Source organism: Patella vulgata, chromosome 2 (genome assembly GCF_932274485.2).
Source record: "Patella vulgata chromosome 2, xgPatVulg1.2, whole genome shotgun sequence".
NCBI lineage: Eukaryota > Metazoa > Mollusca > Gastropoda > Patellidae > Patella > Patella vulgata.
The window spans coordinates 68,726,868-68,789,884 of NC_065880.2; the positions used below are offsets into that span (position 1 = coordinate 68,726,868).

Here is a 63,017-nt window from a genome sequence, read left to right on the forward strand (position 1 = left end):
ACCCAGTTGTTGACACCCATTACATCACTCCTGTCTAACAAATCATAAAGCTGTGGTGTTACGGTGGCGGCATAGTATTTCACCGTAACACCACAGCCACTCTAACCATTCATAATACATCTAACTATCCCTTTACAGCACTCCCTACACATTTCCCCTCGTCCTACTTTCCCAAACGTCAACAACACATCTCATACATCCAGTTCGCTGATTAACCCTTGTACCACGTCTACTGGATGCTGCTAGTATTCGCTGATGTTCCACGTGAATCAATACTGGGCCCTATGCGATTTTAATATACATAGTGAACAATTAAAATCAAGCATACGATTATTTGCTGATAATCTGTCTGTATACTTTAAAACCGCAAGTGTGGCTACCATTAACAATGACCTAAATCGTATCAAGAATTGGGCTGAGACATAGCTAATTACATTTAAACCCCTGAAACCAGAAACACGGATTATTAGTACTTAACTTATCCCCACATAGTTAAAACACCAATATATTTCTTCAATACAAAATCCATTATAAAGAATTACGTGAACTTTTTTTTTCCGAAATCTTGGAAAAAATCAAATGGTGTAAATTTTTTGAATTGGTTTTGGACGTATTATAGTTTATTTAGCTACATAAAATTTAGAGGCTTTTAGATTTGTTACAATCTGTTCTGGTAAAGCCCCTGTTATGAAACCAAACTTACATCCAATGACAGCTATACAAGAGGGAAACACCGACTGAATGTCAACAATTTTTTAATTACATGTATACCCTTTGTTACAAATTTGCCTGATGTCCTTAGCGCCAGCATGTGATCTTTGTAATGTAGAAAAGGAAGAAAGGTAATAATTTTTAAAGATTTCTACTCGATTTATTCAAATGATCTGATGTTAAACCAATGAATGGATTAGGGGTGCGATTAGATGGGGTGACATTTATTTTATCAGACACGCCTCAATAATGTTTTAATTGACCAAATAATGCTTCACTATCCATGTAAGTCACCAGTTCCGCAAACCTCGCATTATCTGAAAGCCGGCATATGCTTAAATAAATAATAATCTGACAGTTTTCCAGACTGCTCTGACTACAAAATTGGTGGAGTACTTATGTCTGCTTCCTGGCTTTTAACTGATATAAAATGATTTATAAAAATGGTGGATATTCAAAACCATGGAGCTTTAATATTCAGCAGGATCAACTGGAATTGAAACAATTAACCTGTTAGCGTCGTTTGATTGGACATTAAAATTTATGAAAAAAACACTTTTATAAATATTCCGATTCCTTCTCCAGGATCTGTCCTCTAAGAACTCTTAAATACTGTGTAATGTTCTTTACTTTGACATTCTGAACATATTTTACATACAAGGGTAATTATTTTTTACATTCATTTCGAGTTTCATTTTAATTTCTAAATTCATAATGTAACGGAATTGAATTTCGTTAATTCGGAATCTGATATTTTTTCCTCTAAAATAGAAAAAATCTCCAGAAAGTAAGAGATAATATACTACTGTAATTATTCAATATTCTCAGAGAAGCGAAATAGACATTACCATATTCCACGGATATTCTATTGACAAATATGCGAGAAGATTATATATAACAGAAATCGAATTTCTAATTTGGTCTCAAGTGTTTAAGTTCTTGTAATGCACAATTATCTGGAAATTGATATAACAGTCGATAGTCTAGTATGGCGAGTCCCCCACCTCCCCCACACACGTCTCAGATATACAACACACTAATCCCAAAGTCCACGCCTCACAAACATGGTCATTCGCTTCTCCGTTAGGGTTTTGGCGGTAAGAGAAACTCCAAGACATCGAAGTAAAGAGAGAGAGAGAGAGAAATGGGGTTTAACGTCCACTCGACACAAACTAGGTCATTTCGGGACTAACATATGGTTTAATTTTATTTCAATAATTCGCTTGCGCGTAGGGGTCTTTAGCAGTGGGAGGAAACCGGAGAACCCGGAGAAAACCCACGAAGTTGGACAGGCGACCCTAACATCGAAGTAATCTACGAGGTCTGGAGGACCGCTCTACTCTGTCACGTACAAGATTTGGGTCTGAAACGACGCTACTTGATTCTGTAATACACCTTAAGATCTCAGACGATCAAGTTAAACCACTAGACCCCCTCCCCTTCCCCCATAAAGTTTTCAATATTTCTCAATATTTTAAAGTCATATAAAATCGACCTTTCAACTTTCAAACAACATCTGAGGTACAGATTACCTACGTTTGATGATAATACAGCAGTAACTTCCAGCCCGTTGTCATCTATAAATTATAATAATTACATGTTATACGAATTTGATATCTTAGTGCACCATGTCTATGCGCCTGGCGGACAAAGAAAACATGTTTAGTCTTTCCGATAAGACAAAAAACCAAGGACCATACGTGTACACATTGGCGTACATAGAACTGAAGCATAGACAGGAAATAAATAATATAAATCTAATTGTTTTTAAATTAGAAACATAGCTTTTTCGTGATATGCTTACAGATACAAACTATAAGGTATGAGGGGATCACGTGGCTAAGTGGGTAAGACGCTAGCTCGCTAGCCTGGAGGTCGGGTGTTCGATCCCTGCATTGGCCGAGAAAGTTCATCCAGATTTTCCGGCGTGGTTCTCCCTTGTCAGTGATGCAGGACGGAGGGGCTGACAAGGAAAGCTGTCTAGTCGTTCGGATGGGACGAAAAACCGAGGTCCCGTGTACACATTGGCGTGCACGTAAAAGATCCCTTGACAGTTGGAATTCGATATAAGAGTAGGCCGTAGTGCCGCTGTCCGGGCAAAATTTCCCTCATAGCACACTGTATGGCGTATGCCCGTCTTCATTAGCCCAGGTTAGGAGCAGAACAGTAGGACGTTAAACTCCATTTCATTTCATTTCATTTCATTTCACTATAAGGTATGAAAGGTATGAATTATCCTTGGAAAATATGACTATATTATATTATATTCAACAGATACGATTAGTACTATCTATAAAACCTCTATATATACTTCATTTAGTTTTGTGTCTACAAGAAGAACGTTGGGCGCTGAACTGTCTTCTATTATTTAACAGATGGTCCTATTTTTTTTTAGAAATCAAAGAGAACCTTCTTATCGCGTCCTTAGAACCTGGTCATTTCAGAAATAAAACTTAAGGTCAGCAGACGGATGACAAACCCAATATATAATTAAATTGCATTTATGGATTCCAGAATCAATATCATGTCCAAAAAAATCTTTATTGGGTGAAACCCTCGGTAACGGTGAAAATTCATTAAAGTAGAAAATCCATCAGTAAGGACCATTGATGTTTTGGCATATATAAATGAGAGGTACTATACATAGATTAAATCTGTCGGATTTCAAGAGTCTCGTTTCGCCCTGGATGTCATTTTTAAATTAAAATGCTTATTATTTTAAAGAATATTTCTGTTAATCAATTGAAATAAAGTTGTACAGGGTAGGCTAAAGAAGGCCTATTTTGGTTTTCCTTTTTGGCTTTGCCAAATCAACGCCCAAATAAAACACTTTTTATGATATGAAACTGTATCTGTTACAGTGAAGTTAAGCATCTCTAAGGTTCTAGATCAGTGATTCTCAACCTAAGTGTGCCGCGAAATTTTGAACGGCACAATAAGACAATTTCTCACTTAAGAAGCCAGCTATTTGACTGATGAAATTCGAAACACTGCAATAAAGTAATTTCATAGCTGTGTTTTTCTTCATTTAGTTTGTTATTCTATGTGTCTATGACTAGTCTGTGTTTACGGTTCTATGCCGTCTATGACTTGCCAGGTTTTTTTTTGCAAAATTCAAATATTTTTCATATATATTTAGCCAGGTGTGCCGCTATTTTTCCATGTGATCCAAGGTGTGCCGTTGGCAAAAAAAAGGTTGAGAACCACTAGAGGGAGGCAAAATTAGCGGGTTGGAGGTTTTTGTCGTTTTTTAGCACAAAACAATTTTGAATTTAACGTGATTTGACTCTACTACGTCGTGAACTTTCAAATTATACAAATTTTGTGCCAAATCCAAATCAAATTCAAAGTGTATCGGCCAACACCATAATCGAACAGCTTAGGCAGCCAACGTCTTACTCACTTAGCCACCGCGGCTCCCAAACTGTGTTAATCCAAATCAAGTGTAGAGAACTTTGTTAAATATATTTAGCAAATTGGTCTGTAAAAATGACAACCTTGCAAACAGAACCATCACGTTTATGTCTACACTTATTACTTAAATGAAAAATTCAAATACACGAAATGATGTAGAGAAATGTCGTGATTTACAGATATAGAGTACTCTATTAATTGAGTAAACGTGCCAGAAATTGTCGATTCCGCAACTCCAGACTCCGCCATTGGCTACACGGAATTAGTATGTGATTACGGTCAACTCGTCTGACTAATATGTAGCTATTTAGCAGTTGGAAGTTCTCAGACAGTTTAATTACCATTTTGTGTATCTTATTTCTGTGTATATAATTATTAATGGGTATACACACAAGTATTCATATTAAATATATGTCAAACGTTATTGAAATCGGTCAAATCTACATCTTATATTTGAAGTTTATGTTAGTTTCTTGATCTCATGGTATCATCTATCATTTTGTCTGAGGCATTAGCACTTTGGGGGTTAAGAAAAAAATAATCATTCTATTTGACGGGATTTAACTATACGGTTACACCGGGCACGTTTCATATTAAAATGTAGTCAAAATTTGATACCAGTCTGTACAACACAATTGGTGTTTTTTAAAAAGTATTTTAACGAAATTCTGCGAAGAATTACTTTGAATATAACATTACATAATGTCTCTTTAAATATCTTTATTTGTGATTATCTTAAAAACAACGCACAGAAAGTTCGCAACACGCTACCATGAAAAATAAAAAGCTATGTTTCATGAAGAGTAAAATTAATTTTCTGCAAAAGACATAGTAAGTTAATTTGAAGAAACATAAAATTGATTTACTGTCTCCTTGTAGCATTTCACTAAAACATAAAATCGTGTAAAACAATTAAAGGATATCACTTCTTTAAGAGGGTTTTGGTGATGTATCTATTTTTTTTCCTTCTCTTGTTAAACAATCTTTGCTTCTTCACACATAACAATTTATGTAATTTTGTTTCTTTCCTTCTTTAAAAAAAGACAGATCAGAAATGAGGATTTAGAATGGTGTTAAGTATAACTTTGATAATATTAACCAACTTGAGTTCATCTCTGTTCATGCAAATGATTTCAAAATTGACAAGAGGTTTTGCTTTGATCTGCTATTCCATGTGTGTTACAGGTTGCTACACTAATTCATTTGGGCTTCTCATGTAAATATCATATAAAACAGAAATGAACTTGCCTTTGTAAACAGTTTTGATGGCTTTAAACAGCCTGACTCGTTTATGATTGTTGTCTTAATTTTACACATACAATCTAATTCTAACATCTCCTACATTACAGGACGTCAAATCACGTCAAATCGGAGATCTTTTATGATATCTTCTTTTATTAAACAAGTAAATGTGAAGACATTTTTAAAACACGGAGGGGTTGATCATTATGATATTAGAACCCATTCGAATTCAGAACGTTCGGATCTGAAGTTTTGAAGTGGCTATCTGCTGAGAAGTCTGAGAATTAACGAGACACAGGACAAAGGGTTTGACTGAATTCTATAAAACTAGGTGGGATTGTTTATTGGGGTCTAATGGAACCCTATCAAAATTCAGAGTTATCTTAACACATGTCAACGAGATACATGACAGACTTCTCAGCTGAACTTATTGACCACTTGGGATTGCTCATTGGATGACTTTGCTGTTGGTGGGTGTTTTCGGAGGCCTGACAAAAGCCTACGCTTATCTATATATTACCGTGGTATTTACATCAATCTATCTAATATAACGACTAAATCACTCTAACTGGAACTACGAAATATATATTGCCGAAATTAAATTTATAAAATGAAATGATGTCCACCGTAGAATTTCGACTGCAAGGTAGATAGAATATTTTTATATTCCAAAACCAGGACGGAACTAAACACTTCTCCAAGAAATTACACACGATATTACCATATATAGATAGAACGTTCCTGCCAGCCATATTTTTGATTGCATTTACGCTCCGTTCCACATAAATTCTACTTGATTTTTAGCCTGTAGCATATTGTGCATTTATATTCATTAGAAGAACGAGTATTTGTTTGACTGGGTCAATTAAAAGGTTATAAGCTATTACGCAGCACGTCTGTATACTTAGACATTAATAACTAGACATTCATTGCTTCCGGTACACATCAAGAGATAACAATGAATCACAAGACACGCATAAACGTATATCTTGGAAAATATGCTATGGAAGATTTTAAACATTCCTTAAGCCCCCATTAAACCAAATCACGACCTAACGCAGCTCAAATATTTTGAGTCGCGTTGTAAAGCTTGAGAAGGTGTTCTTGGATCGCGAAGGTCGCCGTCAGGTCTTGGTGAATCGGGAGCAAGTCTTGGTGAAAACGCATCAACTCGACCTATAAAGCCCCCATCACACCAAAGCACGACTTAACGCAACTCAAATATTTTGAGTCACATTGTTAAGCTGTAGAATGTCTCCTTGGATCGCGAAGGTAGCCGTCATGTCTTGGTGAATCGGGAGCAGGTCTTGTTGAAAAGGCATTGACTCGACCTCTTCCCGACGAGTGGCCGTGGCGGTCCAGGTCATGCAGGAACAACTCGCTCCATCCCAGATCCAACAAGACGTTTTCATAAGACCTACTCGACCTAATCACGGCCCAAACATGACACACATCAGTCCAGATACTGTACAGATCCTTCCAGATATATAACGACCTCTGCAGAATAGTATAAAATGATCCGAAATAGGCTTGTAATTTCATATCGTGTCAGGATATTCAAGACTGGACATCTCCTTGTCTTGTTGCATCGCATCGGGATCGCGTTCGGTCGTGTTAAGGTCTTCTTGGATCGCGTTGAGAGCGTGTTTGGGTCATGTTTGATCGTTTGATCGTATCGACATCGTGTAGTTACCTAGTCTGTGGGTTCCGGAGACTGGTTGAAAGTAATTTCATCAAATTTGTACCGCGATTGTACACAACCCCTGGATCGCCAAACTTTTTAGGTCTGAACCACATTGAGCTTTGCTCTGATGAGGCCTTTAACATGGTTTAAAAGATAAAAAATAACCAAGCTTCACTAAGTATTCATTTTTTAAATCAATCCTCGGGGCGACAGATATAAACAAATACATATTTTTAATATGGAGGGAGGAGGTTATATTACTTCAGATTCAAGATTTTGTCCTGATAATGTAAATATTTACCAATATAAAGCCACAGTTGACTTTTTTTTAGAACATATACAAGCTCTGTGTTTATCTGATAAATCAAAGAAAATGGTAAATGAATAAAATACGTCTACTAAAAGGATGTATTAGAGAAGTTGACAAATACCATTTAAAAATTATATATAACATTATTTTTTTATACGTTCTTTAGATAACAAGATAATGAAGCTTAATGAACATCGCGTGACAGAGCGGATTCCGTAAAAATGAATGAAATGAAATGGGGTTTAACGCCCTACTGTTCTGCTTCGACTGGTCTAAAGAAGAGGATTCCGTGAAGAAATGTTTGGTTCTTGTAATGGTTATAATATATAAATATCATACCATGAAACAGTTAAGTACGTTGACTAGAGCAAATGACGTTATATTATTTTTAATTTTAGCCCTTCGGGTCACGGACTACCCTCCATTCTTCATAACATACTGATGCATTTATGCACGTTAACACAATATTTAGTGGGGGGGGGGGGGTTCTAGTATGGTCAAATTCAAATATAATAATATTCTTTTTAAAAAAACATCTCCTTGTCTTCCGTAAAATCGATACCTCAGAAGTTTCTTCTCACTTATTTAAATCACAAAACAGAACCCGTAAATTTATTTTTAGTGGAATATGTAAGTACCGGTACTTAAAAGACTATATCTTCGAATCAATTAATTTTAATGGCGGAAGGATAGGAATGTAAACAAGCATGATGGGGAAATGGGCCTGTCAATTTAAAATTTTACCCCCCCCCCTCCAAAAATTGCAAGAAAAAGTTTTAATACATTTTTGCGTATATTTAAGTGTACTTTAGGACATTCCAAAAGTTTACCAACTTTTGCGCACCGCAAACGGTGAAAATCGATAAAATCATAGATGACCGACATTCGCCTGATCAATGTTCAGGAAAATCCTAAATGTTAGTAGTTGCACCTGCAGTATATCAGAAGCTATGTCTCCTCCTCAAGAAATGCAAATCTACAGCTTCAGTAGCCACCTTTACCACGTCGACATAATCATCTACAGAAGCCTGCACAACATGTCAACTCCCTCATAACTCAAATTCATCACATAAAACAGCAGCTACATGTATTTAACTTTTGTCTTTCCTATAATTTCTACGGATGTATAACAGTTAACCTGATGCGAACTGTAATGTTGTATAATCCAACAATCGGATATTAACATATCTTTTAGCAAAAGTTGCTCATTTAATGAAAAGCAACCCCATATGTCTTAGACATCATTTAGATGATAGCACTCTTCATTCAGCGTAGAACAAATTGATAAATGATTCCTTACGCATCTATTTGTTTGTCTTGCCTTACTTGTTTTCTACGACAGCATTTTATGGGGTTACCGGTAACCCCTCAAAACATGTACCTATCAAATATGCTATTATGCTAGTACCCGATGAAGTACCCCTAAAATGCTATACGGGACCAGTGTTGAAATATTGACCCCGAAAACATTAGTTCAGACACCAAATTTACGACATTATGACGAAGCAGTGCAGAGTTTTGTCTATTCGTAAATCTGGAGTTTCGGTCGCAGGTTGTTGCGTTTCGATCGCAGGTTGTGGCGCAGGGGTACACCTAAAATGGTATAAGGGACCAGTTAACATCACTGGGTGCATCTACAAACGAGAGAATGAACAATTAATTACGAAACATTGCAGAGTTATGGGTTCTCGGTCAGGGGGTTTTAAGGTAGAGGTACCTTCTTAGATGGCACAAGGGAGCATCGGAAATCAATGAAAACCATTTCATATGAAAGATTGGCCCCGACAAGCTGAGGCCAACTGTCAGTTTCATTTGTTTCGCTTCAAAATTGACGACTTTATATTTGTCTGAAGTGTTACCTTTTAAAAGAAAAAGAAATTCAATAATTTAGCATTTGCCCTCAAAATTTGCCACTTTCCGGTACTTTTAAGGTGAGATTCAGTACACCGAACTCTACCAGAAAACATCAAAAAACCTGTTCTTGCTTCTGTCTGTGTGTCTGCCTCCATTGGCTGGTGTATTAAAAGACCTGACAATTAATTTCAAAATTCGGGACTTTCCGGTAGTCTTTTTTTTGGGTAATCTTTTAGGATGTCATTTAGTACATCCTACACTACCAATCGCCATTAAAAACCCTTTTCTAACAATTTTTGGGGGGTTGACCCCCTTTTTTTCATAAATTGGCTGGACTAAAACCCCTACATCAACGGACGCATTTATTTAAAATTTAAGGGTTAATCTTCTTTGAATTATTTTTTCAGATACATATTGGGTAAACCGAATAGAATCCATGACCCCCTTTTTTTCATAAATTGGCTGGACTAAAACCCCTACATCAACGGACGCATTTATTTAAAATTTAAGGGTTAATCTTCTTTGAATTATTTTTTCAGATACATATTGGGTAAACCGAATAGAATCCATGAAATTTTAAAAAATATGTCACCCAAGACATTTATGATTTAGTATTGACATGAATGTAGATGAGAAAAGAACCGTGGTTCGATTCCATATTACTACATCAGTAGTTACTTCCCTTTCATAAACATTCGACCATTGTCAATAAATGTCAAATTAGGTTCGTTGTCAAACATCTTTGATAAAATATGCAACAGATTTGTCTGAAAGCTGTACGAAAGTATTTACGTTAAAGTATAAGACAGTCTAAAATTCTGTTTCGAGCCGTGTGATGATCCAAAAGAAGAAAGTCAATGAATAAATTATTATTCTTCCTACCGCATACGGCAAAGACATATGGGAGATCACTCCAATTAAATAGGTGCCGCGGTGGCTCAATGGGATTGGTTCTGGATCACTAAGAAGCAGGTTTCGGGTTCGGGAGGTGTCGGTTGAGAACGTTCGTCGGGAATTTTCAGCATGAGTTTCTCCCATATCAGTGGTGCAGGATGCAGGGCCTGGCACATGCACCATACAGTGTGAGGGACATTTTGCCCCGGGCAGCGCCGCCACGGCTTAGCTCGCGTTTTCGTCCCATTTGAACGACCAGACACTCTTCCTTGTTGTAAAACCACATTTGAACATCCCGAGATATTTTCTAGGCGGTGACTTTCTGGGTTAATGTGCCACCGGGGTTCCCCTCTATAGTTAAAACTGGGGGGGGGGGGGGAACTCGGGAACTCGAAACACTTATGCCCATAGAATACACGAAGTGGTGTACTGATTTTAAAGTACTATTTGTCTCTTTAATTTTGGATATTGGGAATCCATATTTTCATGGTAAGGTAACCTGTGCATGTAACGCTTTTATGGCCTCCGTCTCCTATTTTTCATTGAATGACCTAAGCAATGCGATTACTCGATAACGTTTGTAAAGTTTGCGAAAAGGTAATTGAAGCGAAAAATTAACCTGCAAAATTATATTAGCCGCAAGAAAACAATATCAAATCTGGAAGTATAGCGAAAGATTTTTCGAGGCAGAATGTGATATCTATGTAGTCAAGAAGCTCGTCCTCCAATTCCACGATGGTAAATATATTTGTTTTGAACTAGGATAAAGGTTTTTAATAGTTTTCGACGCAAAACGAACCAGTTTATTTACTGAAATATATGTGGGAATTTTCCTTCAAATATAGCATTTATTTGAGAAATCAAAGAATTATATCGATTTAAAACACCCATGGTCCCTGTTAATCTGAATCTCTATATAATCTACTCACGTCTTGTATTAGGAAATTTGTCATTAATATGGTTTACTTAGGGAAGGTTAGCCCCCGCATCCCTACTGAAATAATATTCCCTTATACAAGTAATAATTTCAAAAGAGCTTATATCTTCACCACGGCCTACATGGTAGAACTGTTCTGGAATAATAATCGAATGGTTGACAGTTTAAAGGAGCTAAATCGCTAACATTTGGGACCTAGAAATTGACACAAGTGGGTCGCAACTCGTATAATACTGTAATATAAATGTATATAAACTGATATACATTCAATGGTTTCCGTTTTTACTCTAATTTCAAATCAGTTATGTTCCGCGAAATAGGCCAGCAGTCTCAATCGAATGCAAATTTCTAGCGCCTGGTTATTCCAGTCTACATAAGCCGTTTGGTTTGGTGCAATGTGTTTAGCCTCGTTCCTCGAGTCTCTTGCTAGAACTGGGGCTGAAACGCATTATGGTACACGATTCGTGTACCAATGGTAAAATGTTTATTTTGTCTTAAATATTGGATATCAGAAGCCTATCTTTTCCCGGTAAAATTACAGCATCAATGTTGATTTAAATTGACAAATAATTTGTGTTTTCAATGTTGAAGATTTTGGATGATATTGAGTTAGAGACTTAGCTACTTTAAATATTATGAATTATTCAAACCAACTTTGCCAATACTGTAATCATTCACATAATCCTTAGTTTTCGGGGCCTGCTTAGATCTGATTCACAAACGACGAAATGAGAATAATAAAACAGCCGTATAAATTGCACTACAGACGTAAACGACTGGCGTTCCATTTGGACTATTTGCGAGAGAGACTAACACACGGTTCAATTTTATTTCAATAATTCGCTTGCGCGTTGGGGTTTTTAGCAGTGGGAGGAAGCCGGAGGACCCAAAGAACTTACCACCGACTCCAGGTGTTGAAAAGTATTATGGTTTTCGTGTGTACTATCAGTTGCAGTTGTGGATGGGAGGGGCGGTGAATTAAACCCAGAAAAGTAGGGATAGAGTCTTTAGACAGAAAAATTAGAGCCCACAACGATTGACGCCGTACCAGCTCCAGTGACAATCCTCAAAAGCATCTAATGTGGCTGTAAAGTAGAACGTGACACAGCAAAGTGCACCAGTAAGCGACACAGTTTAGAGTGTACTGATTCAGACAGCAAATGTAATGGTTTCACGTGCTGTGCAGGAGGAAGAAGAGTTCGAACTTGAATAAGATTAACCCTATTTGGGACATGCAATAGACTACAATAAATGGGATAATTCAGGAATGAACTGTAATTTAATACTCGAGTTATTATTTACGTTTCAATTTCCTGGAGGCTGAGCCAGTTTTGTTGAAAAATGTATGCGGACATCAAAATAAGGCGTGATGACGGCATGGGGTTGATTTATGTTAATGTCTAACTAGATATTCTGACTCCCGGGTGTCATGTTACCGATCTGTAAAGATTTAGACGGCGAAAACTCAATATTAAAGGTACATTTGGTGAATTCGTGCAAATTAGACACAACGGTACCAAGAAACCGTCTGTTGCAATTTGTTCTAGGTTGCCCTAAATTTAACGTAGATCGACTGGACTATTATGCACTAGGTGCCAAATGTCAATACAAATTTAAAGATGTCCGCTAGATGAACGTTGAACTTCAAACGTAGTCTTCACAATTTTTGTAGACAAGAGTTATTGCCCTTGCTTCGGACATTCGGTTTCTAAATATTTGCAGATATCCAAGCCACTGAATGAACTCAGAACTATTTTTAGGTCCTAAGGATGTGGCCTATTTAATCATTTCGATGATTGTTCACATATTTATTACCTTTGCTTAAAAAGTAAGTTGTAAATGAATTAAATCATGTGACAGTTGCGGTTTTGGACCAAAGTGGATAAAAAAAGAACCTTTAAAGATATCCCTTATCTATGCTGATCATCAGAATTGTTTCCCGTGAATTATGCGTCTGTTCAGAATTTTTGTAAAGCTACAAACCACAAGAGGTTTGGGGTCGGGAAATATACCCTTTTTAATGTTTATATTTGATTTTTACAATGTCCTTGCATGCCACAATAAATTTGTAATGTAGAATTTTCAGAATGTGTTGACCATAATACATTGGCATTGTAAAGATGTGCACGAATTGCTCTGCTTTTAGTCAAATGTATCTGTCTAGTTTTCAGGATTCAAAAATAACCGACGTTAGCTTATTAAAATATACAGGCTATTTCCACATTTTTAGGTGACAAATGTAAAATATGTAATTTAAAAATTAATTTAGAACTTTTAATGAGCTGTTCATTGTTTTCCTTTTCCTCACCGTTGTCTCAATTAATTATGACGTGTATAATCCTCGAGCGTAGAACTATAGTCGTCTTGTATGCAGTTAAGAGAAGGCTTTCGCGTTACCGTTGTGAACAGATTGGCTGAACTTTTCACCATTTTGCAATCTGCAAGTGTTTTTTTTATTGTCGGGTGACGTCATGATATTATAACACGCCCACCGCCGTTTTTATGTATCGCATGTTTTTAATTCGATTGAATTCAAGCTGGGAGATTACCGTGCCGTGACATAATCAATCTGAGTACATATTAGCGTGGGTTAAGCCGTGAGAAATTTGGTATTTTCCACAAAAAAATATAAAAAGTCCAAAACACGCACAATTACTTTAACGGCAAGTAAACACATCGTATAAAGCAGGAACAATCTCGTTGTGTAATGTATTTCGAACCTTCTTCATGTTTATTCATTATATCACAGACTAGAATTTTACAGTCTTCAATTATATACTCATTTCACACACTCTATTTTCTTATTTGCAATGCTTAGTCTATTATTATTGTGACTAATTTGGAAAGCGTCTAGAAACCCGAGAAACTCGTTCATCTAACAAAACTCATAGCTCATTTTCCTTTCTTCGATAACCATGGCTGTGTTACTCCAGACATATCATTTTTACACGTAGAGGTTTATTTTTGTCCCATGTTCTCCCCTTCTACCTATTTATATGTTTCTACTGGACTAATGATGTATTACTAATCCGTTTTGTCGAGGTCATCTCGCCCAAAGCTAGACTTCTATTTTTCCTAATAGGTTCTCCGGGGAAATTACATAGCTGGGATGTGTTATTATTCTTGGTTTTCTAGAAAATCGCATATATGGAAATGAGGATCGCTTTTATTAAATAATTACAAATAATCGAAACCAGCATAAAATAGCAATTTGGCGGACTTACTCTGTATTTCTAACATTTCCTACCCTCCCTTTTTATAAGCTAATTGCTATTTAATCATGTAGTAAATTAATGATCCGTGCATTTTACAGCATACATAATTTTTCCCCGGAAAATCGACCAGTTGTACACAATATGTAGAATTTCCTAAAATAGCCATAATAAACGATGTATGACTATTAAATTAATAGAATAGGTCTGTGGTAGATTAGGTTATCTACCGAATATCATATCATTCACTATTTTGTATTAAAGAAAAGAACGATCTTATGACAGGAGAATTTGAGGAGTATGTTAATTCCTATAAAGACGAAGAGAGAGAGAGAGAGAGAGAGAGAGAGACTAGGTCATGTTGGGACTAACATATAGTTCAATTTATTTCAATAATTTACATGCGCGTAGGGGTCTTTAGCAGAGGGAGGATACCGGAGGACCCGGAGAAAACCCACGAGGTTGGACAGGTGACCCTACTCCTTGTCACGTACAACCGGGGGATCGAAACCACGCTAGTTGACTCAATGACAGACCTTATAATGCAGCCTGCACGCGCTAACCATTCGGCCATCCAACCCGCCTAAAGACGAAGAATTTTATTCTAACATAAATATATTTGCCATGGTTGACCTCTGACCCGGATGTGAAGCTGTTATATCATGCAAAAGTAAAAACAACTAGACCTGGGCCCTTATTCACGAAAACTTAAACTAAGTTACAACTGAAATTTTAAGAAATACTGCAACTTCATTGGATATATGCAAATTGATTTTACTGGTCAGCCAATCGAATTGCAGTATTTCTTAAAATTTCGATTGTATTTTAGTTTAAGTTTTTGTGAATAAGGGCCCTGTTCTCGAAACAGGTTTGATAGTTTTTTACAACCCAATTATACACTTAAACATTAATCTCAACATCTAGCAGATTAATATGTTTTGTTGTCCTGGTTTATTTTTCAAGAATATTAAAGAAAAAAGGGATTATTGAAATCTGTCAAAAAGTCCCTAAACTTTCAGAATAAACACCAAATGGCTTAGTTAATCGTTTACCATCAACATTTCACCCGATTTCAAAGTTTGACCTTTTTCAAACAAGCGGTTGCCATGCAAGATACGCCCATATTTTTCAAGAGATTGGCAGGGGACAAGCTCAAAAAGCAAAAAAAAAGCAGCCCCCCCCCCCAACCGATTTTTTGAACAAATTGGGGGCATAATCCAGGATGTTACGGCCCAATATGCGTGAATCTACAGGAAACTAGATCTTCGGGATATAAAGGTATTTTAAGTTTCATCATAATCAGATAAAAATTGTGACATCTAGAGCTTCCACAATCTTGGTATTACATACTTTTACACTATTTGCGTACAAAGAGCGAGCGGCCATTCTGTCGGGAAGTTTCTATACGAGTTTTACGAAATTCAACCTCAAACATCATTATGCATTATGGTGTAACGGTGATATATTTAAACCGTTTTTAAAATCGGATAGAAATTGGTGGTCTACTCGTATTTCGAATTAAAACTGCCAAGGGTTCTTTTTGTTGCACGGCTATGTGTACACGGGACCGCAATTTTTGTCCCATCTGAACAACTGAACATTGTACCTTGTCAGGCCCTCCAATCTGCACCACGGACATGAGGAAACCACGAGGAACTGTCAAGGGCAATACTGGTAGCGAACCTTCTAGTTAGCGAGGCAGCGACTTACTCACTGAGCCACCGCGGCTCTTTTGAAAAATAAAAGTAAGAATAGACTTTCAAAAGGGCTCTAATGTTCTTAGCGACACCTGCAAATCTTCTAAGTATGATACAATCGTTTTACTTTAAAACTTCAATTTTATGACGTCACTTTAAAAAAAAAGTATAGGTCAAAAATCAAACTTCTAATACTACAATCAATTGCTTTCCAAAATTATAAAGATATTGAAAATCAGATAAGAATTGTAGGGCGAGTAGAATTTTAAAGATTGACCTATGTTTTCAAAATGGTGACACTTCCGGTCAATTTTAAATTGATGGGATTACTTTAAAAAGTTAATAGACGAGATAATCAAACAAGGCTTAATCTAAAGATTTGTAATGTATTATGAAAGTTTCAAGTCAAAATCTTCCAAAATAAAAAAGTTACCCTCAGAATTTTCACACTTTTCACATTTGAGCTTAACATTAGGTCATACGCATGCGTCGTAGGGGACACAATGTTTGACAATAAAAGTTGAGAAATACAAACAGTTACAAATTGGCGAAAACCGCATTCAAATTGCTTGAAAAACAAAAATGTTTCCTTTGGTGTCTCACATTAATTGTCTAATTGCGTTGATGACGTCATTTCCAGATAACATTTCTAAAGTTTTATTTATTCATATACCTTATGAACTAAATACTTTTCGGATAGTATAGAGTTTATTTCTGTAGAATATGTACTATTTCCAAAAACGCGGGAAAAAAGAATATTAAAAATCTGAACAAGAACAATAGTTTTTATGCTACAAAAACTAGAAATGAACCATTCAACCCCGATTTGGCATCGGGTGTTTTAAACAAGAGTCATATCAGTGGTGGTGGGGGATGGTCTATCGTGATTGACCAAGGCCATTAATGTATAAAGAGTGCAGTGAATCGGCAAACGCAGTGAACGGCACTGAGAGAAAGAATCTACTTCAAAGGAAGAACTTACCAAAACATGAACACATATAGTTTGTGTCGATAGTTATTTTGTTAAACACTTTGCTGAATATCTTGAAAATTTAAAATGTCTATGAAATTAAATTACAATAAAATTAGGACCAAAACAAAATTCACTACCGTGATAAGCATGTACACAAAAACAACTTCGTTACATAGAAACATAAAACAAGTTCGTTAGATGAAAACAGACTAGCTTGTTAAAAGGAATATAATACTACTATTTTGGCACAAAAGTTAGACTAGGTAGAATGTAGCTTAATCCATGAACATTTTCAGCTATGGTATCGAGCAAAAATTCACATAATTAGTTAATTAATTATGCACTATTGTAATGGAAATGATGTGTGTCTCTGTTTAAAAATGAACCAGTGTTTATGTAAAGTCATTTTGTTTACCAACAGTTTGTCACATCACATTATCACATCAAAACAGGGGCATTAACTCTTGTCATGATATATTCCTGTTTCTGATATATCAAAAAACACTGGTTTTCAGTTGTCGAATCACTTCACATAATCATGACGTTGGGCCACTTTCACAAATTGTTGGTATGGATGTCCATATCATACACACAGTTTATTGGTTATATTTTATTTCATTTTATTATGAATACTTGTTGATTTGCTGATGTTAAATCGAAATTTAAATAATCAGTTACTTATGATAATCTTGTGTGATGGTTAATTACAAAGTAAAGTCCTTGTATTAAAACAAAATGTACGATGTTTATAACATAATTCATTCGTATATTGCAAATATATATGTATAAGGAAGCTTTCGATACATTTCGTAATTCACAAAATCTGAGGGGAGGATTAATAATCATCTTAAAGCAACCCAACCGTTTCATCTTCAGACTTATCTTCATCAGTGTCGGAACTTTCTTTAACATCCTCACTCCAATCTAAAAATAAACATTCAAGATTTTTGTTATATTACGAAATATTACTGGTAATATCCAATCAACATTTAAACTCATTCACCAGACCATATTCCTGAAGCAATGACCGAGATATCTCCCTCTATTCATTGCTGTAATGACTGCGAAAAATTGGGGTTTTGATGGAGCGTGTCTGTTTTTATCGTCCAATTAAGTCTCTCCTGAGCAGACCTACAGTAGAATCTGTATTCAGCTGCTCTCAAGGGAATTTTCATGACTGGCCTAATAAAAGCTCAGCGTTTATTAGTGCTGATATCAAGTCAAATTTCATGCTTGGATGCATCTGGAGCTAACACCGATACTCCCATCGGTAAATTTGGCTTTTGCTGATTAACCAATCAGCGTTAATGTTTCTAGTGGGATACCCACAGTTCCGCGCACCGCACGCCAAGAACTCGTGTAGCACTATCGTAGTTGCGACATTGTTTTTAAATTTATAGACAAAGAATAGAGAAATAAGATGACTTTATATTTCATTAATTAATATATTTGGCAAATTAATAGTTTCACACATATTCACATATATATTATATATAGTGTGTACTAAATCAACTTAGTCTGTAATTGACAGTTGACACATAAAAAGAGCTATTTAGCCAAATCATGTGTCAATAAAATACCACCAAATTACACGTGAGTGGAATTATTCTAATTGCGTCATTGGGTATAAAGTAACCAATCATATCGTTAATTGCACAGGTTCAGGGCTATGAACAGGCTTTCTGTGCGTGATATGCAGGAGTCTTATAAAAGAAATCATAGTAAAGTTTTAAGTTAGACTTCCATTAGATTCCTGAGAGGTTCCATCTGAGTTCCTAGACAGCCGCGAGGCTGGCTAGGGTTGAGAAACGGTTATAGCTTGTATTGGTATATATTATGCTTGTATACATGTATTCGGCTATATATAAAATGTAGAAGCGAACTGTTGCATTGTTATTCCTGGTAAGACAAACGTCTTGAGAAACCAGTAAGAAGCAAACACAACGTGAAACAGAAGTAAAGAGGGCTAGAGACAAATTCTAGACGATCACAAGGCTACAGAAATATGTAGTAAGAAAAGATGCATGGGTCGTATTTAGGATGTGGCGACCGGTTTTCCCACCCCGCTCCCCGCTCTCCATGTCAGACAAAAGACCTATGGTGCTACACTCGCCGCAACAGACCGTTTCATTGGCTAGTCCCTCACATCAACCAGAACGCGGTTCATATAACAACTCTTCCAGATCCATAGTAATAAAGACACATAAAACGAAATTTTGAACTTTAAAAACGAAATGAAACAGTATCTCTGTTTTATTCAGATTGAAAATTATTCTGACAGAGTTCACATAAATGGAAATGGACTCGTAATAAGCACTGTAAACGCGAGATAATTCAAACGCAACATCAGTGTACTAAACTAGATAGTTCCATGTGTGCAGCATGGCAAAACCTGTGTGCTTAAAGTAAATCACAATAATAATTATACATAAAGATGACTTCCCGTGTACAAATTGTGCGATTTGATGATAGATTTGAACTAAAAACGTTTGGTTCAAATACCGCTAAAAACTACCCAAAGTCGCAAGAATCTACTTTAATTAATCACCCTTGTTTATCACGTGACATGATTGAGGGAGAACCCATTTATCTTGTATTTGTCGTTAGTCGCCGTCCATTTACCATAAATCAATTCTTGGGTTAGCCTCTGTCAGGTTTCTCGTCGTTTAATCGGGGAAACTACTGGGCGTATAAGTCCCTCAATGGTCTCACAACCGTTAGCCATTAGATCAACACATAGATACTTTCGTGGGGATGTATCTTTAAACGCTCATCAAAGAAAGAGAGCCAAACTAAATGGTCATACTGGAAATGGTCATAATTCGACAGAAGACACGAATAAATAAAGATTTTCTGAAAAGGCAATTTGACTGATATAATTCCATGAGACAAGGGACTATCAAACAATTATCTTGATATGATAGTCTGGCAGTTTGGCATGTTAACAATTTTGTATGACTTTGCGTTGGCTGATAAGTGACCTAACATCCGGGGATCTAACTTCTTAAGTGACTCTAGAACATTGTCTGTAGGCGGATGAGAGAGGGTTGGTTATCATTAAAATAATGCGTACAAAACGTCAATCGTCTATATGATTGTGTCAAAACGTTTGGCCAGATTGATATATGGTTTGGGAAATAAAAAACCTAGGGCCATCTGCTTGACATTTCGGAACACCTCTTTCCTTTTTCCTTCGCCTGTATCGTTTAAAATATTTTACTTCACGTTTTATGGGATACGTATTTATAGCAATTTTACAACGAACGAAAAACAAGTTTTAGATAATCAAATAAAATATTTGTATAGTTATCGTGATAACTCGGCAAATGGGTTCCGTGAATAATGGGATTGAGGGTGATAACTGCACTTTGATAAATAACAATGTAGCAAATTAGAATTGAAAGAAATATGGAATAAAAACCTACATGTAAACCTACCACAAATACTGTCCGATAAATCACCATCTGAATCCTCACTGTCGCTATCTGTACCAGCTTGTTCTATCTGTGTTTCCATATCCCCACTAGTACACACATCTATAAATATACATATATATAAATCGTTAGTACACATATCTATACATAAATATAACTTTAAATCTAATACACACATCTAATAAATATACATAAATATAACTCATTGTACACACATTTATAAATATACATAAATATAACTCATTAAATTTAATACACACATCTATGAATATACATAAATATAAATCATTAGTACATATACCTATAAATATGTACAAATATATCTCATTAGGTCTAATACGCACATCTATAAATATGTATAGATATAACTTTTTAACTATATACAAACATCTATAAATATGCATAAATATAACTCATCAAATAAACACACATATCAATATACAAAGATGTAACTCACTAAAACTAATACATCTATAAATATATATATAAATATGGCTCATTAAAACTAATACACATTTATCACCCAATAATACATTCTACAGTAGATATCGCTTGTGTGATACATGAATTTGATTGGTCAGTTGAAAAGGAACTACTTTTTTATTTTCAAAGAACAGTTCATTTCTTATTAAAAGTAACTTTTCTTTTTATTAAAAATGAACTATTGTTATTCAATTGACCTTATTGACGGAAACATTGGGTCAATATAAAGGACTTTGCAATGGTTGAATTGCTGTCAAAAAATGACGTATCACTACGCCGTAATGTTCATTAAAAGTGAAATCTACAGTAAAGAATTATATTTATCTATTTGTGCATGTAAGAAGGCATTGGGTGATAAATAAAATCTCCTACTCGTCTTTTTTGATATCAAAAAATATCAACACTCGTTGATAAAGTAAAAAAAACTCGGCAGAGCCTCGTTTTCGGTTACTTTATCAACTTGTGTTGATATTTTTTGATATCAAAAAAGACTGGTAGGAGATTCTCTATATCTATTAGTACAAACGTCTTTAAATTTAGATTGATATAATTCATCAAAACTGGTAGACACAGTTATACATATACATTAATAAAACTCATCAAAACTAGTACATTCGATTATCGAGCAGAACAGCAGGACGTCTATAAATATGTTTATCAAAGATTGAAGTTCTCCAATTTTTAGGTTTTAGTTTTATTTAAATTCAGAAATCAGAAGATTTTTTTAGCAATAGGTGAAGTAAAGGGACAGGTAGTAGATCTCCTGGAAATAACGTTTAAAATTTAGTTTCTATTGCACTCGCATCTGAGCTGAACTTTACCTCACACACATACTCCCCTAGTTCTGTGATATTTCGTACTTCAAACACTATAATGATGCGTTTGTAAATAATAATTTAGATATCCCCAGAAAAAAATCTTGCTTCAAACCAGCAATTAAAGTAGCAAGTTCAATAATCCAAAAAAAAGTCATTTTTGAAATGATAACCCTACTCTAAAGAATGTGGTATCGATTTCCCTCGGCTTACGGTTATTGAGGAACTAACTGCCAGGTTTAAACTACATGTAGTTCAGAAATAATGTGGTTTTTTTTTTAATGTTTTATTAACATACAGAGGGCGTGTGTATTTCCTTTTAGATCTGAAGGACTTGCAGCTTTTTCAGTTATTGCATCGGGACTAGGAACAAAAGTCTAACACTTCGCTCGAGTGGTACAGAAACCGAGGCTCCGTCAATAAATTGGTAATAGACTGGGCTGAAACGCCGCTGTTTTGACAAACTTCCACGAAGTAAACAGACGAGAAGTTAAACCCATTACGTTCTAATCTTATTGGATCTTCAACCGAAAGACACAACTGGGGTATGTAATACAAATTGAAGCCATATACTTCTGAAGGAAACGTTATGAATACCCTAATTTTAATTGCAGGAAAGAATTCGTGTTGGTTTAAAAGAGAAGAGTGTGATTATACATCGTCATTGTTCGAAAGGAAAACCAGAAGTTGACAGTTTCCTCGTTTATCATTGGTTACTCATTCACTTCCTGTTGTTAATCTCCAGATGAAAATGATATCGCTATTATGTCTACTAATATTTAGATCTGTCAACTCAAAACAAAATTATGACAGCAATAAAGTCTGATTGTAATATTAATGTTATGTTACTAAATAATCTGTCGTCTGTATAAATTTTGATATAAAATAAACGTTAATATAACAGTCTGACGTAACTAAATTTCTATATTGTTTTGGATACAAAATGCAGACATTGTGTAATTGCCTTTGTCAGGATTATCAATTGGTATGTTTATTTATTTACTAATTACATAATTAGTGTCCCCTTTTATTTTGAGTACATATTATTTTAATGGCATAAATAAATCTCTTCTTCTGATGGCATCGTCACGAAATCTTGCCTTCCGGATACATACTAATAATTTATTTTTCTTATGACACGTTATATTTCTGCGCTGTTAATAATACGGGGTATTTCTAATGCAATGAAACGAGGATTTTCTATTCTTGTGATAAGACGACGTTTTCTACTTGTATTATAAAATGTTTTTTTTTTTTCTTCACAAAGTTTTGGGATCAATTTAAATATTTCAACTCGAGAACTATTTTCATCTAATGAGGTTTTTTTTTTCAAATAGTTCAAAGAGTATAAAAGAAAGGGGATTCTGATTAACATTTGAATGTCTCATCGTCATCAGAATGTTTTCCACCATCTTTTGTTATCCTTATGATGTATCAAACCATTCACTAACATGCTTATCTTCATGAAATATTATGGAAGTATTTGGCATTGTTAGACATATATAGTGTATTATAAGTCTTTAAATAACATAAGTTATACATAGATTATGCAAGAGCTAAATCTGTTAATTGGAGATATCTCTTTAGGCCTGAAATGTTATGTAAATTATTAATTAGACATTAATGAACATATCCAGACCATAATCAACTCTCGATATCATCGCTAGCCTGCGATATTTACTCATTGATGATTAAATAAAAAATGGATAATCGAGATTAAGTTTTTATCGTACCGACAATAGTAATGATGATCGAGGGTAGGCCTGAAATTCAATCGCTAAATTCTCGGTTCAGAGTGGCTCAATATGAATGAAATTTTCAACAAATTCTCTTTACATTATCTAGTTTTTAACTATTATAGTAAGAACTTCTAGCTCTTCATCTAATCTCCCATAATGTATCTTTAATGAAGAGAAGTTAACACTATTCATTTCCTACTTCTTCAACCACCTTCACTGTTCCTCCATATTGTTTCTGTGTATTGGTTTGAGTTGAGTGTGGGGTGGGGGTTTAAAGGGGGGGGGTGTAGAGGGGAAGATGGCGGGCCGGTGGGTGGGGGTTGGGGTCTTTTATATCAACAATGCTTAAATATGTATATTGTATTATTTTGTATATCTGTCTATCAGATGTATGCTACCTACACGGATGGGGTATACTTTACATTACAAATGGATATTAATATTTAATGCTATTGATAATGATATTGATATTGATATTGATCCTGCTAATTAGACGGGTGATGCATATTATTAAACACAGTGGTTGTGTCCTTTATTTCCTGTTTAAATGTTCTTCTATTATATACAAACACACAGATGTAGCATTGCTATTCTAACAAATGAACTAAAAACCAATCTTCCCAATCAAGGGACATATACAAATGCTATTATCTTCGTCCGTAAGTTTCAATTCTATAGGAATCTTAGTTTCTGGCTTGCAATGACTCTACAGAATTCAATTAAGTAAATTAGATAATATGGACATAACTAAGCCATTACATATACAGTCTAGATACAAAAGCATTCGTATCATATCGGCAAATTAATCGATATACCCTGTTATTCATTTTGTTTGATGGATTGCTATGAGAATATATTTTTTTTAAAAACATCATATTTCATATAATAATTAATAATGGAGACGTATGGTAAATATCAAACAATGCACTATGACTGATGGTTATGTGATTATATCACCTACAAGAATTAGCGGTGTTATCTATTCTACATTTCGTATTTACATGATTCTGAGAATAAACATAAAAAAAATTAACGAGTACGAAAGCACTATATAGGCCAGGAACTAAACATGACGTTATCGCCGCCATCTTGAAATTGTCATAAAACCTAAGGAACAAGCGTCCAAAGTTTGAAGTCGATCGTACTTGAATTGGCGGTGCCTTGGGCTGGTTCTAAGGGGCGTCGTCTCCCCCAATCCCCCGCCCCGAAGAAGAACCAAAATATGAGAAGTGCTTGGGTGCACAGTGATTGGCCAAGATCTGTATATGTTTAAATTTTAGTTTCGAGATATAAAAAGTAATTCGGATTTTTTTTTTTACGAGATTTATTTTGTTTGTGTATTAATGTAGAAATGTCTGAAACAAAATAAATACATCAAATTATGAAATCCGAGTTTTGCGAACAATACACGTTTTTAAAGACCATTAAGATAGAAAAAAAAATTAGCAGCCTTTTCACGAATTCGTAGGGTAATAAAACGCATTTTGATCGATTGTGATTCTGTAAACTGTCCATATTGTAGCCATTCATTATGTAAATGGGATGCTTTTTATTGAACCTAATGTGGCCTATGGAAAACAAACATACTCATATTGTATGTGAATTTAAAACGTTGTCTTTTTGAACAAATCCATAAAAATACATGTGCGCGGAACGTACTGTGCAAACTTCAAAAATGAATAACGACCATCACTTCAACATAGTCACAAAAAAAAAACGTTGAATACTTATTCAGATAAAATTGTTGGTGGTCTTTCTGGCTGATTTAAACAGTATTTATTAAAATATAATGTGATATACCATACATTATATGGATTCGGAAGCAAGCTATATTAATACGTTTCCAAATGCAAAAAAAAAAAGAAAAAAAAAAACAACAAAAAAACCCTTCATATTAAATTCAAGGTTTTCTAATGAACCAACATTAACATCAAAGTTTTACATTTAATACTATGGTTTGGGAGGACCACAACACACACAATAAATCCAGAAAGGTACCTATTTTATATCAGTCGAGAATCCAGGCTAAAATCAACGCCACAGTTAACTACGACACAAGGTATACTAGAGCACTGGATAACTGTTACCATTTCACTTTTTTTTTTATGTCACCCACTGCCTCTCAACAGCCCCAACAGTTTATTCTTAGTATAATCCCATTAGTATTCTAGTGTGTTTGTTATTCATTCTTTTCCACTTTTTATTGAATAGTGTTAGGTTCATGAGTTATGTATTGCATATTTTACTTGCAAAAATATCGAGGTATAAATCTCTTAATTTGTAACTAAAAGAGTAAGATGCTTTGTTAAACCTGGCGTCATGACAGCTTAATTATATTCATAAAAAAATCCAAAGCTATAATAGCAATCTATTTTAAATAGATTTTCACGAAATTGCACATTATGACCCCGTTGTTATTTTCTCAAATCTAATATTAAACTGCAAAATCTCACTCTTTATTTTGTAGTGGTCTGCCAGCTTTCATCAGTTAACATGAATTAAAATGTATTAGGTGATTTTAATATGCCATTTGTGTATTGAAAGGATATCCCTCGCGTTTTAAATTGACAACTTCTAAAACAGGTAATCCATCAAGAAATTGGACAGCATTCAATTTATGTGTTCCTAAATGAAAATAAATGAACAAATTCAAGTATAATCAATTACCACTTTCAGTAACGACCATCTTGTGTATAGGATGTTAATATGTTTTCTGTAAATGTATATAAAGGGCTGTTTATACGAATCATTGTTCGTACTAAAAGCGATGACACGCAGGGAAATTCGCAAATAAAAGTGGTAGATTTATGTTTTTCCATATTATTTTCTTCTTATCAGCATCTTTGAAGTCCCTAGGTTGCTTCTCGATTTGCATGCATGATTTTCCCGCGAACTGTTTCCAAAAATTCGTTCTGGAGTCAATCTCTGCGGTTTTCCGCGCAAACAAAAATTCGACCTCGTTCGCTTTCGCAGTCAGTATAAACGATTTCATTGAAATAACGGTTAAGCAATCAAATACGGTTGCCACGTTCGCGCTCAGTATAAACGGCCCCTTAACTCACACTGTAGGGAATGTTAATTTATGTTTTCTGAAAACGTATATATATATATATATAACTGACACTGTGGGGCGTTAATATGCTTTCTGTAAACGTATATAACTCACACTGTATAGGGTCTTAATATGTTTTCTGTAAACGTATAGAACTGACACTGTAGGGATATTAAAATATGTTTTCTGTAAACGTATATTAATGACACTGTACACTGTAACAAAAATTTCCGTGAAAAAACGTAAAAAATTCCGGAAACAAAAATTACCAGGAAAATTTTATCCGTATTTGTTTTTCCTGTAATTTACAGAAATTCCTTCAATTAACATAAATTCCATTTTCAAATACAGAAAAAAAAAAATCCTGGTAAATTTTGTTTCCTGACCATGAAGGTGATAAAAATTTCATTGAATTAACCATTGACTTTATACGCGTGCGTGAAATAGCTTTATTTAACGTCCGCTTCCACCGAAGTGATATCGCAAATAATTTTAAAACGTAACCTCTTTTCGCTATTATAAGAATCGAGAGCAAGGTATCACAAACCGCTACTCGTCAGTGGTTGGAGGTTTTCAGATGTAAGTTTGCGGTATTATCAATTTCGCAGGTATGCAGACTCTGCCATAGAGACAGACCGACTTACACTGGCCAACCGGTTGTACTATCCGGACTTTAGCGTGCTTGATTACCAGATATTACATCCTTAACATCCGCAGCATTAAAACATACTTTTACATATTTATGAAAATACTTACAATCTGATTACCGTATGATGAATAACAATACACTTTATAGATCTTATAAATAATGGAAATTAGATATACATGTCAATTTATATACCAAACGTTACAAAATACGATTCTTCATATTATGGTTAATAAATTGAAATGAATACTATAACATGATGATTATTAGGAATGATTATATATGTATACGATTAATTATCGTTGCACCGTTTATCCCGTAAAACAACAGAATTAAGTCCATTACAGAACGGAATAAAACATTTTATCCCTAAATTTCACGGAACTTCCTTGTCATTCCACCGTTTATTCCGTAAAATAACAGAATTAAGTCCGTTATAGAAGGGAATAAAACATTTTATCCCGAAATTTCACGGAAATTTCCTGTTTAATACTGAATATTCCACAGAAATACATAAAACACGTAATTTGAAGAAATAATTCAGACAATTAACACAATTTCTCCAAAAAATCCATCGATTAACAGAAAAAAGGTGTTAAATTACGGAATTCGGCCACATAAAAAATGGATATTTTTTACAGTGTAGGATGTTAATATGCTTTCTGTAAACGTATATAAATCACAATGTAGGGTGTAGATATGTTTTCTGTAAACGTATATAATTCACACTGTGGGGATATTACAATATGTTTTCTGTAAATGTATATAACTGACACTATAGAGGATGTTATTATGTTTTCTGTAAACCTGTATAACTCACACTATGTAGAGGATGTTAATATGTTTTCTGTAAACCTATATAACTCACACTATGTAGAGGATGGTAATATGTTTTCTGTAAACCTATATAACTGACACTATAGAGGATGTTATTATGTTTTCTGTAAACCTATATAACTCACACTATGTAGAGGATGTTAATATGTTTTCTGTAAACCTATATAACTCACACTGTAGGGGATGGTAATATGTTTCCTGTAAACGTATATAACTCACACTATATTATATGTTTTCTGTTAACTGGCACTGAAGGTGCAATAATTCTGATAAGTTATCAATATTTTTAAGTCTGGGGTTTCGTTGCCATCATACATACATTATAAGTCCCAGAGGCGGACACTAACTTATATCGCTTTTGATGTAGCAAAACTAAATTTTTATCAGATCAAACTATATATTGTTCATCACCTTATTTGCGCTTTCGTGTTAATTTTCACAAATAGAATACCAATCATTTAGATTGTGGCACATGGAAAAGGTATATCTTACAGCATATACCACATGGAAACTATATCTACAGCATATACCACATGGAAACTATATCTTACAGGTATAGTACCGAGCAGAAAAGATATATTATCAGGCTTCCTTAGAGCATATTTTTTTCTCCTACAATTAACAAAACTGCGTCGAAGAAACAAACGTGCAAAGGATTGTCGCCGTTTTGGCCTAACACGACCCTAATCTAATATATGCATGAACCTAAATGAGCTTCCGAATTTATAAAACTCTCGGGTAATCTAACAGACATCACGCCAGATCTAACCTTGTCTCCACCATGCTCCCCAACCCCCTTCTAAACGCAACCGGTATATATAAAAAGCGGAAAATACTCGCAAAAATCTAGTTTTCTTTCCTAAAATAACTTTATTTATTTATATCTATGTTGTATCTAATAAAATATATACATTTGTCTGACAGTTAAAATAAAAATATTTCGTGCACCTGGCCCCGCATGTGATTGGAGTTGCGTGTGAAATAAGTCGCACCAAACCCAGCCTTTTGACTTGTTCCCTAGCCGACTTAAGCGGGGCTTATGTCGTCTTTGCAACCCAAAGCAACTAGTTGCAGTCAGTTGCAAGAGTGCTTATGTCGATCATATCAGCAACTGAGGACAACTGGGAGCAACTGAATTCGGAGCGCTTATGTCGACTCGGAACTGATAGCGATCACACTGAACACATGACTGTTAATTTATTCATCACGTGATTAACAAAATGGCGAATTACTTAGAAGAAGCAACCCAAAGGCATGGTCGGTCTTACTAAAATTCTATTAGTATATTATTGTCGACATCATCAAAACTTGAAAAGTGGATGCCTTCGTTGGGTTCCATTCGCTTATTTATAAAGTCACATGACACGTGTCTCTTATCACGTGATGTTATTTCCATAGAAACGAGTTGACTATTATTTCATTTTTTAAAAAATCTTGCAGTGAAAATAATAAAAACCAGGCATAAATTTATGGTTTTTCAAAAAATCATCTTCCCTTAAACAATAAAAAGTGTGGAAGCCAGTAAGATTATGCACCATATAACCACACAATACTGACTGAAATTATCCAACATCTGACGACGATATTCACCGATTCATATTAAAGGACAATGTTGGTTCACATATTTCATAGAACTGGTTAAACACATTCCAAATAAAATTTCAACACATAGTTCATTGCTACAATAAATGCGTAACGAAGATTTGAAGAAACGGGAAGTGACGCCAAAAATGGAAAACACGAGCTATATATAACTGACCGAAGTAACGAGCGATAACAGACACAGGCCACTGATAATTCCTTCGAAGACGAAAAGTTGTAATATGAGACTGTGAAAGGATATCTGATAATCCATAAAAAGAATTAACTGTCACTACAAAAATAGAAAAAGTCCGTGCATTACCATGTTTTTTATTAAGTAGAGAATGAGTAAAAATAAGGGAATGCACCGGCCTTTTCTACTTTTCACTTATCTATCGTGTATCTGTTATCGCTCGTTCCTTCAGTCATATAAAAAAAAAGTTCTTTACGATTTCAAAATCAGAGAGGCACGTTAATCAAATCATTCTAGAAAACGACTTACTAAATGGATCAAAGCAATTTTTTTTTAACAGTATGTTGACACATTAGTGATTAATTCATCGCAATTCCAAGACATTACGAGAAGGTTTAGAGTCTGTACACATTCTATACATCAGTATCTGGTGTGTCAATAACAGCAGCGCAGCGTCTGTACAATGAATGGACCAGACGATTGATGAACGCCATTGACACTCTCAGAAAAGCCTGGCGCAATCCATCGGCTGTGTTTGGTCTCGGTACGACGTTATTAAGTCTCCTCCTCTGGGCTGACCAGTGCATAACGTTGACACCGTTCTGCTGTAGAAAGTTCCGAGTAACTTTGGCGGTTTGGACACGGGCGTTGTTATGCTCGAAAACGTTGTTTCGATGACGTGCGAAATGAGGTATGACGTGGGGTCTGAGAGCTTGATCGATGTAGCGCACTGCTGTGTTGCCACAGGACCCACTCTCTGGTTCAGGCCGATTCCATCCCAAACCATTATGCTTGAACCTCCTCGTTCCATGACACATTGGTCAGAATAACGTTGGCCACGACGACGCCATATTCTGGTCCTGCCATCTGCAGTTGATACGCAATACCGACTCTCAAGTGTGAACAGAACATTTCTCCATTGCCTGTGTCGCCAGTTCTGGTGTTGTTGGGCAAACTGTAGACGTTCACGTCGATGGCGAGGGTGAGGATCGGTCCACGGTAAGGTCTACAGCAATGGGTGTTCTTTCTGGTGAGACGTCGGGGCACTGTATCGGTACTGATGGGTCTTCCGTGTGTTCCCACTGTATGACGTGCTGTCTCAGATGCCTGTGTGGTAACCCTTGGTCTACCAGTTCGAGGGCGATCATCCGTGGTGTTGGTGGCCGGAAAGCGTTGCTGGAGCCTGTAGATGGTCCGAACATTGACCTGGAAGTGAATGAGCTGTCGTGAGTCGTGGCATGCTGCTGACGTTGTAGTGTGAATGATTCAACCAGGTATGGGGCGCATTTTATAGGGCTGGTCCCGGTTAACAGCACGTGCAGAAGTCAGGTTGCGTTTTTGAGAACATTTCCTGTTTTCAATTTTCCTGTGTTTGGGAAGGAGCCTTATTACTCGGGTAAAGTTGGAGATGTGGTCACAAATATACAATAAAAACATAATGACAACTCGGACAGGTCGTTTCATCTCAAAACCGTTTCACTCCGGAATGTTTCATCCCAATATTACATATTATTTTCTTTCTATGAAACCTGTAAATGTTAGCTTTTTGTTGGTTGTGGATAATCATAGCTTATGAAATTGAATGTTATATTCGGATCCACAATGTTCTCGGAGGCCCCACCCACCCCATTAACCAAGTATCCTGCGTGCGTCACTGGATAAACCTTATTTAAGTTCAGTCGTTTGACGAAGGTAGCAGAATACATTTAAGTAACATCCATATATCGATGATCTAAATATATATAATTATAATAACTTGAAGTCGTTTCGTTTTGTAAAGGACAACATTATTTATAGTAACGTCGATAACAATTTCACACCCATCTTGCTGTTTTAATCGGAATCCTATTATTGTGGGTGTATTCGTATGTACGAGAATATGGCAGCAGCGACTGTATTCAACTGCCGCGTGACCTCTATACAAAATTATTACACGAGACATTGGTATTTTTGTACCAAATCTCTCTCCGATTCCGATAATTGAAAGAATCAATTCGTTTCGTATATCACGATCAAAGCAAGAACAGAATGATGTGATCGCATTTTCTTTGGATGAGAATATCTCAGCTTTTGGTGCCAATAGTGCCTGACAAATGTCGCCCAAACTAAACACAGAAAAAGTCCATTTCATTGATTACGTCCATAACATCATTTTTTTCACTTGATTAAAAAGGGGATTAATCATGGATCTTTGCGGACAAAAACTAAAACTTGGCTTCTTTACAGCTTAACTTATATTCTCTTTAATAAAAAAAATCCAAAGCTATAAAGACAATCTATTCTGAATAGATTTTCACGAAATTGCACATTATGACCCCGTTGTTATTTTCCCAAATCTAATATTTAACTGACAAAATATCATTCTTTATGATATAGTAGCCTGCCAGCTTTCATCAGCTAACTTGAATTAAAATGTGTTTGGTGTTTTTAATATGCCATGTGTGTATTGAAACGATATCTCTAGCGTTTTAAATTAACAACTTCTGAAACAGTTAATCCATCAAGAGATTGGACAGCATGCAATTTATGTGATCCTAAATGAGCAAATTCAAGTATGATCAATTACCTCTTTCAGTAATGACCCTCTTATGTCGAGGGTGTTAATATGTTTTCCGTAAACGTATATATAACTGACACTGTAGGTGGTCTGATAACTTATCCATATTTATAAGTGTGTGGATTTGTAAAAAATGATTTTGTTGCAGTCACGCATGCATTAAAGTCCCAAAGAATTACATTGACTCTTGCCGCTGTTGGTTTCAATAATTGAACTAAAATGGACACCAGATCGGAATATGAATGGCATTGCATTTCCTTTGCTTTTTTTCTTTCATAAATAAATTAGCGGTAATATTTAGATATAATCGTAACCTAGTAATGTTTGTGCTAATTTTCTTACTTCAATGCATGTGACCCCTTAAATCTGATAAAAGTTACAAATCATCGGTTTTATATTAGCAAGCTATTCCAGAAGTGGTGGGAGGCTTCTTTGGGAATTGGACGCGGAGAACGATTCTTCGCTCTTATTGACCTTGTCGTGTATTGAGAGATTGAATATGGAGTTTAATTGTACGGAATAAATTTTACCGATAATATTTTTCTAACATTTCGTCTAGAAAGTAATTTGGTATGACAGTTTTATTACAGGAATACTTGATACATCGTCGTGATCTGCTACGATTTGTAGTAGCAGTCGGTATACTTGCTTTTCCTTCTGCTTATAACACGGGTTTGCCGTAGTTAATTTCGAGCGCCCGACTTAGTATTCTTTTTTAATAAGGGGGTCTTAACCTTGTACACTGTCGTACATTCCTGTCGATACAAGCGAGCGTACATCATCGGGATCCATTGAGTAAAATGAACATCATTATTTGTTTTTATAAAGCACTTGACAGAAACGTTGCTAACTAACGAAATGCCGGTGTATTGTCGAGTTTGTCCATTTACCCCCTACTTCCAGACGCCAAATATAACTTTCACTTTGACGCGAGTAAAGACTTCGTTTAACAATATCCTTCTGCTAAAATAAATAATGAATATTGGATGAGTAGCAAAAAATAATAACATTATTTCTAAGTGTGCAGATGAATATACGAAGGCCCATTAGTGCCAAACGAAAAAAAAAATATTAATCCGTTTGAACGAGTTAGTATCTCGTTTGAACGGATTAGTATCTCGTTTGAACGAATTAATTATCTCGTTTGAACACTACTGCTTGTCACGTACAAGCGGGGAATCAATAACCACCACTTGAACCATAGACAGACCATATGATCCAACGTGCATGCGTTAACCATTCGGCCACCCAACTCCCCAATAGCTGGCTCTCAATAATATGATAATACCAGACACTGGAGATTGTCAGAAAAGCCTACTAAAATCGATATAAATATTCATATGTTTATATTATTGTCAGTTGTCTTTGGATAACATAATCCAACCATTTAATATTGATATTGCATTTAAATCTATATTTGTGTTTAAAAGTTTAATGCCATGTATTATTATAAATATTTAGTTTGTTCTGAGTTGCTGCTGGCTCTTCTTTCCCTTTTCAGGTAACTTTTGTCTGAGAAGAATCATCCTCAACAAGGAAAACTTTATTGGACTGCAGACTATATATGATTTGAAACGTTGAAGTGGTGAACCGTTTTAAAGGACTTGGAGTTTTAAATACATGTATAAGGAAATAATCGCACGAACAGTTTTTAATCTGTAAATAATCGCACAAACAGGTTTTAATATGAAAATAATCTACTGGTCGACTTATGTGTTTTTTATTGCGAGAACTTCGCTTTTCCACATAAAGCAAGCAGATTCTTTTTCCCCACGGGTTATTTTCTATCTGCAGTGATGACACCGAAACATCAATTAGCTGGTCCTGTTTTATGTTTTTACCCATTTTCTGTTTTTATATATTATGCCTTTATATGTAAATAACTTAATCAAATCAACCCGTCCAAAATATCATAGTATAATATATAGGACAAATTAATTGCCGTAAATAAATTATTTTGTTTTTTTAGGCCTATGTTAAACAATAATTAGATTTTTTATAGGCCCATATTTCATTTTCTCAGAAAAAATTTCTAAATGTTCCATATTCCTAAACATGGAACATAAACCGTTATGGGAATTTGAATGGGGTCAAAATTATTTCGAAATTTTCGACATAGCAGCATGTTGTGATGGGGGGGGGGGTAGATGTATTATGCCTGTTCGTACGTCATGCTACAGGTCCAAATTTTAAATTTTCCCTTTTCCCTAAACTTGGAACGTACCAGTATATGGTAATTTGAATGAAGCCAAAATCATTTCGAAATTTTCGACATTCCAGCATAATTTGGGGATGGGATGGGGTAGAGGTGTTATACCAGTTGGTCCATCATGCTACAAGTCAAACTTCTAAATTTTCTATTTTCCTAAACATGGAATATTAACCTTTAAGGGAATTAGAAAGGTGTCAACAATATAATTTTTGACATACCAACATGTAGTCGTGGGGGTGTGGTGGGTTAAATGTTATAAGATTTTTTGCGTGCAACCGCATTACTTTTATACCGAGAGATTTTAAAATAGTGGGCTGACTGATATTTGATCAGTTGAAATAGATTATATTGTTTCTTAATCAATTACATACTAATAGATGTAGTAAATAATTGTTTACAAATAAGATATTTCACCATTCGTTGTTTTTACTGAATGTGTATTCATTGATAGAGAGGGAGTGGGGGAATGCTACTGCGCTAGCCTTTTACTTTTGCTGTGAAACAAACGTTGAGTGCATTCAATGCGAAAAGCGAATTAGGTACATTTTCCATATCGGTCTCACAGGTACTACAGACGTAGAATCACCTCTGCCAATTTTGGAATGCATAGCCAAGGTTTTGTTGTACTGATGACCAATTACTCCGACGCAATTTCAAAACTCTTACTTCTCCTAGGATTTCCTATACTTGTACTAAACCCATTGCATCCAAAATATTTAATTTCCGAAACGCATTATCTGACATTAATGCAAAAGACATAATATAACCCTCTATCCTGTTCTTGCTCTACTTCGTCCTTCCTTTACCAACCAAATATCGTTAACCGCAACCATTTTCATGGGATCAAAATTTCAAACTTATAATGGATGCAGTAGACGACAACGCTAGATCATGGGCCAAGAGGGAAGACGTTATCTCTGATACTCTCTCGGGTTGGACTAAGTCTATCAGTCGTTTACTAAAACGAAGAACTTAATGCAACGTTTGTTAGTTGATACTAGGCCTAAATCTATTTTCAATGATGTTAGCATTGTTGAAAATCTCAACGCCTTACATGACAAGTATGTCATTGTTTCGGACAACAAAGCGTCCAATAACGTGTTTGCATTCTAGATCACTTGCTTCAGTCTCATCTATACAAACGTTTGACTTTTCTACCTTGTACACTAAAATTCGCCATACTAAATTAAAAGCTCGGTTAAAAGACATTATTCACAGTGTCTTTTCATCTAAATCGGGAACTGTTAGATTAAGATATGAATATCTAGTAGTTAATTACAATTCCGCATATTGTGTTAAGAAACATAGTAATTCCAAAGATAGGTTGCCAGGCAACGAAACATACGCCCACAGCAGGTAAATCGTCCGTGCAGTCAGCAAGAGTTGTCGCATAATTTGTACTTTTTTCAGTAATGAAACTTTTATACTAAAATCTGATTAAGAGTAACAACTCATTAAGTAATTATCAGAAAATCATTAAAATTTGTTTGGTTTTTATAAAGTTCTGCCCCATGCTAACGTTTAGTATACGAAACATTTAACATCATGGATTTAGCAGTTCAAGTCATCAAAATTCATTGAAAATCAATATACTTGTTCGTCTCAAGACCTTAAACTCTGCGTATCAATCTGGGCCCTTATTCACGAAAACTTAAACTAAGATAAAATCGAAATTTTAAGAAATACTGCAACTTCATTGGATATATGCAAATTGATTTTACTGGTCAGCCAATCGAATTGCAGTATTTCTTAAAATTTCAATTTCATCTTAGTTTAAGTTTTCGAGAATAAGGGCCCTGAATTTTAAGTCAATCGGATGATAACATAAGCCTCTGGAGTGTCACAAGATTTTTCAAAGTGATCAAGGGCCATAACTTTGGCAGTAATTATCGGAAATTGTTGAAAATCAATAGGATTCTTCGTCTCATGCTCTCAAACACAACGTATAAATTTAAAGTCAATCGAATATTAACTGTAGCCTCTAGATCGTCCACAAGATTTTTTAAAGCGACCAAGGGCCATAACCCTGTCAGTAATTATCGGAAATCACTGAAAATCAATAGGCTTCTTCGTCTTATGACCTTAAATATTGTTTATAAATTTAAAGTCAATCGGTTATTAACTTTAGCCTCTAGAGCGTCCACAAGATATTTAGAAGTGATCAAGGACCATAACTCTGGCAGTCATTATCGGAAATCGCTCAAATTCAATAGGATTCTTCGTCTCATGACCTTAAACACTGTGTATAAAACTTTACCCTCTAGACGGACGGACGGACGGGGGCGACGACAATATACGACCACATTTCAATCTGGGTGTATAAATATTAATACACCGACAATAAGATAATTCAGATGTCGGACTTTTTAATTGATAATTTTTTGTTGAATTTGGAGGGGAAATATCCCCATGGGCACCAACTGTGCATCTTTGCTTGCTGATTTGTTTCTATATTATTACGATTAGTCAGATATTTTAATTTCACTTATCGATGTAGAATTCATATATCTTGATGATATAAAATTAAAAATACTACTGACAGTGACAATTACGCTTCCTACTTGGATCTGCGTCTCGATTTTGACAATTGCCATGAACTGAGGGTTAAATGTTCGATAAACGTGATGACTTTGACTTTCCGATTGTTAACTTTCCATTAATTAGTAGTAACAGTCCAATATCACCAGCTTACGGAGTCTATGCGTCTCAGCGTTTTCGCTACGCGAGAGCTTGTTCCTTTTATTCTGATTTTTTAACTAGATCGAGGCATTTGTCACCTAAGCGTCAACTACAGGGATACTTGCCCACTAAACTTACAAAAACCTTTTAAAAAAGTTTTATTGCCGTCATATTGACTTGATTCGTAAATAATAACATGTCCCTTTCGGCTATTATTCTAGATATATACTAAACAGCAAAAAAAAACAAAAAAAAAACATCAGTACGATTTCAAAATCAGAGAGGCACTTTAATCAAATCATTCTAGAAAACGACTTACTAAATGGTTCAAAGCAATTTTTTGTAACAGTATGTTTACACATTAATGATTAATTCACCACAACTCCAAGACATTACGAGAAGTTTTAGAGCCTGTACACAGTCTATACATCAGTATCTGGTGTGTCCACCGCGAGTGTCAAAAACAGCAGCGCAGCGTCTGTACATGGAGTGGACCAGACGATTGATGAACACCATTGGCACCTGGAACCACACTCTCAGAAAAGTCTGGCGCAATTCATCGGCTCTGTTTGGTCTCGGTACGACGTTATTAAGCAAGTTTCCTCTGAATTTCACCCCAAAGATGTTCAATCGGGTTTAAGTCCGAACTAAGGGCTGGCCAGTGCATAACGTTGACACCGTTCTGCTGTAAAAAGTGCTGGAAAATGTTGTATGACGTGGGGTCTGAGAGCTTGATCGATCTAGCGCACTGCTGTGATGCCTCCTCCTCTCCCTGGACCAAGAGTTTGGAACACCACAGGACCCACTCTCTGGTTAAGGCCGATTCCACCTTAAACCATTATTCTTGAACCTCCCTATGAGTCTCGTTCCATGACACATTGGTCAGAAAAACGCTGGCCACGTAGACGCCATATTCTGTGCCTGCCATCTGCAGTTGCTACGCAATACCGACTCTCATCTGTGAACAGAACAGTTCTCCATTGCCTGTGTCGCCAGTTCTGGTGTTATTGGGAAAATTGTGGACGTTCACGTCGGTGGCGAAGGGTGAGGATTGGTTCACGGTAAGGTCTACGGCAATGGATGTTCTCTTTGGTGAGACGTCGGTGCACTGATGGGTCTTCCGTGTGTTCCTATTGTCTAACTTGCTGTCTCAGATGCCTGTTGTCGCACAACATGGCAGTCTTGTCGCCTTGTGGTAACCCTTGATCTACCAGTTCGAGGGCGATCATCCGTGGTGTTGCTGAAGCCTGAAGATGGTCCGAACATTAACCTGGAAGTGATTGGCAACGGCTTGGGCAGTGTGGCCAGTGTTGAGTTTTCCTAGCGCCTGGTTCCTCTGAGCTGTCGTGGATGATTCAACCAGGTATGGGGTGCATTTTATAGGGCTGGTCCTGGTGAACAACACGTGCAGCATGAGTTACATGAAAATCATAGAGAACACATTACCATCTCAGAAGTCAGTTTTCGTTTTTGAGAACATTTCCTGGGTTCAATTCTGTGGTTGGGAAGGCGCCCTATTGCTCAGTTAAAGTTGGAGATGTGGTCACAAATATACAATAAAAACATTTGGCAAGTTTTATGCAATGCGTCTATTCAGAGTAACATGTACCGACCTGACGTTTCTTTTGCTGTTTAGTATATTTAATTGACGCGTATACTCTCTTCCTGAATATGTCTACTGCATATCATTTGCATTTTGCATACGGATGTTCCATTGGCTAATTACGCTATTTTACTAAGATTTCGTCTAATGGTTTGGATGCAGCTATGGCGGGTGTGGTGCCAGGTAGGGTAAGCTTACTATTCCAGACACCTGTTACCACTGTTTGTCGTGTATTTTGTAAACGATGAACAGTCCATTTGCTAACTCGTTCAAACGAGATACCAACTCGTTCAAACGAGATACTAACTCTTTCAAACGGATTTTGTAGTACCAAAAAAAAAAAAAAAAAAAATAATAATTCGTTCAAACGAGATAATTAATTCGTTCAAATGAGATACTATACTAACTCGTTCAAACGAGATACTAATTCGTTCAAACGAGATAATTAATTCGCTCAAAAGTGATACTAACTCGTTCAAACGAGATACTAACGCATTCAAACGAGATACTAACTTGTTCAAGCGAGATACTAACTCTTTCAAACGAGATACTAACTCGTTCAAACGAGATACTAACTCGTTCAAACGAGATACTAACTCGTTCAAACGAGATACTAACTCGTTCAAACGGAATAATATTTTTGTTTTGTTTTGCACTCTTGGACCTTCGTATGAATATTATTGACGTGCAAGTTAAACGTGTCATGACTCAACCACCAATCAATAATAATTTTGTTTATTACGATCCACTTCTGTTAACGAAAAGCATTGAAATTATATTTGTTCAAACTTGTTGATTTTGTATATCAATAATGGGATGAAATTTTTAAATAAAGAACGAAACCATTAAATGGAAATAAAAGAAAAGATATAACAGGTGTTTGCAACAAATGAACCTAACATATCGTTAGCGGTTGGAAAGTAGATAACCCTTCCAACTCCATGTTACGAATACATGTACAAATATAGGAGCGAAACCGCAGTGCCAAAACTTATGACCTAAAGCTTAAATATACACAAACTTTAATTTTTAAAATTTGTACATTTTAGTGTGTGGAATGCCACTGCCCTATAAAGAGCTTGGGTATTTACCAATTTTTGTTGCACTTCTATTCTTCAATAATTGCTTTGATGTACATATACACATGTTAGAAAATTAATTTTTCTTCCCTTTTGGAGAAAAAACTTCTCAGTACATTGTAAAAATTATTACCTTCATAAACATTCACATATCAAATTAAATCATTGAACATCCTTTTCTGTGGATTGCGGTAAGATTCACGGATTATCAAATTATTATCTTTTTGTTATAAAAACAAACAGATAAGTAGCTCCGAATGCTAGTGTTTAATCCCATGGTGATATGTAAAGTGATGTATAAATCTCTGACTGACGTTTATTTTATTCTATTCACGCCAAGGTTTCAATCAAATCTACTTCTTTATTTCCCTGACTTATACAGCCAATCTTCTTGAAAGGAGGGATACTAAAATTCCACAAATTAGTATTGATTGCTACGCACAATTGACATTTATGTTATCCAAAAATCCTCAAATTGGTTACAAACTAAATAAAATATCCCACCCAGAGCAGTTTTATTATCGACAAATGTACAAAGTATGAATATTGACGTGGATCTTGAGTTATTATTATAAACCCGCTGTCTAGGACAAATTTAGTGTCACGTTCACAGAATGCCTGTTTGGTCAAATCCTGGGTAATAATTCAGTAGAACACGAACACTTGTATTAACAGAATAATTAAAAAAAAAGAAATCATTAATGGACAATGAATTTGATTATCCCTCTAAGATCGATAGTATTATATTTTATGCACACGAGTGAGACATCTAATTCATGAGAAACGCGAATAAAGTCTTCTGTTATTTAGCGTATTATTCATCTAGACTGGCATATATACCAAAAGTGTAATATTTTTATACAAAAATATGAGTATGTGTTGTGGGTAGTAAAACATAATTTCTAGATAAGGTTACTTAGTGAACAATATTTGGTTAGTTATAGCTGGATAAGGCCAAAACAATCACCGGTTGATTTTTTAAAATACTTATTAGATACCAAACTAACATCTGTTATTAATTTTAGAGAGTAAATTTTAAGCACCCCCACCATCACCTTTTAATGTAACAGCATGCCCGGACAAAGGAGAAAATAAGTACAGCTAATAAGGTATCGCCAATGCTTATTATTGGCATGATTGATATCAGACAGTTCTATTTGTAGTGGCTTCATAAAATAGACTTTTTATTTTTAACTTGGATTTCACAGGATTCTAGCTATTCCAGACAATATCACAATCGGCAGTGGTGTGGTTATGTAATTTCTTATACGGGATTCGAATCTTCACTGGAGATATACACAAAATTCGTCTCAAAGACACATAAAATAATTTTATGCCGAATAGCAACAGCCTCTGTCGTTATTAACTAATTATTTTTAAAATTAAGAGAAATACTAGTATATAATTACTAAAATTAAAGTTATGTAATTGTTAAATACTTACATGTTTCTACTTTTTTATTATGTTCTGGTGGCAATATCATCAATGTTTCTACACCTTCCGGTACACTAGATAGAGGTACCTTTTCTACTCGTACCAATTTACATATACCTTCTTTCTCCAATGTTTTATATAGACACAGTTTCGTATTGTTTAATGTAAAGAAACAGCCACTCTTTTCTACCACTTGGAGGTGGGGATATTCACCTCTTTTCTGCATTTTCTTGTAATTTTCAACGGTAGTGGGGTCGGGTTTCATTTGTGATGAGTCAAGTACCTCTTCACATCCAGTATACCGGATCTTTGAAGGTGGAAGATACATGATACCAGGTGATGGAACAACAGGGTCACACACAAACAATATTACAATCAATGTTCACTGTCAATGTACGCAACTTCCAGATTATGCTTGTCCATATCCCATTCTACATGTCCCGGATGTTAGATCGTCTGCTTCGTGTTACAAAGCCTTTCTGAAAAATTAGAAAATTCTGTTCAGTATTGTGAAGCAGCGCGGAACAAAGGGGAGAAAATATTTGAGCAAGTATTGATTTAATCGCCGGGGCCTGAGCTTCCATCTTTCAATGAGACCAAATACGACATGGTGGCTGTTATCCCACGCAATGGTTGGAGCCTGTATAATCAACACACTTAATTCATACATGTTACTCTCAGTCGGAAAGCCAGTTCAGCTGACAATTTCTGACACATTAAGCATGATTGACAAGCTGTCAACTACAGATATGGCTGCTGAAAAGTACCATTTGAGCTGTAATGCTGCTGTTTAATAAATGTGCTAACAGCGCGGATTTCCACAATTCCATAATTATACTGAGAGAATAAAAATGACACAACAAATCCTTCACCCCAAAAATTCCAGAACGTTAAAAAAAAAAAGAGCTTCAAGAGTGTTAGAACAATAGGACAGGACCTTCGTTATCAGACAACATTTTCTACTAATGAACACAATTTGATTGATCTGAGAATGGATTTTCCCGACATGAATGGAGGCAAATGAGGGTGAAAACAAATTAATGCGCATTATAACTATTGTTCTCAATGGAATCCGGCGCTTTGTAAATGTAATTGTCTGGACAGGGAAAATTAAACTTAAGCTCCTAGTTTTGGTTCAGATTGTTTAGTATTTAGTTCGGTCGTTACAATTAGTATCCAATGTATATGTATAGTCGAAACTCTAAATTTATCAGAAGTTTTGAAAATTCTATGAATTGGTAACCTCGTCCATAACATAAAAGAGAAAAACGAAGCATTTTATTTAATAGGTTAATGTTTTTAAAATGTGCCCCAAATGTTAGATTCACGTGATCATGTCTTTGATGAACACATCAATAAAATTAAATGTTTCACATAGATCTTCTTCAATGAAAATACAAAGCGATAACCTGTGGAAGTTGACATGGCATGAAATGAAATGTTGTTTAATGTCCAACTTTTCTGTTCCAATGCGGCAACTGAATTAGGCAAAATGAACCTACTCTTCATCGAGGTTTCTAAACGGAACATCTGTTTTTTGTCCATCCGAACGACTAGGTAATTTTCCTCGTCAGGAAAACCACTCTGGAAATCCCGAGGAATTTTCTCAGCGAACGCTATAGTATGAGTTGTGTACTTAATAAAGTCGTTCTATGACAGTGTTTATTGATAGATGGCATCTTCATTTAAACGAATTTATTTTCATTATCCTTAATTTTATATTCGAGTTCTCAATGTTATTAGAGCATAAAAAAACATATTGAAGTTAGCACTAACTTCCCCCAAAACGGATATCAACACAGACAACCTAAGACACCAAAGCTAATAGCAGAGCCATTTACAACGTATTCAAAAGCAAATTCAAAGACTTTACCTATTTGATCTGACAAATGATGACAAATAGTTCTTAACAGCTGGAAACTTTTGCAACTTAAAATATAATTATTCGGTAAATGTCTCTGTATAGGTTGATTTACTGAATACCACAGGGGGTGGGGCACAGAATAAACAACTACTGATCAGATCTAGCTGTTGTTAGAATAATAAAGGTCAAAACAAATGCCATTATTTTGACGCGCTTTTGTGACCTTAGAATTGCAATAAAAACCTAATCGGAAAATGCTTTTGAGAAAACAAAAATCCTATCAAACTGCTACTAAATCTTATTCAGAAAGATTCATAGATTTATAAAACGTTCATACAAAATTTACAAAACGATCATACATATACAAAACCTTCATAGATATACAAAACGTTCATAAATATACAAAACATACAAAACGTTCATAAATATACAAAACGTTCATAAATATACAAAACTTTCATAAATATACCGATCCTTTATATAATTTACAACATAGTTGTATTTAAAGCAAGAATTTAAGTTTACTCAATCAATCAATGCGAAGGAAAGCAAACAATCTACGTCAGCACATTAAACCTACGTCAGCAATAAAAAAAATATATATAATTCAAAGGAAATTAAATCTATAGTTGCTCATTTCCAAAATAGTTTATATACATTTGTCCAGTCAACCAAGAATGCTAAAATATTTACGATCTATAATGTACCGAACAATTTACTTTTCAGAGAAACATCAAACATGGGGTAACTTGGCTTCTATTATTGTCTATATACAACAAAAATAATCGACAAAAACAAACACTATTTTAAAAAATCTAAAATAAATGTGATATCAATATATTAAATTAAAAAAAAATAGAGTCGATTCCGTGACATAAGCGGCAAGATCTGGCATAAAGATAAAAAAATTCTTCCATTTTAGATTACACATCAGTGACTGAAACATGTTTCGTTCCAAGATTTCATATACCCCTGGGCTGGATGTACAGAGATATGAAGTTTCTTTACCCATCACGATTCTTTTCCCAAGATACATGGACGCGAGATTGTTGGTTTAATTCCCGGCTATATAATTCATTGGTGACTTTGTGTAGGAGATTGGTATATATAGATAATAACCATATAAAGATACTATGGGCAGAGCAATAAATCACGAAGCTCGGTGATTACATTTTGTCTAGAGACAGGCTTTAATAGGATCAACAAATAATAAGGGATAGAAAATATCGACTCTCTAATAGTATATAAGGTTTTATAGCGCCTTTTAAAAATGTGAACTCATTAATAATGTTGTTTTGAGATCACTATAAATTGTACCACAGCTTAGTGGGCGAATCTTTTATCGCGGCCTATCAAAACATTAATAGGATCTTGTCTGCGTGAACAAAAATCCGCCTTAGTACACCAAAGGTAAGATCTAAGTTTGTTTCCAAATAGGAACCTAGCCTACTGCGTTTTATGATTGTTCTTAACGGGCAAATAAGACATATTTGATTACTGAAATGTTGTTTCCAAAAGAAAGAAAACGCACTCTCTTCTTGTAGTAACATGGTAAATAGAAAATATTACAATGGTGGATTCTTTTAGAATGCTGAAATGAATCTTCCATGTTAAAGTGAGTAAGTCCACACTGGAAGTTTGTTTAAAGAATCTTCCTTTACGTCTAAAATAAATTTCTGTAAAGAACTGTAGCACGAGGAACAAAAACTTTTCGGAAAGGATTCAAAATTATGTTTTACGCAATAGTTGATCAAATTATTCCCTTTTTTTAAAAATAATCACAATCTTTCGGCATTCGTTTTAGGGAAGAACAAAGCAGAAAATGTGCATTGCATTTATTTTGATATAATTAACAGAAAACCCACTGGTATGTCTGTTGATCCTTTAAAACCTGATTCTTCAAGTCATTATATAGGGACGACGTGACTTTGATAGAATTCCATACTCGACAAGAAATTCTGGCTTTTTTTGCACCTGTATTTCAATTACAGGATATTTAGATGAGAAAATGAGATAGAGAGAGAAGTAAATTGGAATAATAACACGGGATGTCATTTTCCTTCTTTAATTACAACTGGTTCCTGTGTGCTCTAGTGACTTATCACTTCAGCAGCACAATGCCCCAGGCATTCACCTAATGGAAATGTCAGTAGATTTCTGATGGATACGGCAATTTACCGAAGACAAACTCGGATTCAATTCGTTCATCTTACCAGACGTCTCCGGCTTCAGAAAAATTTGCATATAATATCGCGTAATGACTGTTTCTGATTGCGACTGGTCTTACATTAAATCTCACGTCTTCTATAAGACATAATCAAAGGTATTGGTTTACTACCTTACCGTCCCTAATCTTACATAAATCTCTCCATTCTTAAATTATACCCATGCAAGCATTCAGGATAGGAAATGGAGTAGCAAAATAGAATAGTTTACAATATATTATGCATATACAGTATGTCGATTTTTGTTCTCGTTGCACTTGTTGATCCTATATTGGGGTTGTTTGAAATAGCATCATGGATTCTTTTAAACGTTTGGATGTAACTTTTAGTTACTATCATCAACCGAATAGATTTTCTTTGTTTGTTGTTGTTTCTTTTTAAATAAATAAAATATTAAGGTTTTTGATTAAATATTTTTTTCAATCAAGAAGGTTTTATTCTCCTTTATCAGACGTAATCTAGATTTAGCATTTTAGCTAGGCTTTAAAATTCCATCACAACAACCACTTTGGTTAAGTTAGCATCAGGCAAGGGGCCTCATTATTGATACTCCCCGCACCGGTAGTAGTTATGATTTCAGTGAATGGATCCGGGGGCTAGTCGTAAGCGTCCACTGCGCTGTACAGTCCCGCAACTGAACATTTACCCCTTTTCAAAATTATACCCATTGGCGGTTGTTTTTTATTTCTGTATTAAAACTTGGCACAGACTGTTTTGAAAGGGTCATGCCTCGCCTAGTGCACCACCTAAAAATTTAGATGAAAAGAAATCCCTATCATAAAGTTCTGTTCCATCAAATCTATAATGGAATTATGCAAGTTTGAAATACTATATACATGTCGACTAATCACATGACGCATTTTGAAATGTCACTGCTTACTAAGGTGATATGACATCATTAGTAAGGTCTATCGATTTCCTAGTAAAAACATGTTCTTATCCGATCAACGACTGAAGTCTTTTAATACTTTCAATCTGAATTTAATCAGTCAGATAACATCATATAAAAAAGCAAGATTCAAACCTCTCATTAAAGCGCCTAACATGAGGCATCAACTTTTCTGAGACAGTAAGTCAGCAACATTTTAATTAACTTCCTCCTGGTGACATTTCAAACAATAACTGTTTGTAAACTTGTAGAGAGAGCGGGGGATTAACAAAATCTTTATTCGTTATGCATGGGTCATTAGTAGTAGGAGGATTCCGGTGAACCTATAGAAAACTCACGACTCTTTCTTTGTAACGTACAAGTAATTGTTCGACACCAGTAATGTCACACCACGTTTCTTGACTTTATAATCAACGCCTTTCCCACAGACAGCAATAAAGGGATACTTTGTCTGAAAATGTACCGCGAATAAATTAGATAAATTCTTCAAAACCAAGTAACAGTAGGTGATTTATTGTTCTTCTAACGGTTGACATACCCTGGCTTGCGTGCGACACCAGCAACTACTCTCTTTTTTATGAAAAGTCGCGGGTAATACAGATAAAAACTGAGTCTTTTGAATCTCATTTTGAAAAATATATGCGTTTTCAGATGAAATCTTACATCATCTGAAAACGTATATATTTTTCAAGACTTTAGCCCATGTGACAAACCACAATTATAAGACGGGGTATTTCCATCGAATGTTTATTCAAACGCGTATGGTCGTATTTCACTGTATATGACAGATTGAGCTATTTAATTAAAACTTCAATGAATGAATGTACTTTCACGGACCCATTCCAAGTAAATCACGAACAGGTTTGTTTATTTACGATAACTAATTAACAGATTAAACAAAATCTAAAGACAAAAAATTATATCACTTGATGTCTTGTCTTCGGTTTAATCAGACTAGGCGTGTTTTTGATGTAAAATTTAATTATACTACGTAAAACACGCCTCTAGTGTACGTGCCTCATATTGTTCTTGTCACATCTTGGATGTCTTTAAGACGGACCTACGTGTGTGGTGATCTCTTCAAAAACCTCATGAATACAGATTCCATAGAATCGAGGTCAAGCTTCTACTGGAAATAGTTGGAGGTTATCTGAGATTTTCTATTGATTAGCTTAAGAGATGGCGGTTTGAAGCAAAACGATGGATTAAAATCTACTCAAAGACATCTGTCGCTGAAATTTTAACCTGATTTTATTTCTGAACATTTTAAAGAAACTAATTATGTATACCGATTGCGTTATAAAGATTGCATCATCTTTAAAATGGATAACTTAGAGTTGAAGCAAGTTGTTTTTCTTTATTGTTTTCTAGCCATGCGCTAAAGTTCAAATTAAAAGTAAAGTAACATTAAACGGAAATAAGACGGTAGCAGCATGTAATAAGAAGGTTGCAGCATCCAATAAGAAGCATGTAATAAGGTAGGGCATGTAATAAGAAGGTTGCAGCATGCAATAAGAAGGTTGCAGCATGCAATAAGAAGGGAACATCATTTATTAAGAAGGTATAATTATGTAATAAGACTATAACAGCATGTAATAAGAAGGTAACAGCATGTAATAAGAAGGTATCAGTATGCAATAAGAAGGTAGCAGCATACAATAAGAAGGTGGCAGCATTTTAAAGACGGTATCATCATGAAATGAAATATAGCAGCATGTAATAAGAAGGTAACAGCATTTAATAAGAAGGTAGCAGCAAGTTATAAAAAGTTAGCAGCATGCAATAAGAGGTTAGCTGCATGCATAAGAATGTGGCAGCATGCAACAAGAAGGTAGCAGCATATAATAAAAAAGGTAGAAGCCTGTTTGTTTTACTACAAAGCAGGACTGACGCGCATTAACCATCGACATACAAACATCGAACTGCAATGGAGAATCGACTTTTGAAATTTTAATAATAATTGTCATGAACAATTTTACACTACACTATAATCTAACCTGTATTATATCACAGTATTCTGACAGGGAGAGTAATATATATTTCAGACAATAGTTATAACCCCTAAACTACTAAGATTCATTTCCATTATTCACCACAATACGCAACCCTGTATACCAATACAGACAAAACTTTGAAATGATCTGAACACCGTCTTCAAATAGTACAAGATAAAAAAACCCTAATCAACCTCTGTTTAATCAGGGTTCAATAGTTCTGATCCCGACCTATCACGTCCTAAATGGACAGCTTGTCTTCGAAGCCTGTGGATAATTCCCTCGACTTGAAACGATATCAACAAAATTCACAGAAATCTTACTGGATAAATGCCCATTTGTCGTCTTAAGAGGAAATAACGTAACGAATAACATTAGATGTAGAGGAATGAATATAACTGCATCTTGCTCCCATAAAACATTTATCTTTATTGTAACACAAGCTTTTACTCATCTCTGACGATTATGTAACAAAAAACTGAATGTGTGAATAACGTTATACAATTAGTTAACATTATTTTTAAGAGCGATTCTATGTAAATACATGTTCCATTGACTCGTCGGGTTGAATATTTACAAAGCTATGCAGAATTAGTGGAAGTAGAAACCCTAGGGAGAAATACCACTAGAATCAGCTAGCAAATCAATGCTTTGTCAAACAAATTAACTAAAGTACGATCTCGCCTTTCCTGTGTGCAATCAATTATTCAGAAAAGCCAAATCTCCAGTTTAAACCCAGTGAATATGCTAAGAGAATTGATCTCGTGTAATGTTTCCTTAAGCAGGGAAAATGACAACTCGATTCTACCGTAAATTTCATTCTCAGATCTGCGTGAGTTTGTAAAGGAAATTAGGGTATACGATAAATCAATTTTCAGGCTTTGATAACGTCTGGCTTTGGTACACAACAAAATATTATAATACAATGATTAAAAGAGCTCAAAGAGAAACCGTTAATTTGGATGGTATCTTGGCAATAAACATATGCATGTATTTCTACGAGTTTTAACATTATAGTTTATTGAAATAGCAATGATATATAAGTGAGGCATTTTATATGATAAATAAGAGAGATATTTTTGTGTAATAATATTTTAAAAAAGATTACACAGGTATGGTACTTTATTTAAAGATACATTATGGGAGATTCGATAACGAGTTGACAGTTCTCACTATAATAATTAAAAACTAGATAACGTAAAGGCAATTTGCTGAAAATTTCATTCATATTGATCCACCATGAACCGAGAACTAAGCGAATAAAATTTCTGCCTAGCCTCGGTCATCATTACTAAAGTCAGTACGTTAAACAGCATAGTCTCGATTATCCATTTAATCGTTTAATCGAGGAAAGTTATGCAGTAAATCGGATCACAATCCACTCAAGATCGCAGGCTAGCGATGCCATCTAGAGTTGATTATGGTCTGGATAAGTCAACTAATGTCTAATTAATAATTTAGATAACATTTCAGGCCTAAAGAAAGACCTGCAATAGACAGATTTAGCTCTTGCATAATGTATGTTTAACCTACGCCCGAAAATCTAGACAAAAGATGTGTTTTACTCATAGAAACATCATTGGTCAATATATTTCTTAAACTACTAAGATTCTGGTTACAATCTAATGGACTTTGAGTTTAACTCGGATATATCATATTGTAATACCATCTTAATATTTATATTTTTGTACAATTAATAAACGTGTCATCATCCAGTTTATTATGGAATAAAACAATCTAAAATTGTCAACAATGCAACTTCACGACATAAAAAGAACTGGCTCGTCAGTAAAAAGAAGATCCGGGAGATAAATCCTAGTTGTACCATTGAAATGGTAAGGGGGTTTTCGCTCTAAAACTCTGAAAAGACGTTTCCTTTTTTACCCAGTGAACAGTCTTTGCAAATTTGACCAGTTGAAGAGTTTTCACACAAAAAAGTCAAATGAACAAAGCTAAGTAATAAACAGTAACATTATTGGTCAATATATTTCTTAAACTACTAGATTCTGGTTACAATCTACTTGATTATATTAACCGCAAAACACGCAAAAATAGTTTTCTAGTTAATACAAAACAAAATCACTCATTGATAAGTCGTTAATAACTATTTAGTTGGAGTAGTAAGGAATACATATGTAGATGAAATCGATCAGATATGTTTTTATTACAGTGGTTTACAAGAGTTACCAAGGCACTGATCCCAAAGCTATAATTAAACAATATGCCAATTTATTTAGACCAGAAGCATAACACATGTGTTTACGGATACCCGACCAAAATCGCCGACCCTAAACGGTTTTCCTCATTTCCCAACGCGATCCAACACGGATATTTCGATATTTACAACAGCCATAATCTTGATTATTTTTCGGAACCTATCAATAATTAACCAAAAATAATAAACACCTTACCGTATTTATTTCAAACGGCATGACAAAGTCTAGCGAATGCATGTATTCACTGCATAAGTATATGCTGAGTATCCGCCTAGTCATATTCAGGCGACCACAGTATACTAATGGTACCACGATTTATACCGTGACTCGATTTCCAAGTTTATATAATCATTTAAAACACTCAAAGCAATGCTAAAAATAAAGTAATTGTATAGTATACTGCAACATTCGACAATATCAACTAATTACGTCACAGTATTTCATACATGATAGATTAAATATAAACGAGGACCTGTCCTAGACACGATGTATGTGTGGTTGGGTGTGTTTTGATATATATTTTTTTAAAAAAATAACCTGACTTACAGACCAGTATTTTTCTCTTTTAGCCTTATCGAACACAGACAAATAATTCTGGCCAAACGATGTCACTTAAGAGAATTGGACTAATATCGGTTTGTTTGTCTACTCAGAGAGCCACTTACTATAACAGTCCCTGATACTGAATAAAACCACACCATAGAATTTGCTAGCCCCAATTTGCCAAAAGTAAATAATAAACTGAAACTCATTTCCATACTTAAAGACATGGTACCGGATTTAACTGTGTATCCGAAACAATAGTGCGTTTAAAATTGTGACAAACACCACATACCATAACTTTTACTTCACATACAGAACTTGTCTAAAGATGGTCTGCAAGATGAAAACATCTTATGCCCACCGGAAACTTTAATCGTAATTTTAAAATTACGAAACAAATGACGAATTTACAAATTTAATGACTATCTGATACTAAATTTTGCCAATATAGCGATAAAGGTTTTGAGGAGACTATCAATGAAAATCAATAAAGAATTCTCCTGAGATGGGGGATGATAATTAGAGCAATCGCTAGCTTAATCAAGAGGCTTTTTCCTTTTACCAATATTGATAACCTATTCCAGAATCATATCAAGGTCGGGCGGAAAAGGAAGTGTGTGTGTGTGTGTGGGGGGGGGGGGGGCTTTAACTTCACAGTGGCCATGTGCACTAAACGGTTATAGGAATAGGCTTGCGTAAATTAGGTACGCTCGTATACCTACTTTTCCTATACCACTTAATTATACAATTATTTACTGAAGACATTCATTCCTTTCTACTCCCTTCCTGCTGCCTACATATGAAATTTTTTGGAATTGTATTTATAAAACCTTTGATATAATCCTAAATATGCATAATGTCTTATTAATAAACAGCCCTATTCAATTACAAGCTTTTGGAAAAAAACGAGCATGCTTAGAAGTAGATTTAGAATCCTTGGGATATTATGTAAACACCACTGAGAGTTTTTTATCAGCTCTCCCAAACATTTAAATCTTCGGAGTTTTGGGGAATTTTCATACAGATCGCGATCCTGACATATGACATACATACATTATATATCCATATCAAGTATCAACCAAAATGCATCGTCGACCTTTGTCAAACTTACTAACAGAAAGTTTTGTACAAAACAATATACATTTACAAGACGCATTTTTTTCACACGGAATCCCACCCTGGCTTAGCTTTTCGAAAGCTGAATTCAAAGACGCATCTCCCACTTTATTTCGACTTATCTATTCAGTTGTGCACAAAACAAAAGATCTATTACATATCAATGTATTTATTCTAGCTTTTCGTCAAAATGCGGTATCGACAAGTTCTATTGTTTTGGACACAACTCCAAAAGTCTCTGGGGAATATTTGAAAATCGAACTGACGTATTTCAACGTATTTCACCATTAAAAATCAAATAACCATAAAAGGAGTCAGACCTTCGATCTATATGTACTATAACCCATCTATGTTATACGTATCCAAACGTACATTCATATCAACAATATATATACTCAGCCTAGTTCATGCGTCGAAGGAAATGTTACAAGAAAAGACATGTAAATCGAATCCTGAAAGTAGAAATTATCGCTTTGAACTCATTATCTTAGACACAGTTCACAAGAAAGAATGCGAGGAGATAACTATCAGGGTCCAGACAAAAACAATACCCATAAATCAACTGACAAACCTTCCAACCTTTTTACGATAATAACACGAGAAACCGTTCATTATTCAACTGTAATGAGGCGTCGACTTGTGTACACATTATTAATACTTTACACACGTCTCATTTAAACCTAGCGATAAATATCTTTATAAAATATCGATAAATTAAGATGGCGTGACACAATTCAGTTTATGTAAACATGTTTATATATAAACTAATTTAATAACTTACCCAACAAAATTCAACTCAATTAAAGAACATGCATACACTTGTATTTTTTTCTTTTTTAGTTCTTCGCGCACAACAGGAAACGTTCTCTGGAATTTTATCAACGCACGAGTAACTCAGCACATGATTAGGAAATCGACTGCCACACAGCAATATATCTTTTCAAATCCCGCAGCTTTGGTGGTAATTTTTAATATGGGTCTGTTTAGCAGCAGTAGGCTTATATTAGACGTGGCTTGAATCGACTAAAAATAACAGAAATTCCAATGCCTGTTTCCATCGAGGCCGCCATAAAATCGATACCCAGCAAATATGAATTAATGACAATGCATAGCACGCACTTGGCTTAGAGAACTAGATACAGTATGATGTTACAGAGAAAGGATCTCTGACTGAGATATATGATTGCGTGATACTAAGAGAATGCACACGACAGACTTAACAGATGATCACATACCATGCTTGTTTGATCTCACTATGGTGATGAGTATATTAAAAGGAACCAAACATCACATCAAATATAGGTTTTATTAATAAAAAAAAACTTGAATGATCACATCATGATTAGGTTAGATGTTACTAATCAAACACGTCATTCAAGAGTGCTGATGACTTTTAAAACTTTTATTTATATTTAATCACTAACTAAATATGATTAATATATATTTTATACGCCCATTATGTTAATGTGGTTGCTTAATATTGTCGTTTGGAGATTTTCATAGATATACCCCTTATTAGGATGATCCCTATTGAAATTTAATGTTATTGCGAATGTTATATTAAAATTAACTGAGATACTGACTAGCTACAAAGTTGAATTCAAATAAAATGTCAGTCATTGTCGATTATTCGCAGAGCTTTCCCATGCCCGAGAAAAAAAACAACGTTGAAGTTGAATCTATTAGCCGGATTTACCTTTAGGTTTTGTTCTCGGGCCAAAGTGTCGAATGTTTTTGATACTGTCATAAGTCTTTCTAATTCTTACACGCGCTTTAGGTAGTCTCAAACATTCGTCATCATGCCCGGCTTTGCTCAGTTGTGTTTAAAGTACACATTTTTCTTCCTCTAGCTATGAGGGTGGGGGACTGGGAGAGGCCAAGTGCGTAGAATAGCCAAGGGCCTCACTTCATCTAAATCCGGCATTGGTTAGCTGACAAGATGTCGAAACCAGCCCATGACGTGAAAGGGACACTTTTAATAAATAACTTGTCTATATCTGGGTTTTATATCGTCATCAAAATATGACATAACTAATAATCTCAAATAACAAATGAAATAGCTTTTGGGAGAAGCATTCGTTGGTAAGAATATTAGAGACTACGAACAGAAATTGTTACTCCGATATTGTTGTCTGTATTTCGTTTGCTGCTACGATAAATGTAATGGCTCAGACGATCGGGTAATAAAATAGAATAGAATAACATGACAATGCTCAAGTCGACGTTGTTCTCTTAATAACCCCACTGCCTTAGATTTATGTCTCTTGTAGTCATAGCAACGACGAGAATCGGTATAGAGAACATATTTTATTACGCCTCGTCACTATTAAGAAGGGAACCCCGTAATAATATTTTGTTGGGGTTTTTTTTGTAGGGCCTACTCCAAGAAATTTCCTTTTGTAGATACTTGAATATATACCATTTAAAGCGGTGTTGGTTAGTTTTGAATATTATAGACTGTTGACAGACCACTGACAATAAAACAAAACTTGTGCATTTTCTCATATATAGGTAATCTGTCACGGATGATAAACATGCAAGGTTTGTTTTTCAAAATAAGTTGACCGATCAGTAGGACCGATCAGGATCAATGCGAATAGGAAACGGTATTTGAATTTTAATATAAAAGTTTTTCTTTGTCGTATGTGGGAAGTTTGTCTCAGTCATACTACAACATTTTCAGCAAATGGATCTTTTAATAGATCTACATTCAATGGCACACTGGTTAGTAAGCGTGGAGGGGGGGGGGGGAGGATTTGGGGTGGAGGTCTAATGCGTGGGCCGAAGATCATAAGGCATGTTGCACCAAATTGGGCATGTATTTTCTGAATAAGTTTGAAGTTTGAGCACATACTTTTCAGTTCTCGAGTTTTTCTTTCGATCATATTCAGGCTTTCATATTTTTCAATGATGTTATCCAACATGTCCTTGTACTGCCCACGGCATTGCATACTTCCTTTTCATCTCCAATGTTACGCTGCATAACCTTATTATTCCTGTTAAATCTTGGCTTTTTCATGTTGTTTTTTTTTGTGCTGAACACTTACTGTCATGGGTTTTCATCTCTATCCAGCCCTCCCGTTTCTTCATTTTCGTGCTATTAAAATCATCTGTAACAGTTGTTTGTCGTCCCTTCTCACTTTGTTCAACAGGGCTGGGAATGGGTTCTAGTAATTTATCAACCAAAGCTTTTAAAACAGGATCAACGCGTGGCCTCCTCCTTTAACGATATCTTACTTTGGACTATTTTCTGGACAGTCGAAGGGTTTCTTGTCGAAGTCGGTTATATCTTCTGATTTTTCTACACCACCTATTCATACAAATCGTCGTGTTTAGAATACGGACAATGTGATTAAAACACAGATCCTTTTTCGTTTCGTTTTTATAGTTCAAAATTTCGTTTTACTTGTCTTTACTACACTAGGATCTGGAAAAGTTTCTATCATTGGCGTGTTCTGAATGATGTAAGGGGTTAGTCAAAGAAACGGTCTGTTTTGCACGGAACTGTGGGTAATCCACTTGTAACATCAATACTGATTGATTAATCAAATGTCTGACGTCATAGGGTCAAAAGTCTCTCGTATGACCCCTGACGCGACCTATCGCTACAACCGGTCAGATCTTCATGTAGTGTAGGTCATCGAAAGTATAAAAAAACGAAACGAAATATAGATGTATATTTTAATCAGATTGAGAATAAGGATTGTGGATCTAACTAAAATAGATATGGACGCACATCGTAAAGTAACTTTCCAGTTTAGCATATTTCCAGAAATTATAGATTTTTGCTATTTCTATTACTTGTATAGTATGGTATCACATTGGAAATAGATATTGCACAGTAACCGCTTCTTGTAATTTGCAATTCGGTGTAACCCATAGATTTGCTAACATTACATAATTTATCGGGTAAGATTTACTCATTAAGGTGTCGAACTATGAACTGAACATCCTGAGGTATAGAATGGTGCAGTCTGTAACATCTTCTCTAACATCATTCAATGACTGTCATGTAAATATAAAACATATATCAAAATATGTAGAATCTATTTGTTAAATATTTAAACTATTGTAATCCACATCCCTTCATCTTAAAATTCGAAACGGACTTCTAGAAAGGGCCAATGGAGATATCCTTACACAATTGTTTAAACATTACTTGCAAGGCCAGAACCTTGATAAACACATAGAGAAATGGAGGAAGAGGAGACAGGTTTTGTTTGCTACAAAATCCGCATTTCCTAAAAAAAAGTAGCGTTTAAGATTGGTAGACGTGTCCTTATTAAATTTAGGCTAGAGGCACAAACAGTAGCTAAGTCTCTAACTCAGTATCATCCAAAGTCTTCGACATTGAAAACATGAATTATTTGTCAATTTAAATCAAGATTGATGTTGTGATCTTACCGGGAAAAGACGGACTTCCGATATCCAATATTCAAGACAAAATAAACATTTTGCCATTAGTACACGAATCGTGTACTATAATGCGTTTCGGCGCTATTTGTAACAAAAGGGACTCGAAGAACGGGGCTAGACATATTCCACAAGTCATGTCAAACGGTGGCGCCATCATATCTGAAGAGCATGCGCAATAAATACTATCGGTGTAGACTGGAATAACCAGAGCCTATAGATTGTCATTCGATTGAGACTTCTGTCGTATTTTCCCGAACATTACTGATTAAAAATTACAGTAAAAACAGAAACGATTGAATGTATATCAGTTTTTAAACATTCATATTGCATTATTATATATGCGCTGCACCCATTTGTGTCAATCTGTACCGATTTAGCGCCTTTAAACTGTTTCAGTTACAGACATTTCCCATTTCTTTCTCCATTCGGTTTCTACTGCACAAAATTGTTATAAGTTGTGCAAAGCTGTCTAAATAAACTTTGACAAATACGTGGTTACTTATCTAAGAGAGTCTGTTGGGGACCTAAGGTTAAAACAGAAATAATTTATATTGTTAGGTCGTGTAAATTAACTGTGCTAAAAATAAAATGCGTTAATTTGTTTGAATTGTGAACGTAAAGTTATAACAGAAAATTACTTTTATCATGTCATATTAATTTACACGATTTAAAAGAAATCGTGTAAATTGATATGACATGATCGGTGTCAAAACTAAAATGCGTTAATTTTATGGAATTATATGTGTTGATTTGCTTGTAAGGTGAAACTCAAACTTCGTTACGAAACATATATTATAAGAATACACCCACAGATATAGTCTATTTTGAGATATGATCGATTTTATTTTCTGCAGTCCACAGTGGTATAAAAAAAAAAATAAACTAAAATTAGTAAACAACGGACCTCCGGTTAAATCTTTCGAATAAAGCACATTATTTTAACCAAATTCAACGAGGTTCAAATTTATAACTATGTTAATTGGAATTTTTCGCTTTAGAGTAAATTCCAAGATAGTTTTTGATCAGAAGATGTTTGTAAATCTAGATGAATTTTAAAAAATAATCAGAAAACATTCGTTCACTTACCTTGAATCAAGACGTGAACATCGGATAATAGTGATCTTATCACGGATATAGCAAAAAAAAAAAAAACATCATTGGGTGAGGTTAAATGTAATGTTGGAGTCAATAGTTATGACGTAATATAACACTAGTTCAACTATTTTACTAACTTTTGAACTCAAATACAGTGTTAAGCCAAAAAGGGAGATAATTACAGTTTTATATCCATTTCGTCTATTTATAGCAATTCTCTCTGTCTCCTTTCTCCTCTTTTGCATGACCATTGTAGTTGATATTTTGGTTTAAAATGGACGAAGAGGGTTTTAATTAACATTTTCTGCCAGGTTTTGGTAAATATTCATGATTTTGAAGCGGAAGGATAACAGAGTTATCAGGTCGGCTACGGTGATATGTACGGCAACTAGTTACATGTTTTTATTATGCTTCTTCAAGTTTGTGTATCTCAAAATTTTTGTGGTCATCCTCATACAAATTTTAGTGCAAAGACATGACCATTTGTCCCCCTGTCTTTAGTGATAGGCATTCAGCCCAACGAAAATTTGGGGAAAAGTTGGAGGTGGGCAAAGAGGCCAGAATTAACATTGAAGTCAATGGAGAAAATAATGGTGGTCTGCCTCCAACTGTGGATGAAATTACAAGTTAGAGTCTCCAGTGTGACAAAAAGTTCCATAATCTGATTCATATAAGACTGTATTTTACACATGTAAAATATTTATTTAGATTCATCGAACCAATCAGAACCCCACATGTGCGAACCCGTTATTGATCTACGATATCAGCTATACATGTACTGTCCATTTCACGTCCACAATATATATGCACTTATTTAATTACGGACTTAATAATTTCCATACTCTTGATTAAATAGAAGGCACACTCAGCTATACCAAGGTATAAAAGACCCTGAGACGAGAGAGCAGCAGAGACGAGCGTATTGGACTCACATTATACCTTTGATGTACCGTGTTCATGTTTAGTTTAGGTTCCTGATGTATGTATATTCCTGTTGTATTTATGTAGCTGTTTCATATTCTGTTCCCGATGTAAATAAATCCTATATGTACGAAACTGATCTCTGTTATCACTAATAGTGTTACACCATGGACCGTGTATATACGGCCCATGGTTACACAGACCATAATAGTGTTACCCGAAACAAATTCAAACATGGCTTCCGCTACTGTTTCGATGATTTCTTGGCTAATTTCTAAAGAATTGACCCCAACAAATATCAGTGTTTGAGTGTTTTGTATAAATATTGAAGGACTTTTAAATTAGTGTTCTATTGGAGCCCATGGGCGGAGATTACGGAAACACTAGAGTGACACTAGTGTTGGATCCACTTTACATCAGTAATTAAAAGCCAATATAATACAAATTTGGTTGAAGTCATAATAGTGAGTCAGTGTTAAATTTAGAGATAAAAAATAAAGTCTCAGATGCATTATATGATTCTCTATTAATAAAGTACTTAGAGGTAGATAGAACAAACCAATTATGGAAAATAACCATGACTTTCAATTTTAAAATTTAATATATTTTCCAAAATGTAATTAAGAGGCTCAGGTTAACTACTTTACTGACAAAAACTAGCACTAACTTTTTGTTCTGACCTCATCCATTGTAATTATAAAGCTCGTAAAGCTGCGATAGAATATTATAGCGTCTTATTTTCTGTTACATTATCAATCCACTTAAGTTATTTTATTCAAAATGTTGTATTCAATTCTAGATTATAAATGGATCGAATGTATCTAAATGTACATTGAGGCGTTGTATGATAATGATACGGGGTCAATGAGTCCAAAATAGTTATTTTTAAATATTTCACTTATCATTGTATCAAATATCTTAATATCAAATGATAAATATAGACTTGTCGCGATTTCGTACACCTTACGCTCCGCTTCGTAAACAGGACAAGAATATTTGATCAGGCACAGAACATGAGGTGAAGACAAGGTTCCATTTGTATAGTAGACAATTAAATGACCAATTCTCTTAAAATACAACCTGTTTAAGATCAGGTATATTATTTCATTTTTAATTAGTTGTACCCATCTTTTATTATTTGTTCCGCCAAAAATATTTTACATGCAATGAAGAAGTCCGTTTGGTCTATGATTCCGTAAAAGGCTCCCATCTGGGCAGTGTTTAAAATCATAATAAATCTTCTATCCCTATGAGTCCGGGGTTTTAAGGGGTCAAACATAGCAGTGTTTCGGGTATCCCAGTTGTGACATTTTGAGGAAATGGTTTAAAATTTTGGACTGTATTTGTAAACCAAAATAAATCACGCTTGGCATCCATCCTAGCCAGATGCGGAACATCATGATCTACTTTGCTGCGGTGGATGCATTTTTAAATGATTTTTAAAACCATCTTTTTGAGTTTCGTCTCTCTACTATAATGGCAAACTTCTGTTCCAGAGTTACCCTCATATATGTGGCGATGATAGGACGAACCCTATCAATATTCAGAATTCTGTTCCTTAATATACCCCCCCACCCTGAAAGCACCGTTAACGTCATAGAGGCTTCACGTTTTAAATTGTGTGCGAAGCAATGGGGTCATGAACTCCATTCATAATCAGCGCTTAGCGATTTTCAGTTTCTGAGTTACTCTTCATTCTTTGAAAACCTTATTAACGCGATACAGCATTATGTTTTTAACGGATTTTCGATATTCAGTATTCCGCGACAAGGATGGCCCCTGTTGATTTTCAGAAATGTAAGGTTTTCACATATAACAAGTATGTGAACAGGACAGAGATTAGATTTCTTGAAGGAAAGTTTTCCTTTCGAATATGGAGCTGTTGAGCATAAGATGCTGCGTGGGCTATCTTTCAAGTTTCTTTTGACGCATTAATGCCATGACAAGAGGAACACTACTTATTTTCGGCGTTCCGTGGAATTTATCCTTGTGAACGGATGGAATCTAGATTTTTGGAAAGATTTTTGCCACTAGAGAATGAACCTCTTGTGAATACGACAGAGCCCAGAATTTTTCAAGATTTTGGTTATGGAGCATTTGGGCCACAAGACAATAAACCCTTTGTCTAGCTTTATTTTAAAGAAATATGATCTGAAAACTTTGCAAAAAACTAAAACGTCGCCCACACATTAAATTTAAATAATTTAACAAGCAAGTCTGTAATTCAAAGCTTCACATAATTTAAAGTTAACACGGTTGGGTTTTGATTTTTAAATTCGTGTGAAGCATGGGGCCATAAGACGATGAACCCTATCGATTTTAATCAGATTTGCAATTTAGTGTAAATCATATAGGGGCCATAAGAGAATGGATGAGCCCTATAGATTGTTCGTTTATTCGTTTACTAGTTTGCTATTTTCCTTTGTAAATTCTTCTTCTATTATTTTTTAATGTTCACTTCCACCGAGGGTGATATCGCAGACAGATAGTATTATTTTTATTCTTCCGTAAATTTAAACAATAAAATACAAACACAATTCAAACATGCATTTATAAATTTGAATAAATCAACATGTATCATATAATCAATTATCTGAAAGATAAAGATAATCTGTTTAAGGTATTCACAAAGATAAATTTACACTTAGACTTTGTGAACATTGCACCATTAGTATACGCCCAGTTATCAATATGTGTCATTTCTTATCAGGATTTCACAGAAACAATCGTAGGGCGATTTTTCATAGAAGTGTGTTGACAATATAATGTATATATATTTAAGTGAATTTGTTTGAACTGGATATTAATATGATGAATGTGAGCAGTGCTTCTGTGTAATTATATTCTGTTTCAGTGCCATACGTTAAACTACATACATCTGAGCAGCACGTAAATAGGTAGGGCACCTGGCGTTTTAGTTACTTCCTATAAAACATGGCCGACATATTGTTTATCAGTGACTTTCTTACACGTTATGGTTAGAACAATTAGGAATAGTCTGACACTAGCTACTGACATGTATAGATTCATATAATAATAGAGAAGAGAAATTTGATTACGGTTAATATCTCTGTCATAAATAAATTAATAACACCGGCTATCCTAATCGGATATCAAGAAACCAGGCTCAATAGACTTGATCCAAAAAGGACAATAGTAAGGGCACTTTCCAAATAGAAGTGTCCTATAAGTAAAGCAAGGACGGCTGTGTAGTCGTTTGGGTGGGGCCAAAAACAGTCCCTTGCACACATTGACTTGTACGTAAAAGAACCCCTGACAGTTGGAATTCGATATAAGAGTAGGCTTTAGTGCCGCTGTCCTGGCTAAATGTCACTTATAAGACACTTCATGGTGTAGATTCGTCTTCATTAGCCCAGGCAGTGCATAAAATTAGGACGTTAAACCCCATTTCATTTCCCGTTTGCAAAGTGGTAACTTCAGTGGTTTGCAGAGGTTTGGCAATGCATGGGGTACCTTGTACACTAAAGTTAACAGCGATAATTTCAAATCCAAACTTAATTTTAAATTCACTCTTTGATTAGATGGGTGAAATGGGTGTCTGCGGGCATCGCCCCCCCCCCCGCCCCCACACCCTATCTGCGCGCAACTGGATATCTTATGTTTCGATATCGCGACTACTATCTAGTTTTCTAGTTAAAACGGATCGGATAATACAAATATGGCTACATTAAAATTAGCTGCACAAATCGCGGGCACAGAACAATTCAACAATGTCATGGTGACGACCATTATAGAATTGAGGGGGGTGGTTTATGGTCGGACTAAGAACCAGAATGTATCGTTTTCCAATAAAAGGTATTTTAAAGCATTTTTAATTAGATTTAAAAATAGATAATTATTATTTCTTGGGGGAAATCAAAACACAAATCATTATGATTTGGAGAAAGTTGGTTAGACTATTTTGGTTCTGACGGAAATTGAATTTCTAGAGTAGGGTGCCCCACCATAAATAATATCTCCAAATATCTCGACAATTACACCACAATATATACTAAATCACTAAATAAACGGTCATGTTGTACTTCATAAGCTATCGCCATTTAACCATCAATAAATAATAGACTGACAAATTGGTACGAGTTTCAGCCTTTACATCCGGGTACTTTTGAGTAAAAAATTGTTTACGTGCCCTTGTTTTGATATTAGTCTCGCTTAACCAGTCTAGCGAACATTTTCCGTCTGATTGACAGGACGAGATAATCAAGACTACTTTTTTTTACGAAACATAACAGAAAGTTGAAACAAGAAATTGAATTTTGAAACACGCACGTTAGCAACTCAACAATTGTTTTAAGAGCCCTGTAAAAGTAAAATGAAACTACTGCTAGTATTATGTTCTTGCTTAACCCGTGTGTTTCAGAGATATTATTTGTACTAAACCAAAAGATACCGCTCCTAACTGATTAAACCCTTCGTTTAATCTGGGGTGTTCCCTAAAACCTTGG

General features: G+C 35.1%; 1 long non-coding RNA gene across 1 annotated transcript; it reads right to left on the minus strand.

Annotated features, from left to right (window-relative positions):
* Positions 1-16,957: 16,957 nt before the first annotated feature.
* LOC126812537 (uncharacterized) lies at positions 16,958-53,194 on the minus strand. Its single transcript, XR_007675982.2, has 4 exons — positions 52,901-53,194; positions 41,282-41,751; positions 20,366-20,464; positions 16,958-17,852 (listed from the first exon to the last, which is right to left on the minus strand). It is a non-coding gene; the product is annotated as an uncharacterized LOC126812537 (long non-coding RNA).
* Positions 53,195-63,017: the final 9,823 nt, after the last annotated feature.